Raw genomic sequence first — 67,402 nt, forward strand, 5'->3', positions numbered from 1 at the left:
CCCACTCCCTCCATCCCTCACTCCCTCCATCCACACTCCATCCATCCCTCACTCCCTCCATCCCTCACTCCTTCCATCCCTCACTCCCTCCATCCCTCACTCCCTCCATCCCCACTCCCTCCATCCCTCACTCCCTCCATCCCCACTCCATCCATCCCCACTCCTTCCATCCATCCCTCACTCCCTCACTCCCTCCATCCCTCACTCCATCCATCCCTCCATCCCCACTCCCTCCATCCCTCACTCTGTCCATCCCTCACTCCCTTGTTGAATGAACTCTCCTCTACACCCAGAGCATGTCAGATAAAAAACTATAAAAACATAACATCCTCATGTTCTTGTCTTTCCTTGATATGTCCCTCTGTTGATCTTTCTTTGATGGTGTCCCTCCTCTGATCTGCTCTTTCATGTTCTCTTCTTTCTCTCTCCTCTCAGGGTTAATAAACGGGGGGTGTGTATCTGGGGGAAGTGGTGGGTAGGCGACCCTTTCATGTCCTCTAAACCCAGGATTAGGGTGAGCATCTCAGGGAGAGAGTAATAAAGTATCCTCCTGGCTCTGGAGGATCTTGGAGGCGAGGCCAGTCACAGCTCGCTCCACAGGCCCCAGGAAAGCTCACATTTCCTCCACATGACTCCTGCCTATCCACTCCACACGCCTTCTGCCTGTCCACTCCACACGCCTCCTGCCTGTCCACTCCACATGCCTTCTGCCTGTCCACTCCACACCCTCCAGGTACTAGATGGACTACAGGACAGAAGGATGCAGATGGACTAGAGGACATGAGGATGCAGATGGACTAGAGGACAGGAAGATGCAGATGGACTAGAGGACATGAGGATGCAGATGGACTAGAGGACATGAGGATGCAGATGGACTGGAGGACATGAGGATGCAGATGGACTAGAGGACATGATTTTGGCCTTTCTAGGGAGTTTTTCCTAGCCACCGTGCTTCTACACCTGCATTGCTTGCTGTTTGGGGTTTTAGGCTGGGTTTCTGTAGAGCACTTTGAGATATCAGCTGATGTACAAAGGGCTATATAAATACATTTGATTTGATTTGATGATGCAGATGGACAACAGGACATGAGGATGCAGATGGACTACAGGACATGAGGATGCAGATGGACTATAGGACATGAGGATGCAGCTGGACTACAGGACATGAGGATGCAGCTGGACTAGAGGACATGAGGATGCATATGGACTATAGGACATGAGGATGCAGATGGACTAGAGGACACGAGGATGCAGGTGGACTAGAGGACATGAGGATGCAGATGGACTAGAGGACATGAGGATTCAGATGAACTAGAGGACATGAGGATGCAGATGGACTGGAGGACATGAGGATGCAGATGGATTAGAGGACATGAGGATTCAGATGAACTAGAGGACATGAGGATGCAGATAGACTGGAGGACATGAGGATGCAGATGAACTAGAGGACATGAGAATGCAGATGGACTACAGGACATGAGTATTCAGATGGGTCGCCTCATCAACAGCTCTTTCTCCGTTGTCTAACCTTCCATCCTCTCCTCCTGTCTTTCATTGCACTGATCTGTCCTCGTCTCCTCTTCATCTGCACTGACTTGGAAGGTGAAGACAATATGGTGGAAACTCATCATCATCATGGGGCTCCCGAGTGGCGCACCGGTCTGCATCTCAGTGCTTGATGCATCGCTACAGACACCCTGGTTCGAATCCAGGCTGTATCACAACCGGCCGTGATTGAGAGTCCCATAGGCGCACAATTGCCCCAGTGTCATTCGGGTTTGGCCGGAGTAGGACGTCATTGTAAATAATAATTTGTTCTCAACTGAGTTGCCTAGTTAAATAAAGGTTAAATGAAAAAATATATATATATAATTCCCCACTGAGCACATACTGGTTGACATACTGCTTGAATATTGTGTTCATGTCATTTCAATGAAGTTACATTGAACCAATGTGAAATAGATGTTAAATTGAAGTCTGTGCCCAGTGAGTAGGCTTTTCACCTGGACAGTTCCTTCAGCAAGGGAAGGACTGATTTATACAGCAACTGAGAAAGAGACGTGGCACATATCAGACTGTACCAACTCGCACCAAAAACAGGACCCAACATTCTGTGTACAGTTTGATAAGCAGAATGTATTTATTATTGAAAACATAAATATATAAATTATAATCATTGCTGTTTTTATCCAATAGAGGCCCAAATAAAAAATGGTATAAGCTTGTGTTGTTGTAGTTTCTTTAGTTACTGTAAGCAATGGTCCCTGGTCTATCGACAATGAATGAATAAATGAATGCATTGCAAAATGGTGGGGAAACTTCTTCTGATTTCCTTTATACATACAGCACCAATGGAATCACCTTGGGAGTCTGTATAGTGCAGCTGAACATGTTGTTACCACAACACGAAGCAGCTGCAGATACAGTGTTGTTGCTTCTTCAGTCATCTATTTTCTCTCAACATGCCTCTCACCCAGGACTTCATAAAGTGCTGATCTTGGATCAGTTTAGCTGTTTAGATCATAATGTATAAGATGAACAGCACTCCTACTCTGAGACATTTTGGAAAAGTGCCCAGGTCTTTCTATTGATTCAGTGTATGCCAAACGACAACCTATTCCCTATGTAGCGCACTACTTTTGGTCCAGTGGCTCTGGTCTAAAGTAGTGCACTTCACCGTACGGGAAAAAGGGTGTTGTTAGAGACTTGGTGTCAGTCTCTCCATAAACAGTGGTATCTTCTTTTTTAATCTTTCACTCATCAACAGTGGAACAGTCTTCGTCGTTGTTAACGTGTCAATGGAAGACTGCTGCTTGATTAACTAGGGAACCATTCATGTTGATTTGTTCACAAACTCTCTCGTTCAAGATGGACTTTGTACTCGTTAAGAACAGCTTGTGTGCTGGTGGGGCGGACTGGGCACCAGCGTATCAAAGGAGTGTGATGTGGGTTAAAAGTGGTTACACACACACATGCTGAACGTTCTGTTGTGTATAATGACGCTCTGGTTACTGGGTGTAACTGTTGGCTAGATAACTGGGTTAAAGAGACAGTCCAACGATGCCCCAGACGGAGTCTATCCTCAGCCAGCTCTCCACTAACCTGATCTCAGATCGGTTTGTGCTGCCTTGCCAATGACTATATGTGTTTGCAGGACAACACAAACTGATCTGGGACCAGGTTAGCTCTATCCATCTCTCTAGATAATACAGTACAGCACTGCTGATGTAAGCCTACCCTACACCACCAAACAGGGTGCATTGCTGGGGCCTGATACACTTCACCACCCCCAGTCCTGCATCGTTTCCATGGTTTAAATAAAAGCATTCAACCACAACAAACAAAGAAATAACAAACATACTTCCTGCTTGAATATAAGTAAGCATAATATATATTTTTAACAAAAATAAAGCATCTTCCTGTACTTGTACAGACTCTGTCCTCCCATCTCCTCCTTCTCACGCTTCCTTACATTTCCAGCCCATACAACTAGACTTGAGACTGTTCAGATAATATACTGGCACATAATAAGGCAACATTGAACATGAGTAACAACTACAAACAACATGTGGACATGAAGATTCACTACCAGAAGATCAGACAGAACATGAATCTTACATGTCACAGAAAACATAATGTCTTGGAGGGAGAGAGAGAGAAAGGAAAACGTTCACACGTATAAATAGTTTATTAGTAGCAATGAATGAATCTTCCTTTCTGAATCGTTCTGTAGTGTATATGGTGACTGGCACAATCCCAATAGGAGCAGACAGGGGAACCCAAGAGAGAGAAGCAGAGAAGACATCTTGGTACAACAGGTCCTGATGACTCCAAACACTTCTCCCAACACTTTATCCAAAATAGACTAAATAGGCGACCATTCTATGAGTTCCAGAATGTTCACAAGTTCCACTACAGTGTACAGAAAGTTCTGGAACAACAAGCAACACGACCAGTACCTTCTACACCTCTCTACAACTTCTCTCAACATCTCTTTCCCTCTCTCCCTCTCTCTCTGTCAGTCATTGACTGTCCAGGCAAGTGTCACTTAGGCCAACGGCTAGGAACATGCAAGCCTCCACACGTCCCGAAGAGTCCACTGATTGTCCCTCTCTGTGTCCTTTTAGGACCCAGTCGACAGATCCCCCATCGAGGCTTAATCCAATAATCCATCCTGGATCTCTCTCTGTGATCGTCAAATTGTCCTGTTTCCTCAACAAACGACAACCCATCTTGTCCTCCTCCTCCTCTCTTTTCTGCCCAGCTCTTTATCGGCTTCACCATCCTCATCCGCGTCATTGTTCGATTGGTTGGTTCTGCTGCGCTTGGCAGAGACCTTCTGCATTCCTTTTTACGGTAATAGAAAAAAGCACCTTTGGCATTTTATTAACTTTTTGTCTTTTTTTCTCTTTACAGTAATCTTTGTTTTTAAAAGGCGGTAGGTGGCTTGGGGTGGGGTCAGGGAAGGGGGTAGGTCAGCAGTCCAAATATGGCAGCATCCTCTCTTTGGCCCCTTCCACACTGAAGTCCAATGCTGCTGGGGTCTCACCTTACGTCCACTGTGGAGAAAAGAGAGAGCTGACGTTAACATTTAGCATTTCATTAGCATTAGCCTGATAATTACTATTACCATTAGCTTTAGCATTAGCATTTCATTAATCCCCATATTATTTGAACATGTTAGAGGTAAAAGGTGATATTCGTTCCCCATTTTGTTCAATTTGAATGTGTGTCATAAACTCATCAGGTGGACACACCCATGTCCACACAGCCAATTGCATTGGCATAAGCCTTCTCCTGATTTCAATAACAGAGTAATCAAATATACCAGTCATCATCCCAGGTGCTGGCCATGCATTTCCACTCAGAGAGTGTGTGACTCAGTACAAAGTACAAGCAAGTGAGGTGGAAGAGATCTAAAAACACACAATAGACAACAAACAATCCCTCATAGGGAATGACAGACAGAAAGACAGACAGAGAGAGACAGAGAGAGAGAGAGAGAGAGAAAGAAAGAGACAGAGAGAGACAGAGAGAGACAGAGAGAGAGAGAGAGACAGAGAGAGAGAGAGGTAGAGAGAGAGCGAGAGAGAGAGAGAGACAGAGACAGACAGAAAGACAGAGAGAGTGAGACAGAGAGAGCGAGAGAGAGACAGAGAGAGAGAGAGACAGAGACAGACAGAAAGACAGAGAGAGTGAGACAGAGAGAGAGAGAGAGACAGAGAGAGAGAGAGAGAGAGAGACAGTCAGAACATTATACAGACAGACAGACAGACAGACAGACAGACAGACAGACAGACAGACAGACAGACAGACAGACAGACAGACAGACAGACAGACAACAAATGGACAGAGAGGATGAGAGAGAAAGAAAGAGGCAACATGAAATACATAGGAGAGCATGGGAAGTAGAGTCATCTAGAATGGTATTTGAAATCAGATACACACAGAGACACAGAGACAGCTGGAGTGAAGGACAAATACTGGTCGGTGAACAAGGTGAGGTTGAAATCCTCATTCATAAACTCATACAGGCATAAAACATAACACAAAGTGGACATGCAGTGTGCAGGCAGGCATAAAAATCACACTGAATCATGCAGTGGCATTCACAGAGTGTGGCCCATTTCAGCCCTCCCTCTCCTCACACTGATTTGGTTTGGCTTTGTTTGTGATCTGATTGGCAACCCTTTCTCTCCCCTGATTGGGCTTGTGACCAGCAGGTAGGTAATTGGTTGGATTGCCATGCTGGTGCTAAAGTCCTCCTACCTGTTGGAGCCGGGGGGTCCGGCGGTCGGACTTTGGAATAATGTGTTCAAGTTTATTATGTCGCCAATAAATCCTTGTTGAGCTTTAGTTTTTTAGGTTTCCTTTTCCTACCTTTAGCCCTAGTATGGTGGTCTGAAAACACAAGTTGGGGAGGGAGGATAGGAGGACAGGGACAGGGGTTAGCAAGAGGGGGAAACAGGGAGGTTTACGACACAACGAGCAGAAAGCAGATAAAAAGCCCCCCGACAGAGAGATAATTCAAGAGGATTTGAAATGACACTATAAATAGTTGAGATGCCTTATCAGTCCACATCGTTCCTCTTATCTCTTCCCAACGGAGGCTTTGGATCAAGGGGAAAGGACTGTTACCTGCCGTCCAAGCCAAGCAGCCTTTGGACACCCTCCCTTTACACACACACACACACACGCACGTACGCACGCACGCACGCACACACACACACACACACACACACACACACACACACACACACAGACAAACACCCTCACACAGACAAACACCCTCACACAGACAAACACCCTCACACACACTGACACTGTCTTTCTATCAGACACACACAAGGGGCCTTGCAGGTTTGGCAATAGAAGTCTAGCTTGCAGGCGTAGGCGTGTCTGTTTTCTCAACAGTCATATACAAGAGGTCATCCAGTGCAAGCAATGGGGGCCAGCAGGCAGACAGGCAGACAGGCAGGCAGACAGGCAGACAGGCAGACAGGCAGGCAGACAGGCAGGCAGGCAGGCAGGCAGGCAGACAGGCAGACAGGCAGACAGGCAGACAGGCAGGCAGGCAGGCAGGCAGGCAGGCAGGCAGACAGACAGACAGACTAGCAGTATAAAGAGACCAGGCGTAGGAAGGTATGACTGAATGGGGCGGGACTCAGATACTCAGACATCCAACCAAAACAGTCTCTGAAGGTCATCTATCAGACAATAAAGTTGTAATAAATTCGGTCGGCCTTAAATATTATTTACCTGTGTCTGCGTCTGAGTGCTCGGTCACGTGATGTTGTGACTGGCACACACACTCCAGGTGGTCTTCTAACCTGACCAAGACCTCCTTCAGCTTGGGTTTCCTCCGCACATACTCCACCTTGGCCACCTGAAAGAAGGGAGGGAGAGAGAGAGAGGTTAACAACAATAACAATAACAATAACACCATTTATGCTCGTTTAGGCTTTTCCTGTGTACCCTTCATTCACCTTTCACTCTTTCTCCATTGGCTAACATCAAGAGAGATGGATGAATGAAAAGAAAGAGAAAGCCCTGCTCCCTCCTCCTCCTCCTCTAACGCCAAGAGGCACAGCCACCGTCATCTCCCTCTGCTTGATGTATGACATCAGCATTCCATTGGGGCTGATGTATTGGTGCAGCGTTCTATGGCCTGGTGATCAGGTGTGTCAATATTGAGCAGAGGGAGGGAGGAGGGAGTGACACGCACCATGAGGCCCAGTGTAGGTTCTCCCTGGCTGGGGAGAAATTAAATTACATTTTTATTTATTTATTATTATTATTTTTATTTTTATTAAAATCCCAGCAACTCCCGTACGGACTCGGGAGAGGTGAAGGTCAAGAGCCGTGCGTCCTCCAAAACACCAACCTACTGCTTCGTCACACAATGCCCACTTAAACAATGTGGACACCTGGCACTCGTGCCAGCGAGCACTGCACCCAGCCAGTCACAGGAGTCGCAAACCCTCCCCTGACCCAGACGACGATGGGCCAATTGTGCGCTGCCCCATGGGTCTCCCGGCTGCGACAGAGCCTGGACTCGAACCAGGATCTCTAGTGGCACAGCTTGCACTGTGATGCAGTGCCTTAGACCACTGCGCCACTCGGGAGGCCCAGGGGGAGTAGTTTGAGAGGTCCCCCTGCCTCTGTGCCTGACCTGCACCCCTACCTCATCTCAACTAATTTACTGTAGCCAAGCCAAACCCTTGCACTTAACCCAACCCAACACTATCCCATACAGCCAGATCTTACACAGACCTCCACCTAAACACCCATTCAATAACTCCACCAACCCAACACTATGCCACACAGCCAGATCTTATACAGACCTCCACCAACCCAACACTATCCCACACAGCCAGATCTTACACAGACCTCCACCAACCCAACACTATGCCACACAGCCAGATCTTACACAGACCTCCACCAACCCAACACTATCCCACACAGCCAGATCTTACACAGACCTCCACCAACCCAACACTATGCCACACAGCCAGATCTTACACAGACCTCCACCAACCCAACACTATGCCACACAGCCAGATCTTAACTCCACCAACCCAACACTATGCCACACAGCCAGATCTTACACAGACCTCCACCAACCCAACACTATGCCACACAGCCAGATCTTAACTCCACCAACCCAACACTATGCCACACAGCCAGATCTTAACTCCACCAACCCAACACTATGCCACACAGTCAGATCTTACACAGACCTCCACCAACCCAACACTATGCCACACAGCCAGATCTTACACAGACCTCCACCAACCCAACACTATGCCACACAGCCAGATCTTAACTCCACCAACCCAACACTATGCCACACAGCCAGATCTTAACTCCACCAACCCAACACTATCCCACACAGCCAGATCTTACACATACCTCCACCAACCCAACACTATGCCACACAGTCAGATCTTACACAGACCTCCACCTAAACACCCATTCAATAACTCCACCAACCCAACACTGACTCCCCACCACCCAGCCACTTCAAGGGGCCTGTGACATGGGTGTAGTTGGGCTGTTGGGTGGATGTGTAAAATGGCGTTAGGTGATGCCTCTCTCCGATCTCTGATCTGAAGACCAGGGCAGGTACACAGACACACCCTGGGCCTGGGCCACATGGAAACAATATATCAGGCTTCTGTGCTCTTCCTGGTCATGGCACGGGACAGGATATTGACCAGCAATCTCCTCACGCTTTCCGGTGTTATGAACAATGCTGTTACACAGCCAGGACAGCTCACACACACACACACACACACACACACACACACACACACACACACACAGATGGGAGAGAAGGAAAGTTCTTTCTCAATCCCATTCTGGCCTCCAGCCAGGTCAAGCTCTACCCAGTGAATTAGTCACACAGCCCAAATAATACACCATTCTGATACTACATAACCTTGTAATGTTTGGGCCCTGCAATGATGTAACGTCTTGGAGACATAAGCCCAGGGTGAGACAGAGACGTAGGCTGAGCTGGACACAGAGCGGACAGAAAGAGGCTAGGGAGTACACAGCATCCACTATTCAGCATCCTTCCTTTGAAACAGTGTCTTTTAGAAAGGGAGGAAAAGGGGGAAGACGAGGGATAGAAAGAGAGAAAACAGGGATAGAGGGAGTGAAAAGGAGGTTAAGTAGCAGAGGTATGCCGTGGGTAAACAGTGGACAATGGTGTCTGGATGGTAATCATTATGGTGTGTGTTTGCTCTTATCTCCGGTCTGAAGCAGAGGGGGAGAGGGCCTGAGCAGACACTGAGTAGGGGTGGAGAGAGAGAGGGAGAGGGAGGGGGAGAGGGCCTGAGCAGACACTGGGTAGGGGTGGAGAGAGAGAGAAAGAGGGAGGGGGAGAGGGCCTGAGCAGACACTGAGTAGGGGTGGAGAGAGAGGGAGAGGGAGTGGGAGAGGGCCTGAGCAGACACTGAGTAGGGGTGGAGAGAGAGGGAGAGGGAGGGGGAGAGGGCCTGAGCAGACACTGAGTAGGGGTGGAGAGAGAGAGGGGGTGGAGGGGGAGAGAGGGGAGATGGGTAAAAGAGAGAAGTGGTGGGAAGAGAGGAGGGAATGGGTGAGAGAAAGAAGAGGGAGAGAGAGTAAGAGAGAGAGAAAGAGGGGGTGGAGGGGGAGAGTTGCACAACTGAATGATTTCAACCTGTGTGTCTTTCGCATAAGTTTGCAGAGGTGGGAGGTTTTAGATTTGTGTACATTCCACGGACCATGTCATTTTGGGGTGGGTTGTGTGTGTTTAGGGGGGAGTCTTTAAAGGAGGGGGACAGCACACTGAACGTGATCGTGGGTAGCATTAAGTCTCATTCATACGTAACCTATAAACTCGGTCTAGTTCTGTGTAATCCTCAAGGACACTGGTGACTAATATAGGCCTGATGAATCGATAGTGTTTCCTGAGCAAAACAAGCCAAAGGAAACCCACTGCTTGTCACTAGCCAGTGTGTGTGACAGTGGAATCAGAGCTGGATGCTCACAGGGGCTGCAGCTGTCTCTGTGCCCGGCTCCGCTGCCGTTGGTTACCAGAATGTCTAGGGGGTCAGGGGTCGGCCAATCAGAAACAGGGAGAGTCAGCGGTGCCTGACAGTTACTACTGTGGCGGAGCCTAATGACAAATGATACACGCACACACAATCGCACAAACAAACACACATGGACAAGAGGATAAAGTGGTGTGTGTGTGTGACAGAGAGGCCAGCAGTAGGTCTGTTACTCAACACAGCAGGGTTAAAGACACACAGAGCAGAGCAGCACCTAAACCCTTCCCTCCTCTGAGTGTGTGGCTGTTTTTTAACTTGTCTCTACCAATGAAGTTACGTACTCTCCCTCTGCTCTTCCCACTTTGTCAACAGCAAGCGTTCTCTTGTTTAGTCACCGTCTTCCTCTACACTTCCCATCTCCTCCTTGTCATTCTCTCCCTCCCTTCACTTGTCTCCTTGTACACAGCCAGGGCACATTCCCAGAGTCAGAGTATGACAATAGACTGATACTGGAATTAGGAGGTGGAGAGGAGGGGGAGGGGTGTTCAGTTCAGTACTGGGTAACACGCAAACAGCCCTGCTCCCACCTCCACATCCCCCTCTATGTCCCCCTGTCACCATGTCAGTCTGTCTGTGTCCTGTCACCATGTCAGCCTGTCTGTGTCCCTGTCACCATGTCTGTGTCCCTGTCACCATGGCAGCCTGTCTGTGTCCCTGTCACCATGGCAGCATGTGTGTACCCCTGTCACCATGTCAGCCTGTCTGTGTCCCTGTCACCATGTCTGTGTCCCTGTCACCATGTGAGCCTGTCTGTGTCCCTGTCTGTGTCCCTGTCACCATGCCTGTGTCCCTGTCACCATGTCTGTGTCCCTGTCACCATGTCAGCCTGTCTGTGTCCCTGTCACCACGTCTGTGTCCCTGTCACCATGTGAGCCTGTCTGTGTCCCTGTCTGTGTCCCTGTCACCATGTCAGCCTGTCTGTGTCCCTGCCACCATGTGAGCATGTCTGTGTCCCTGTCACCATGGCAGCATGTCTGTGTCCCTGTCACCATGTCAGCAAGTCTGTGTCCCTGTCACCATGTCAGCAAGTCTGTGTCCCTGTCACCATGTCAGCAAGTCTGTGTCCCTGTCACCATGTCAACAAGTATGTGTCCCTGTCACCATGTCAGCCTGTCTGTGTCCCTGTCACCATGTCAGCCTGTCTGTGTCCCTGTCAGCCTGTCTGTGTCCCTGTCACCATGTCAGCCTGTCTGTGTCCCTGTCACCATGTCAGCCTGTCTGTGTCCCTGTCACCACGGCTGTGTCCCTGTCACCATGTGAGCCTGTCTGTGTCCCTGTCACCATGTCAGACTGTCTGTGTCCCTGTCACCATGTCAGCCTGTCTGTGTCCCTGTCACCATGTCAGTCTGTCTGTGTCCCTGTCACCATGTCAGCCTGTCTGTGTCCCTGTCAGCCTGTATGTGTCCCTGTCACCATGTCAGTCTGTCTGTGTCCCTGTCACCATGTCAGCCTGTCTGTGTCCCTGTCAGCCTGTATGTGTCCCTGTAAGCCTGTCTGTGTCCATGTCTGTGTCCCAGTCACCATGTCAGCCTGTCTGTGTCCCTGTCAGCCTGTATGTGTCCCTGTAAGCCTGTCTGTGTCCCTGTCTGTGTCCCTGTCACCATGTCAGTCTGTCTGTGTCCCTGTCACCATGTCAGCCTGTCTGTGTCCCTGTCAGCCTGTATGTGTCCCTGTAAGCCTGTCTGTGTCCCTGTCAGCCTGTCTGTGTCCCTGTCACCATGTCAGCCGGTCTGTGTCCTGTCATGACACTTTCTGACTCCCCAGAAATATTGACATTCATAGTTAATTCAATCCTCCTTTCATTGAACCCACTCAAGTCCCGTCTCAGAGCCCACTTCCACAGCAGCTAGACACACCATAGAAGACCCCGTGGTGCAACCGAAGGGGCCCCACACACTCTATATATAAATCATCAACCTCTAAACTCTGTCAGAAAGCCGGGCCTGGGAAAGAATCCCGGTCAGGTTATGAAATTATATCCGATCCGGTCAGAGAGACAGAGCAACGGAGGGTTTAAAGGGTGTATCCCAGTCTCTCTCCCAGTCTCTCTCCCAGTCTCTCTCCCAGTCTCTATCCCATTCTCTATCCCAGTCTCTATCCCAGTCTCTATCCCAGTCTCTATCCCAGTCTCTATCCCGGTCTCTCTCTCCCAGTCTCTATCCCATTCTCTATCCCAGTCTCTCACCCAGTCTCTCTCCCAGTCTCTATCCCAGTCTCTCTCTCCCAGTCTCTATCCCATTCTCTATCCCAGTCTCTATCCCAGTCTCTATCCCAGTCTCTCTCTCCCAGTCTCTATCCCATTCTCTATCCCAGTCTCTCACCCAGTCTCTCTCCCAGTCTCTATCCCAGTCTCTCTCTCCCAGTCTCTCTCCCAGTCTCTCTCTCCCAGTCTCTCTCCCAGTCTCTCTCCCAGTCTCTCTCCCAGTCTCTATCCCATTCTCTATCCCAGTCTCTCACCCAGTCTCTCTCCCAGTCTCTATCCCATTCTCTCTCCCAGTCTCTCTCCCAGTCTCTATCCCATTCTCTCTCCCAGTCTCTCTCCCAGTCTCTCTCCCAGTCTCTATCCCAGCCTCTCTCCCAGTCTCTCTCCCAGTCTCTCTCCCAGTCTCTCTCTCCCAGTCTCTATCCCATTCTCTATCCCAGTCTCTCACCCAGTCTCTCTCCCAGTCTCTATCCCATTCTCTCTCCCAGTCTCTCTCCCAGTCTCTCTCCCAGTCTCTCTCCCAGTCTCTCTCCCAGTCTCTATCACAGTCTCTCTCCCAGCCTCTCTCCCAGTCTCTCTCCCAGTCTCTATCCCAGTCTCTCTCCCAGTCTCTCTCCCAGTCTCTCTCACAGTCTCTCTCCCAGTCTCTATCCCATTCTCTCTCACAGTCTCTCTCCCAGTCTCTCTCCCAGTCTCTATCCCATTCTCTCTCCCAGTCTCTCTCCCAGTCTCTCTCCCAGTCTCTCTCCCAATCTCTCTCCCAGTCTCTCTCCTAGTCTCTCTCCCAGTCTCTATCCCAGTCTCTATCCCAGCCTCTCTCCCAGTCTCTCTCCCAGTCTCTATCCCAGTCTCTCTCCCAGTCTCTATCCCAGTCTCTCTCCTAGTCTCTCTCCCAGTCTCTATCCCAGTCTCTCTCCCAGTCTCTCTCCCAGTCTCTATCCCAGTCTCTCTCCCAGTCTCTATCCCAGTCTCTCTCCAAGTCTCTCTCCCAGTCTCTATCCCATTCTCTATCACAGTCTCTCTCCCAGTCTCTCTCCCAGTCTCTCTCCCATTCTCTATCCCAGTCTCTCTCCCAGTCTCTCTCCCAGTCTCTATCACATTCTCTATCCCATTCTCTATCCCAGTCTCTATCCCAGTCTCTATCCCAGTCTCTCTCCCAGTCTCTCTCCCAGTCTCTATCCCATTCTCTATCCCATTCTCTATTCCAGTCTCTATCCCAGTCTCTCTCCCAGTCTCTATCCCATTCTCTATCGACATTCTCTCTCCCAGTCTCTCTCCCAGTCTCTCTCCCAGTCTCTATCCCATTCTCTCTGTCCAGTCTCTATCCCATTCTCTCTCTCCAGTCTCTCTCTCTCCAGTCTCTCTCCCAGTCTCTCTCCAGTCTGTATCCCAGTCTCTATCCCATTCTCTCTCTCCCAGTCTCTATCCCATTCTCTCTCTTCAGTCTCTATCCCATTCTCTCTCCAGTCTCTATACCAGTCTCTCTATACCAGTCTCTCTCTCTAGTCTCTATGCCATTCTCTCCAGTCTCTATCCCATTCTCTCTCTCCAGTCTCTATCCCATTCTCTCTCTCCAGTCTCTCTCCAGTCTCTCTCTCCAGTCTCTATCCCATTCTCTCTTTCCAGTCTCTATCCCATTCTCTCTCTCCAGTCTCTATCCCAGTCTCTCTCCAGTCTCTCTCTCAAGTCTCTATCCCATTCTCTCTCTCCAGTCTCTATCCCATTCTCTCTCTCCAGTCTCTATCCAATTCCCTCTCTCCAGTCTCTATTCAGTCTCTATCCCATTCTCTCTCTCAAGTCTCTATCCCATTCTCTCTCTCCAGTCTCTATCCCATTCCCTCTCTCCAGTCTCTATCCCATTCTCTCTCTCCAGTCTCTATTCAGTATCTTCCCGGTCTCTCTTTCCAGTCTCTATCCCAGTCTCTCTCTCCAGTCTCTATCCCAGTCTCTCTCTCTCCAGTCTCTATCCCATTCTCTCTCTCCAGTCTCTATCCCAGTCTCTCTATCCCAGTTTCTATCCCAGTCTCTCTCTCCAGTCTCTCTCTCCAGTCTCTCTCTCCAGTCTCTCTCTCCAGTCTTTATCCCAGTTTCTATCCCAGTCTCTCTCTCCAGTCTCTATCCCAGTCTCTATCCCAGTCTCTCTCTCCAGTCCCTCTCTCCAGTCTCTCTCTCCATTCTCTATCCCAGTTACTATCCCAGTTTCTATTCCAGTCTCTCTCTCCAGTCTCTCTCTCCAGTCTCTATCCCAGTCTCTATCCCAGTCTCTCTCTCCATTCTCTATCCCAGTTTCTATCCCAGTCTCTCTCTCCAGTCTCTCTCTCCAGTCTCTCTCTCTAGTCTCTATCCCAGCCTCTCCCAGTTCTGAAGCCGATTGTCCTGGCTGGGTTAATTGGGATTTCCCCCGATGGGAGTGCCAGAGTGTGGAAAGGAAAGTTTGGGCTCGGCGATCCAAGGAAAACAAGGCTTAGATGTGGATGTGCACCACGGGTAGTTAGGAATGGGAACAACACCGCAATAAAGGAAAATAAATAAGATTGGGGAGGAGGGGGGAGAGTAAGAAGGGAGGGGTGAAGGAGGAGGGGAGAGTGGGGGATACGCAATTCATCTGTCACAGGATAAATTAAGTGGCCGAGTCCCAACACCAGACACCAGACATCAGACATACTGAGGAAAACCCTTCTAACCCTGCTCATTGTGAGCTACAAGGGGGGTATAAGGGGCAGAGAAGGCAGGAGGGAGATAGAGGGGGATGTCTCTCTATCTGTCTGTCTGACAGTCTGGTTTTAATGGAAAAAGGAATAGATTCCCTCCTCCTCCGTAAAGGGTGATCCTCATGAGGAACTCAATGACCAGGGCTTTGAAAGTGATGGACAGACAGGCAGGCAGCAAATCCCCCAACGCTTTCGACTCTGAGAAGAGGGGATTTATGGGTAGATGGGGTGTTTTAAGGGGTGCTGAGGGGGGATTAGGGGCGGATGGGGGGTTATAAGGGGTGCTGAGGGGGGATTAAGGGCGGATGGAGGGTTATAAGGGGTGCTGAGGGGGATTAGGGGCGGATGGAGGGTTATAAGGGGTGCTGAGGGGGGATTAAGGGCGGATGAGGGGTTATAAGTAGTGCTGAGGGGGGATTAGGGGCGGATGGGGGGTTATAAGGGGTGCTGAGGGGGGATTAGGGGCGGATGGGGGGTTATAAGGGGTGCTGAGGGGGTATTAGGGGCGGATGGGGGGTTATAAGGGGTGCTGAGGGGGGATTAGGGTGTGGGGTGAAGAAAGGAAACAAGAAGAGCATTTATCATAGGCACGCAGGCAGGAATGCCAATGGAAACCAATGGGAGAGCTGAGAAAAAGCATTTGATTTCTTCACACCAGTCTCTCTCTCTCTCTCTCTCTCTCTCAGCTCCCAGTGTGTCACCAAATGTGTATGTGGAGATCGTCTCGACCGCAGACTGTCTGCCTCTCCTTCCTACTGTCACCAAGCATGACCATCATCAAATATCCAACATCAAAGCGTCCAATAAGAGATGTCATTTCTCCTGCATTCCTTTCCTGCTCCTTCCCATGTCCTCACACCAGAACTCACACACCATACCACCTTGCACAAGATGCTTTTCATTACTTAGGCTGTGACTCAATCTAAAGAGTACTCCTACTGATAGTAGTGGAAATTGGAAACCACTCTTTGCCAGAAACCAGAAATGAAGAGTAAAACACTCTCCCAGAAAGGGAGGTGAAAATGATAAAAAATGATAGACTAGAAAATGTAAACAAGGTGGTAGAGGGAAGGATATAGAAGTAGAGAGAGAGAGAGAGAGAGATTGTTTATTTCACTTTTGTTTCTAGTCTATTTCACTTGCTTTGGCAATGTAAACATATGTTTCCCATGCCAATAAAGCCCTTTGAATTGAGCGAGAGAGCGACAGAGAGAGCGACAGAGAGAAAGAGACAGAAAGGCAGACAGAAAGAGAGGAAGGAAGGGAAGGAGATGGAGACAGACAGAGAAAGAACAACATAGAGAGAGGTAACGAGATAGAGGTGAAGAGGGAATGTTCTCCTTTATCATAAATGGTAATTAGAGCTAGGTAAGAGTGGTGTTTATATGAAGTGTTTGGCCTGACAGTGGTCTGACAGGTAATCACTACCCTGTCGAGGTCCTGTGGGCACAAGTATGGGATGACAGTGAAAACACCCCATATTACCTTGTCTTTATCTTTTCATGTTTTCTACCATTCTGATGAATGTCCTGTGGACTGAAATGTTGATGGGGTTTTTAAGCAAACTGGAATAAAAATGCTACAGATTTTAGTTTAGTCTATCCAATAGAGAGAGTAGGTACAAATGTTGGATCTTAATTTGACCAGTTTCTCAAAGCAGGAAAATTATCCTGCAGCAACAGGAAATGTGAATTTTTGTTGAGGCTGATAGATTTTCAGTTAAGGCAAATCAAGTCTGACATTTTAAAGTAGAAATTATAAACTTTAGAAGCCTTTTTAAACCTCTAATACACTATAAATGTGCATTTCCTGCTGTGCAGAATAAATCCTGCAACAACAGGGTGATCAAATGAAGATCCAACATGTAGTGGCGAGGAGTGTAGTGGTGTAGTGGTGTAGGGTAGTGGTGTAGTGTAGTGGTGTATTGTAGTGGTGTAGTCTATTGGTGTAGTGTAGTGGTGTAAGGTAGTGGTGTAGTGTAGTGGTGTAGTGGAGTGGTGTGGTGGTGTAGTGTAGTGGTGTAGTGTAGGGGTGTAGTCTAGTGTTGTGGTGTAGTGTAGTGTAGTGGTGTAGTGTAGTGGTGTAGTCTAGTGGTGTGGTGTAGTGGCGTAGTGGTGTAGTGTAGTGGTGTAGTGTAGTGATGTAGCGTAGTGGTGTAGTGGTGTAGTGTAGTGGTGTAGTGTAGTGGCGTAGTGGTGTAGTGTAGTGGTGTAGTGTAGTGATGTAGCGTAGTGGTGTAGTGGTGTAGTGTAGTGGTGTAGTGTAGTGGTGTAGTCTAGTGGTGTAGTGTAGTGGTGTAGTGTAGTGTAGTGGTGTAGTGTAGTGTAGTGTGGTGTAGTGTAGTGGTGTAGTGTGGTGTAGTTTAGTGGTGTAGTGTGGTGTAGTTTAGTGGTGTAGTGGTGTAGTGTGGTGTAGTTTAGTGGTGTAGTGGTGTAGTGTAGTGGTGTAGTGGTGTAGTGTAGTGGTGTAGTGTAGTGGTGTAGTGGTGTAGTGTAGTGGCGAGGAGCGTAGAGGTGTAGTGGTGTAGTTTAGTGGAGTAGTGGTGTAGTGTGGTGTAGTTTAGTGGCGTAGTGGTGTAGTGTAGTGGTGTAGTGTAGTGGCGAGGAGCGTAGAGGTGTAGTGGTGTAGTTTAGTGGTGTAGTGGTGTAGTGTAGTGGCGTAGTGGTGTAGTGTAGTGGTGTAGTGGTGTAGTGTAGTGGTGTAGTGGTGTAGTGGTGTAGTGTAGTGGTGTAGTTTAGTGGTGTAGTGGTGTAGTTTAGTGGTGTAGTGGTGTAGTGTAGTGGCGTAGTGGTGTAGTGTAGTGGTGTAGTGGTGTAGTGTAGTGGTGTAGTGTAGTGGTGTAGTGTAGTGGTGTAGTGTAGGGGTGTAGTGTAGTGGTGTAGTGTAGTGTAGTGGTGTAGTGTAGTGGTGTAGTGTAGTGGTGTAGTGTAGTGGTGTAGTGTAGGGGTGTAGTGTAGTGGTGTAGTGTAGTGTAGTGGTGTAGTGTAGTGGTGTAGTGTAGTGGTGTAGTGTACTGTAGTGGTGTAGTGTAGTGGTGTAGTGTAGTGGTGTAGTGTGGTGTAGTTTAGTGGTGTAGTGTAGTGGTGTAGTGTAGTGGTGTAGTGTAGGGGTGTAGTGTAGTGGTGTAGTGTAGTGTAGTGGTGTAGTGTAGTGGTGTAGTGTAGTGGTGTAGTGTGGTGTAGTTTAGTGGTGTAGTGGTGTAGTGTAGTGGTGTAGTGTAGTGGTGTAGTGTAGTGGTGTAGTGTGGTGTAGTTTAGTGGTGTAGTGTAGGGGTGTAGTCTAGTGGTGTGTTCCCCAGCAGGGCTGGGCTCTGGGACACTGATAAGCACAGCAAACAGAATGGGCCTTGACACCCTTTAAAGCAGGAAGAGTCACAGAACACATGCAACATGCAGGTAACTAACATCAAACAGACCACAACTGGGTTCAAATACTATTAGAAATCATTTTATATACTTTAGCTGTACTTTATTGAACTTGTAATGGAACCAATAAAAATGTCCCAAAAGTGCAAACCTGGCACTCAAGGCAGGCTAAAGCAAACACTCAATGTATTTGAAAGATTTCAAATGTATAATATTTGAACTCAGGTTTGATAGAGAGAAACAGCTTTAAACTCTGAGGGCGAGAGCAAGAGAGAGGATGAAGTCAAAGCAGAAGTTCAAAAGGGAGGACAGGAGACGAGGAGTGGAAAGGAGGGATGGAAATGAAGAAAGAATAAAAATACATTTAAAAAAATGTTGAATTACATTTCTTATTTCAGCAGATGATTTCCAGACGGTCCAGATCTGGCCCAAGTTCTAGAATCTGTCCAGCTTCATGGTCTCTGGCACACAGTGGGTGACCCCCAGATACACACACACACACACACACACACACACACACACACACACACACACACACACACACACACACACACTAACCCTCACCATTTAGCAGAAAATCTGGGACCAAATCAAAATGAAAATACTTCACAGCTGCACCAACTTCAAACAGGGACCCCCTTCACTTCCCCTCTCCCCCCTCAATCCCCCTCATCCCTCTCTCACGTAATCCACAGGACGCCTCACACACACATTAATCACACTGACTGTATGGCCGTCAACTCGTCCCTTTATTTATGAAACACCCCGCAACCAGGTCCCACACGAGGACAGGCCCCGGCTAGTAGCTACTGCCTCTGTCCTGACTGACTGACTGACTGTCTGATGAATGAGGGAAATGAAGTGTGTGTGCGTGTGTGTGTGTGTGTGTGTGTGTGTGTGTGTGTGTGTGTGTGTGTGTGTGTGTGTGTGTGTGTGGAGGTCAAAAGGTCAGAGGAGGCTCCTTAAAGTCAGGGTCAGTAGAGACGTGTGGATCCTGCACCTATATCCTCCTGACCCTCTAGCCTCCAGCTTTGATCCAACAGGCATCAACACTTCATTACTCTGTGGCCTCTCTTCCCCTCAGTAGCACTCTCATCTCTCTACTGCTGCTGCCTCAACACTAATGGTCTTGTCCCAGGCAGCGCGTTAGGGGAGAACACGCGGCACAGAGGAGCAACACCCGCACACACAGGCAGACAGGCGCAAGCATGTGCACACAGGCGCACGCACGCACACACACACAGTAAACGGGAATACTTGTTACACACACTCCCACAGAGACTGAGCCAGCCAGGCAGATGAGGTAACCATCTCCTACTCCTAGTATTTCTGATTGCTGGTCCATTACTCCCCAATGTCCTACTAGACTAGTGTTCTCTGTGGTCTCTTTTGTTGGAAGGGTTATCTGTCTGAAGAGGACCCTCCCCAGAATGACCCCCCCCCCCCCTTTTGAATTGTCAGAGAGAAGCCGACATCCTCCCCAGTCCTAGTGTCGTTGCCTAGCTGACGTTGCTCCAATGTCTGGGATATCCAAGACTAGTTAGTGGTCAAACTACAACTAAAAGAGGGAAGTGACAGCTCTATTCTCTGTCAGTCTGACTGACTGTTTGCTTTAGCCTGTGGGAGAACACACACGCACACAGTCCTCACTAGACCCTCTTGTCCTCAGAGCAGGGCCTGCTTCCCAGAACCCCCTGTTGTTTTACAGATGACTGTATCTAACCAGCAGGCCCGGGCAAGCAGCACTGACGAACCTATCAGAACCTTGTAATGCAATGCAGTGCACCACAGCTCATCACCACAGCTGGGACCTTGAATACACACACTCACACAGGAGGAGATGGAAAGAGATGGGAAAGATGGAGCAGAGAAAGGAGAGGGGTTGAGGTGGGGAATAAAAAGATAGAGAGAAAGAGAGAGGGAGGGGGACGGAGAGGGGAGTGAGAGAGAGAGAGTGGGTGCAGGGGAGAGAAACGGAGAGAAGGCGAGGGGAAAGGAAGGAGAGGGAGAGGCAGAGAGGGAGGGAAGGAGAGGGGGAGGGAGAGGGGAGTGAGGGAGAGAGAGAGAGAGGGGGACGGAGAGGGGAGTGAGAGAGAGAGAGAGAGAGAGGGACGGAGAAGGAGTGAGGGAGAGAGAGAGAGAGAGGGCTGGAGAGGGGAGTGAGAGAGAGAGAGAGAGAGAGAGAGGGACGGAGAGGGGAGTGAGAGGGAGAGAGAGAGAGGGAGGGACGGAGAGGGGAGTGAGGGTAAGAGAGAGAGAGATGGAGAGACAGAGAGAGAGAGGGACGGAGAGGGGAGTGAGAGAGAGAGAGAGAGAGAGAGAGGGAGAGAGGGAGGGACGGAGAGGGGAGTGAGAGAGAGAGGGAGGGACGGAGAGGGGAGTGAGGGAGAGAGAGAGAGAGAGAGAGAGAGGGAGGGACAGAGAGGGGAGTGAGGGAGAGAGAGAGAGAGAGAGAGAGAGAGAAAGAGAGAGAGAGAGAAAGAGAGAGAGGGAGGGACAGAGAGGGGAGAGAGGGAGGGACAGAGAGGGGAGTGAGGGAGAGAGAGAGAGAGAGAGAGAGAGAGAGAGAGAGAGAGAGAGGGAGGGGCGGAGAGGGGAGTGAGGGAGAAGGATAAATAAGGGGAGAGTTAAGGTAATGCTACGATGATGGAGCTGACTACTTAAACAGTCTCTGTATTTTTATTTATCTCATTCTATCTTTCTCTATTATTCCTCATCACCTCTTCTCTCTCTCTTTTTCTCATTCATTATCCCCTCTCTGTTTCTCTTCTTCTCTCATTCCCCACTCCCCCACTTTCTCTCTCTCTCTAATTCCTTTAATCCTTTGTTGACATGTCTGACCATTGAATTGCATCTACAGCAGTTCTACAATCACTGCCAGAGCCAGATCCTAATATAGCCCACAGTACCATGGAGGGCTATTAGGCCGACTCCCCCTCTCATTGTCACACACACACACTGTCTGGCTTATCAGTAATGGACCAAAGCACTGGAAAGAAAGAGAGAGAGAGACTAGATCTGCCACGATCCCCCCAGGCCAAGTCTATTTAAAGTTAGACTTTTTGATGACTTGGCCAGTGAATAAACCAGGCTTGTACAGCAGCAGGCCGACACAGACTCTTTACTGAGAGAAACGTACAGCAGCAGGGCGACACAGACTCTTTACTGAGAGAAACGTACAGCAGCAGGCCGACACAGACACTTTACTGAGAGAAACGTACAGCAGCAGGGCGACACAGACTCTTTACTGAGAGAAACGTACAGCAGCAGGCCGACACAGACTCTTTACTGAGAGAAACGTACAGCAGCAGGGCGACACAGACTCTTTACTGAGAGAAACGTACAGCAGCAGGCCGACACAGACTCTTTACTGAGAGAAACGTACAGCAGCAGGGCGACACAGACTCTTTACTGAGAGAAACGTACAGCAGCAGGCCGACACAGACTCTTTACTGAGAGAAACGTACAGCAGCAGGGCGACACAGACTCTTTACTGAGAGAAACGTACAGCAGCAGGTCGACACAGACTCTTTACTGAGAGAAACGTACAGCAGCAGGGCGACACAGACTCTTTACTGAGAGAAACGTACAGCAGCAGGCCGACACAGACTCTTTACTGAGAGAAACGTACAGCAGCAGGGCGACACAGACTCTTTACTGAGAGAAACCTACAGCAGCAGGGCGACACAGACTCTTTACTGAGAGAAACGTACAGCAGCAGGTCGACACAGACTCTTTACTGAGAGAAACGTACAGCAGCAGGGCGACACAGACTCTTTACTGAGAGAAACGTACAGCAGCAGGGCGACACAGACTCTTTACTGAGAGAAACGTACAGCAGCAGGGCGACACAGACTCTTTACTGAGAGAAACATACAGCAGCAGGGCGACACAGACTCTTTACTGAGAGAAACGTACAGCAGCAGGCCGACACAGACACTTTACTGAGAGAAACGTACAGCAGCAGGGCGACACAGACTCTTTACTGAGAGAAACGTACAGCAGCAGGCCGACACAGACTCTTTACTGAGAGAAACGTACAGCAGCAGGGCGACAGACTCTTTACTGAGAGAAACGTACAGCAGCAGGGCGACACAGACTCTTTACTGAGAGAAACGTACAGCAGCAGGGCGACACAGACTCTTTACTGAGAGAAACGTACAGCAGCAGGCCGACAGACTCTTTACTGAGAGAAACGTACAGCAGCAGGGCGACAGACTCTTTACTGAGAGAAACGTACAGCAGCAGGGCGACAGACTCTTTACTGAGAGAAACGTACAGCAGCAGGGCGACAGACTCTTTACTGAGAGAAACGTACAGCAGCAGGGCGACACAGACTCTTTACTGAGAGAAACGTACAGCAGCAGGGCGACACAGTACAGCAGCAGGGCGACACAGACTCTTTACTGAGAGAAACGTACAGCAACAGTGCGACACAGACTCTTTACTGAGAGAAACGTACAGCAGCAGGCCGACACAGACTCTTTACTGAGAGAAACGTACAGCAGCAGGGCGACACAGACTCTTTACTGAGAGAAACCTACAGCAGCAGGGCGACACAGACTCTTTACTGAGAGAAACGTACAGCAGCAGGTCGACACAGACTCTTTACTGAGAGAAACGTACAGCAGCAGGGCGACACAGACTCTTTACTGAGAGAAACGTACAGCAGCAGGCCGACACAGTACAGCAGCAGGCCGACACAGACTCTTTACTGAGAGAAACGTACAGCAGCAGGGCGACACAGACTCTTTACTGAGAGAAACCTACAGCAGCAGGCCGACACAGACTCTTTACTGAGAGAAACGTACAGCAGCAGGGCGACAGACTCTTTACTGAGAGAAACGTACAGCAGCAGGGCGACAGACTCTTTACTGAGAGAAACGTACAGCAGCAGGGCGACACAGTACAGCAGCAGGCCGACACAGACTCTTTACTGAGAGAAACGTACAGCAGCAGGGCGACACAGACTCTTTACTGAGAGAAACCTACAGCAGCAGGCCGACACAGACTCTTTACTGAGAGAAACCTACAGCAGCAGGCCGACACAGACTCTTTACTGAGAGAAACGTACAGCAGCAGGGCGACACAGTACAGCAGCAGGCCGACACAGACTCTTTACTGAGAGAAACGTACAGCAGCAGGGCGACACAGACTCTTTACTGAGAGAAACCTACAGCAGCAGGCCGACACAGACTCTTTACTGAGAGAAACGTACAGCAGCAGGCCGACACAGACTCTTTACTGAGAGAAACGTACAGCAGCAGGCCGACACAGACTCTTTACTGAGAGAAACCTACAGCAGCAGGCCGACACAGACTCTTTACTGAGAGAAACCTACAGCAGCAGGCCGACACAGACTCTTTACTGAGAGAAACGTACAGCAGCAGGGCGACAGACTCTTTACTGAGAGAAACCTACAGCAGCAGGCCGACACAGACTCTTTACTGAGAGAAACGTACAGCAGCAGGGCGACAGACTCTTTACTGAGAGAAACATACAGCAGCAGGCCGACACAGACTCTTTACTGAGAGAAATGGAAGGAGAAAGAAAAGGGAAAAATAAATAAAGTGCATTTAGCTCCAATACTGAAATCCATCACGGCACAAGGTGGAAAGAACCCACAATGCGTTCTTTTCCCATCCCTCCAACCCTCCATCCCTCACATCTAGCACAAGGAAAACATCTGGGGCTGGCGAGACCTAGAGTTAGAGAGAGAGGACCCCATTCAGCTCTATTCCTAAAGACGGGAAAGAAAACATTTGGCAGGAGGAGACATGATGTTCTTCACACCAAATATCCTGAATGTCTGCTGACTGGAGTCACCCCCGTCGGTTGACCTTTACCGGGATAGAGCCTCTCTCTCTCAGCTCCCTCCCTGGTCCAACACGGAAAACCTCCCCACAAAACCGCCGCCCACGGCTGGCTCCAGGGTTCCCCCCTGCTCCCTGTCCCTGTGTTGTATGAAGAAAGGGATCCAAGGGGGTCAGGAGGAGGACACGGAGGGCGACCACAAGAGAGGGCATTCTGAGACACTGTCCCAGACCCAACCCTCTGTCCATCTTCTGCTCTTTCTCCACACCAGTCCTCATAACCCTCTCACTGAAAGCATAGCTTAACATTGTAGTGTTTTCCCCCTGGGCTTCTTTTAAGGAGTGGACAGACAGACAGAAGGACAGTGAGCTGTCAAGGAGACAGACAGACAAGCAAGCAGACAGGCCAGGTGAGGGCGAGACTACAGTGGAGGCCACTCAGACATCATGACTAAGCACTGCCGTACCCACTGAGAGCCACAGTGGACCACTTGTTCCTCCCAGTCACTCAGTCCTCTATGGAGAACGCTAGACCACTTCTGCAACTGCACCCCAGATAGCCAATGTCCTGACACAAAATGGCCGCCTATCCCTTTGAAAGCTGACTGGCCAGTACTGCTGAGCCAGGAAACTGGTGATGGTATTTTTGTTATTACTCTGGCTAGCGGATATCGCGGCGCTATCTCCAAAGCTGAAGCCCTGGCATGGTGCAGCAGTGGAGGTTTGCATGACAGCTGATAACCATGTCTCACCAGCATGTGACCAGGCAAGATCAGCACGATGGATAGAGTACAGCGATACTGTCTCATACAAACACACAAGATCAGCAAAGACACACATTCAAGAGATATTTAAGAACAGGATGTGCTCCTATGCTCCCCCTATTCGTTCCCAGCCATCCTACACCGCACAGTACTTTGCTTGCTTCCATGATAGATAAACACACAGGGACCAGAAGCAGTAACAAGCTGAAGTGTAAATAGACCAGGAACACATCCCAACTGAAGTCAGCGGTGTCTCCTCTGAGGAGAAACAGAGGCAGGGGGTTTTTCAGACTAACAAGGGGTGTTAGTTACCGTAAAATACTGCTAGAACACTCCCCCCACCCAACACTCCTTCTCTCTCCCTCCCTCTCTCTCTCTCTCTGCCTGCTTACAGGAACACAGGCAGAGAGTTGTGACAGGGGCTTGCCGGAATGGGACACGCAGGACAGTCAAGACACACAGATGGCAACTGGGCTTTACAACCTGTTTACCATACCATACACTGCTGTATTTCTGTCTCTCTCTGTCTGCTTCTATCTCTGTCGCCATATTTATCTCTCTGGCCTCTCTCTCTCTCTCTCTTCCTCCCTCTCTCTCTGCCCTCATCTCTCTCTCTTTCTCCCCTCTCTCTCTTTCCCTCCCTCTCTCTCTCCTTCCCTTCCTCTCTCTCTCCTCTATCCCATCTCTCTCTCTCTTTCCTTCCCTCTCTCTCTCTCTCTCTCTCTCTCTCCCCCATCTCTCTCTTTCCCTCCCCCTCTCTCTCTCCTCTGTCTCATTCACCTCTCCCTCTTTCTCTCTCTGCTGGTGCTCCTTGATCTACCCTCCAGCTGCTGCCCTAGCTGTAGCCCTCTACCCTTACTACCTCCCTCCCACCCAAGTACCGTCTCTCCCTGCCTGGCACAGACACCCTGGACCCTCACCAACCAAGAGATGGAGGGAGAGAGGGAGGGAGGGAGGGAGAGGTGGCGTCGAGGGGGCTAAAACGGAGTGTGGGAGTATACAATACATTTTGGGAGAAGGCCAAATGCCTGGTGAAGGGGGATGGAGACAGAGACAGAGGGAGGGAGGGAGGGAACATGTCCTAAGCACTTCTTTTGTACTGAATCAACCTGCATGATTTACTGTACACTTACCCATGTGAATGGGAGGAAAGTGTGTGTGTGTGTGTGTGTGTGTGTGTGTGTGTGTGTGTGTGTGTGTGCGCGTGCGTGTGTGTGCGTGTGTGAAAACTGCATTCCTCTCTCACCTTAACGGTGCGGTGGTGCCTGCGTGAGGGGTGGCAGCGCATGTTGCTGGTGTTGCAGCATCCCGTGCACCTCTTGACTTCCACACACGGCGGCCATATCAGGAAGTTGGCAGCCGTGGGGTCCACCTGGCTGCGCGGGATCTCATAGATCACCGTCCGCGTCTTACACACCGCAGGCACCGCCTCCTCTGGAGAGAGAGAGAGGGGGGAGGAGAAAGAGAGGTACTTAGATATACACTCAGATGATTTTTAATTAAACAATGTAGTACAGTTAAGCAATAAGGCACGAGGGGATGCGGTATATGGCCAATACACCACGGCTAAGGACTGTTCTATATTGGAGATATACCACAAACCCCCGAGGTGCCATATTGCTGTTATAAACTGGTTACAAACGTATTTAGAACAGTAAAAATAAATGTTTTGTCATACCCCTGGTATACTGTCTCATGTTTTGTGAGGACCCCAGGAAGAGTAGCTGCTGCTTTTGTAGCAGCTAATGGGGATCCTAATAAAATACGTAAAATACCACGGCTTTCGGACAATCAGCATTCAGCGCTCGTTCTACCCAGTTTATAATGGTTGTTAGATGCTGTATCATGGAACTGGCTAGAAGCAGTACATTGGTTTTCTGACCATCGGACGATACACTACTTTCAGAACGTATGCTATTCTTATCTTTCACCCCTACACACACTCAGATCTCTGAGCACCCTTAAGTATGTCATCTACATCACTGATCACTGATTCAGGATCAGCTCCTAACCACATTCAAACCCTAACCAGCACTAAAGGCTGATCCAGGAAGATTCACAAAGGAAAAGATGACAAATCCACATAAAGAGACGTGACCTATGACCTGAGGAGTTTGGGTAGTAACTGAGTGAGTGGAGACTCTAGAGAAAGACTGCTCCTTTGTTCTGCTCTAATGCACCTAGATTAGGCCAAACAGCCTTATGTCTGCATGTAGGGCTTATGATAAAGGACATGAATAATGCGCCTGTTTCTAAGGGTGCTGGCACCAGTGGAGGCTGCTGAGGGGAGGACGGCTCATAATAATGGCTGGAACGGAGCAAATGGACTGGCACCATGGAAACCATGTGTTTGATAACATTCCAGCCTTTACCACGATCCCGTCCTCCCCAAGTAAGGTGCCACCAACCTCCTGTGACTGGCACGTATATTCAAACAGCAGGCAAGGCATGACCAGCCCTTCATTTGAGACGTGATGCCCTGAGAAGCCTGTGGTGTGCTCCAGAAAGAATAGAGTACCGAGTACAATATGCCACCATTATACAACAAGGCTGGTGCGCGTGCACACAGTACAGTGAGTGAGTGCTTGTTTGGATGCCAACAACATCTGCAGTACTACTCATCCTCTTGGTATGGTACATAATCTAACCAGGAAGAACCCATAGTTACAGGCTGTAACTAAGGCCCGGAGACTTCTTGTGTGAGGAGTACCTGAAGAGTGGCTTAGTGGGCTAATACAGTCATATGGAAGACCCGGGTTCGAACCCCGTCCGTCACACATCCCTACAAGCGACACACTAGGCTCCTCTCCAGACCTCTATCAGAGGATGCCTATACCCGCGTGGCACTCTCCCAGGTAATACAAGTCAAGGCCCGGCGAGTTGAGACATGAACACTGAATGCCTGGAATTTCCTCGCTTAAGGATACTTCTTTCTCCTCCCGACATGTGTGTCTTAGATCTACACGCCACAGCCAATCATAGGCTCCCCTAGACCGGTAACCCCTCCCTTTCCTCACCAGCGATAATCTCCCATGAATCCTAGGGTAAACATTTGGTAGATAGATGTCTTGTCTTCATTATAAGTGCCTCAGTAAACACAACCTAACATCATATCCATTCATTGTCATGCCTTGGTTCAAACGTAGCCTGTGTGTGTGAACCCTGTATTGTGTTGTAATGTGTTGTAATGTGATGATTGTGTGGCGTTGCAGACCTACCAACGCTCCTCTTGCGTCGGCTGTGTATCTGTGAGCTCTTCAGGTCTGAGTAGCCATGCTGTTGGGAGTAGTTCTTATGATGCTTCTGCATCGGCTTGGTCTCTTCGATGACCTCATTTTCCGCACCTCGTCAAAACAGAAGGCAGCCGTGTTAATGCAATGTCTCGACACACACATACGCACACACATACACAGTCGCAGACACTCACGCCCACACACACAAACACACGGACACACACAGTCGCAGAGACTCACTCATCCACACGTACACACGTACACACACACGTACACACACACACACACACACACACACACACACACACACACACACACACACACACACACACACACAAACACACACAGAGAAAGGAAGCTTACTCAACCAAGCACGTTCACCCCAGTTTCACCACTCAAGCCTACATTAGTGACACTTTACAAGCCCACTAGAGCTTAATTAATTGGAGGTGAATTACATTGTGGTACAAGTGGCTAGTGTGGTCCTCACCTAAAGACTACGTCATTTCCTCCATTGATGTTTTATGGAGCCTGCTTCTACACAACAAACATTCCTAGTCACCGGCTTAATGAGTTAAATGAACCGCCTTTATTGGCTTGGCAGACGGTTGATGATGTCATACCTCGACAATAATCACCATCATCATAGTTGTTCAGCTGCAAAACAGTCGACCACAAGCCTCCTCCAGTAGGGGTTACAGCAAACATGATCTAGATAGTGTGTTTCAAACCATGCCATAGACCTTAATGTACACACTAAACATGATCTAGATAGTATGTTTCAAACCATGCCATAGACCTTAATGTACACACTAAACATGATCTAGATAGTATGTTTCAAACCATGCCATAGACCTTAATGTACACACTAAACATGATCTAGATAGTATGTTTCAAACCATGCCATAGACCTTAGACACACTAAAACGAAATGCTTCTAAATAGTGATAAATAGGGTTCTTTTGCTTAAAAACCTGTATGGTTCTTCAAACGGTACTACAAAGAACATTTAAGATTGATGCAGGATCCCTTGTTGGTGCTATATAGAACCCTTTCCTAAGGTTCTATACAGAACCATTAATCAAAGGTTCTATATAGCACCAAAAAAGGATTCCGCTATGGTTACAACCCATTTTGGAGCTATACAGAGCCCTTTTTAAGGTTCTTTATAGAAACTTTATGGACAATGGTTCTATAAAGAACCTTCATCAATCTTAAATGTTCTATGTAGTACTGTTTGAAGAACCATAAATGTTGTAATTTTAGTTAGCCATATTATATTGTTTGAATCCCATAGGTGTTATTATTGTGGTAATTGACAAGTTGGATCAGGTGTGCTAGGCCTGGAACTGCTGGGACTCGCTGAGGGGAAAAGTGAGAACTGAGGTAGACAACAGTTCTCAGTTGACATAAGGCCATATGTGAGTCTGTCACAAGGCACAGTCACTGGACATAGTCAGATTTGCAATGATACGTCATAACAACACAGGTGATATCAACTGGAATGACACTCTCACTCACGGTTGTACAAAATGAGCTTTGAGCAAACCATGCCCCGAAATATTCTAATGAGCCACCACCCCTACATTTTAATTATCACTAACAGAGAAACCCTTTTCTGAACTGCAAAGAACCATCGAAGGGCTCAATGGGTTCATTGAATCCTTATGGTTCCGCATAGAACCATCACCCTTCCAAAATAACCTTTAGGGAAGCCTCTTTTCTTAGTGTGTAATTACATGCTCAGTCTTATTCACCCATTACTAAACACAGTGGGAGGAGGGGGAGACTTTCACAGAAGGAATGCAGCGGCTACAGTTGAGTCACACACGTGGCCATCTTGTAATGTAAACCAAGGTGGTCGTTTCACAGGTGGTCATCAACCCCCATCAGCCAAGTAGTCTAATTAGTGGTTTTACATCACTATTTATAGGAAATGTTTGCTTAAATGTTGACTTTTGGCAGAAAGTGTACAATTACGTTGAGTGCAATTATGTTTAGTCATGGTGCCACAGTACAGTGCAGGGCTGTTAGCTAACTGAACGCTAACAGTTTACTGTAGCTAGCTCACCTTATTACAGTCATGGTGCCACAGTACAGTGCAGGGCTGTTAGCTAACTGAATGCTAACAGTTTACTGTAGCTTGCTCACCTTATTACCGTCATGGTGCCACAGTACAGTGCAGGGCTGTTAGCTAACTGAATGCTAACAGTTTACTGTAGCTTGCTCACCTTATTACAGTCATGGTGCCACAGTACAGTGCAGGGCTGTTAGCTAACTGAATGCTAACAGTTTACTGTAGCTAGCTCACCTTATTACAGTCATGGTGCCACAGTACAGTGCAGGGCTGTTAGCTAACTGAACGCTAACAGTTTACTGTAGCTTGCTCACCTTATTACAGTCATGGTGCCACAGTACAGTGCAGGGCTGTTAGCTAACTGAACGCTAACAGTTTACTGTAGCTTGCTCACCTTATTACAGTCATGGTCATCTGATAATCCCAGCTTGTTTTGGTCCCCACCCAGAGTATGCATTTTATTATAGGATCTGGTGCCAAAGTAACACACACTCATGGTACAGACCGCAAACACACACACACACACTCATGACTGGCGTGCACACACACACACACACACACACACACACACACACACACACACTCATGACTGGCGTGCACGCACACACACACACACACACACACACACTCATGACTGGCGTGCACGCACACACACACACACAGCAGTAAAACGATAAAGGGCTGTTCAGTGGATCAGGGAACAGAGGCTGGACTGTCCAGAAGCTTTCTGAGACACTGTTTACAGATCAGGTGGGTCCTCTCTCTGGTAGCCCACCTGTTCAAGGGACACAACCTCATACCTGTTCACATATACTGAACACACACACACACACACAACGGAAACCTAAACACACACACATCAGAACTCAACTCACTATGCTCATAACAACGTAAAGCCCAGAGTCAACCATTAGACAAAGCCTTCAGGTAAACACAAGGACTTCACTTACAGCTCCTTTGTGCTATAGATGAGACGTTTAAAAGGCTTTTCTTCTCCTGTACAAGGTCTATATAAACCTCTGTTTGCTTATTTATTTACATCTGTATGCTGCATTTCGAGGCCTTGTCAAGCCTAAACATTTCCCAGGCAGTGGGAAGAGAGAGAGAGCGGGCCTTTGCTTCTGCCAGCTAGTCAGTCATTTACATTCGAGTCATTTAGCAGACCCTCTTATCCAGAGCAACCACAGGAGCAAATAGGGTTAAATGTCTTGCTCAAGGGCACATTGACAGATTTTTTTCACCTAGTCGGCTCTGGGATTTGAACCAGCTATCTTTTGCTTATAACAGCTAGGGTACCTACCGTCCCAGTCAGACAGCTGTGACCCAGAAAAGATTTCCCTCCCTAGAGGAAGTGATTAATGTTTACCTGCTCTGCTTGGGTAGCCCAGTCTCCCTGCCGTTTAGCCCAACACAAAACCTATAGGTATCACTGTGTCAAGTAGGCTCATGTACACTAAGGCACACAAACACACACGCTAAAACACGCATGCACGCATACACGGACACACACACATATGCACTCAGTCAGACACACAAACATGCACGCATGGACACGCAGGACGTGCAAGCACACATTCAGACACGCACACTAACACACACACACTCTGTCCTGTCTGCCCTCCTGTCAGTGAAACAGGTTGTGACAGCTGCCTGATGTCTCCACCTAACAACCTTTTAACGCTTTGGGTCACTGACAGAACTCCCAGCCTGCTTCTCTTTCTGTCTCTCTCTCACTCGCCCCTTAACCTTTCTCCGTTTACCCTTCTCTCTTCCTCCATCCCTCCTTCTCTTGCTCTCCCTCTCTTTATCTTTCTCTACCTTTCCCCGTCTCTCTCTCTCCCTTTTTATCTCTCTACCCCCTACCTCTCTACCTCTCAATCCCCCTTAATTTCTCTCTATCTAGTCTCCCCCTTTCTCTCTCTAGGTGGGAAGGGAGTGAAGGAGAGGGGGAGGCAGGCAGGTTGGGAGGGAGGAAAGGAAGGATAGGGGGAGGGAGGGAGTGAAGGAAGGATGGGGGACGCAGGCAAGGAGGGAGGAAAGGAGAGGGGGGGCAGGCAGGCAGGGAGGGAAGGAGAGGGGGAGGCAGGCAGGGAGGGAGGGAGTGAAGGAGAGGGGGAGGCAGGCAGGCAGGGAGGGAAGGAGAGGGGGAGGCAGGCAGGGAGGAAGGGAGTGAAGGAGAGGGGGAGGCAGGCAGGTTGGGAGGGAGGAAAGGAAGGATAGGGGGAGGCAGGCAAGGAGGGAGGGAAGGAGAGGGGGAGGCAGGCAGGCAGGCAGGGAGGGAAGGAGAGGGGGAGGCAGGCAGGGAGGGAGGGAAGGAGAGGGGGAGGCAGGCAGTGGGAGGGAGGGAGGGAGGGAGGGAGGGAGGGAGGGAGGGAGGGAGGGAGGGAGGGAGGGGCAGGCAGAGAAGAAGGAAGACAAGCAGGGAGGGCGTCACGGCAATGGACACTGGGAGGAGACAGGCCATGTCAGAGTGGCTGGAGAGAGAAAAGGAGACGCCATATAAAGGAGTCCTTTATGGACTGACTACTGCTTTTTCAGCATCACAAAAGACCTTTCTGTTGTTTTCCTTTCTACATGAAGAAAGCAGGCTGGGAGAGAAAGAGAGAGGGAGGGGGAAGGGAGGGAGATGGATGGACATAGTGATTAGAGCGAGAGAGAGAGAAGGATAGACAGAGACAGGGGAGAAGAGAGAAACGGATATGGATAGACCGAGAGAGAGGCAAGCATGAAGACACAGAAGCAGACTGAATGAGCAAGAGAGAGAAAGAAAAAAGAAAGGAGAGAGAGGAAGAGACAGACAGTAAACAAGAAAAAACAGAGAAAGATATAATGCTACCTCTGTAAGGAACCCCCCTCCTCCTCTCTCCTGTCTACTCCAGGTAAGGTTTAGGTAAAGGCTTGTTGGTAATGACACGCCTGCTGCCTGCAGCAGCCTTCTCAGTCTCCAGCCATGAATCACACTGCCTCTGATGACTCCTAAATTACTCCCTCTATTAGGTAGGAGACTGTCTCTCTCTCTCTCTCTGTCTCTCTCTCTCTCTGTGTGTCTCTCTCTCTCTCTGTCTCTCTCTCTCTCTATGTTTGACTCCCCCTTTCACTGTCAGCATGCTACCTGCTGACACAACACTTCTGGACCTGTTTTCATAAAGTATCTCAGAGTAGGAGTGCTGATCTAGGATCAGTGTTGCCTTTCCTACTCTGAGACATCTTATGAATACAGGCCCTGTGTCACGACTTCCACCGAAGTCAGTCCCTCTCCTTGTTCGTGCGGCATTCGGCGGTCGGCATCGCCGGCATTCTAGCCATCGCCGATCCACCTTTCATTTTCCATTTGTTTTGTCTTGTCTTCCCACACACCTGGTTCCAATTCCATAATTACATGTTGTGTATTTAACCCTCTGTTCCCCACATGTCCTTGTCTGGAATTGTTTATTGTAAGTGTATGTGCACGTTATGTCTGGCGCACCAAGGGGTTCTGTCCCATTGTATCTATTGTTTTTGTTCACTGTGATTTTTATTATGAAACTGCACCGTTGTAACACCGTCTGCTCTCCTGCGCCTGACTTCTCTGCCTCCAGTAGGCATTCCTCACACCCTGGTCATGGAGAAATGGAAATGGTTCTTCCTGTGAGATAGTGTATCAGCCCACTGAGCACAGGCGTCAGTTCAATGTCTAGTTTTAATTTACATTGGGTTGAGTTGTCATTACTTTTTTGTAATCCAACCAGATTTCCACATTGATTCAACATCATTCCATTAATTTTTTGGGTTGAAATGAAGTGGAAACAATGTTGATTCAACCAGTTTTTCCCCAGTGGGAGTATTTTGTCTTAATCGGAGTAGGAATGCTGATCTAGAATCAGGTCCCCCATGTCCATATAATCTTATTAAAAGGCAAAGACTGATCCTAGATCAGAACTCTGAGAAGCTTTGAGAATACAGGCCCTGAACTTTTGCCAACTGTAGGTAAACAGGCAGAGCAGAGCTGTAGGTTCAGGTTGTTGTTGCACAACCTTTCCCTGTAGAGTGAAGTGCAGCCAGGAATACAGGCTACAGATACTCCACCTCTCCACCTCAGGCCTCATGTCAGGAGTCAGGTTCCCCTTTCTGTCAGTCCTTCAGTATAGACAGATAAGAACAGGCCAGACCAAGAGGCTGGGGAAGATGAGAGGAGAGGGGGAGAGGAGACTGGCTCCAGGGGGGACAGGGGGGCGAGACTTCAGCAGGTCATCTCAGCTGTCACCCTGTCTGAAGAGACCATCACCTTGCTGACTGCTCTTCACTGACTCCCTGACATACACACACAAGCGCATACACGCCAAAACACATACACGTGCATGTTCACACACACACACACACACACACACACACACACACACACACACAATCACCCTCCCGTCCACCATGGACCTCCTACATGCCCCTGAGGCTGCTCTCGACACTGCAGGCTCTCGACACTGCAGGCTCTCGACACTGCAGACTCTCAATACTGCAGACTCTCATCACTGCAGACTCTCATCACTGCAGACTCTCATCACTGCACAGACCCATATAAAACACACGCCAAGACCAGATAAGCCCTGAAGGTCTCCTTCTAAATGACACTGACACATCCCTCCCTTCTCCCAAAGTTGAAGAGGGTGAGAACTCCTATCTGTCAACAAGGTATAAGAGTTCAAGAAGTGGCTAGGGGTTAAGGGTTTAGGATGCAATGGTTGCAACATATGCCATGGGACAAACAGATATAGATAACTGACAGTTTTCTCTCTCTCTCTCTCCATCTCTCTCTCTCGCTCTCTCTCCATATCTCTCTCTCTCTCCGTCTCTCTCCATATCTCTCTCTCTCTCCCTCTCTCTCCATCTCTCTCTCTCACCCCCCCCTCTACTTTCTGACAGGCAGGACCCAGTCCCTTGTACAGTCCCTCTCTCCTGTAACTAGCTTTACTGTCCTGCCGTTCACAACAAAAGCTCTGAAAATACACCTCTGGCTGGCGTCTAAGGTCTTTCAATGGCCTGCCTGGCAGCCTACTGGCCCATCAGGCAGTCTGTTGGCCTCCAGACAGATGTATGTACTGGTAGTAATAATCAGGCAGTCTGTTGGCCTCCAGACAGATGTATGTACTGGTAATAATAATCAGGCAGTCTGTTGGCCTCCAGGCAGATGTATGTACTGGTAGTAATAATCAGGCAGTCTGTTGGCCTCCAGGCAGATGTATGTACTGGTAATAATAATCAGGCAGTCTGTTGGCCTCCAGACAGATGTATGTACTGGTAGTAATAATCAGGCAGTCTGTTGGCCTCCAGACAAATGTATGTACTGGTAGTAATAATCAGGCAGTCTGTTGGCCTCCAGGCAGATGTATGTACTGGTAATAATAATCAGGCAGTCTGTTGGCCTCCAGGCAGATGTATGTACTGGTAGTAATAATCAGGCAGTCTGTTGGCCTCCAGGCAGATGTATGTACTGGTAGTAATAATCAGGCAGTCTGTTGGCCTCCAGGCAGATGTATGTACTGGTAATAATAATCAGGCAGTCTGTTGGCCTCCAGACAGATGTATGTACTGGTAGTAATAATCAGGCAGTCTGTTGGTCTCCAGACAGATGTATGTACTGGTAGTAATAATCAGGCAGTCTGTTGGCCTCCAGGCAGATGTATGTACTGGTAATAATAATCAGGCAGTCTGTTGGCCTCCAGGCAGATGTATGTACTGGTAATAATAATCAGGCAGTCTGTTGGCCTCCAGACAGATGTATGTACTGGTAGTAATAATCAGGCAGTCTGTTGGCCTCCAGACAGATGTATGTACTGGTAATAATAATCAGGCAGTCTGTTGGCCTCCAGGCAGATGTATGTACTGGTAGTAATAATCAGGCAGTCTGTTGGCCTCCAGGCAGATGTATGTACTGGTAATAATAATCAGGCAGTCTGTTGGCCTCCAGACAGATGTATGTACTGGTAGTAATAATCAGGCAGTCTGTTGGCCTCCAGACAAATGTATGTACTGGTAGTAATAATCAGGCAGTCTGTTGGCCTCCAGGCAGATGTATGTACTGGTAATAATAATCAGGCAGTCTGTTGGCCTCCAGACAGATGTATGTACTGGTAGTAATAATCAGGCAGTCTGTTGGTCTCCAGACAGATGTATGTACTGGTAGTAATAATCAGGCAGTCTGTTGGCCTCCAGGCAGATGTATGTACTGGTAATAATAATCAGGCAGTCTGTTGGCCTCCAGGCAGATGTATGTACTGGTAATAATAATCAGGCAGTCTGTTGGCCTCCAGACAGATGTATGTACTGGTAGTAATAATCAGGCAGTCTTGTTGGCCTCCAGGCAGATGTATGTACTGGTAATAATAATCAGGCAGTCTGTTGGCCTCCAGACAGATGTATGTACTGGTAATAATAATCAGGCAGTCTGTTGGCCTCCAGGCAGATGTATGTACTGGTAATAATAATCAGGCAGTCTGTTGGCCTCCAGACAGATGCATGTACTGGTAGTAATAATCAGGCAGTCTGTTGGTCTCCAGACAGATGTATGTACTGGTAATAATAATCAGGCAGTCTGTTGGTCTCCAGGCAGATGTATGTACTGGTAATAATAATCAGGCAGTCTGTTGGTCTCCAGGCAGATGTATGTACTGGTAATAATAATCAGGCAGTCTGTTGGCCTCCAGACAGATTGTATGTACTGGTAGTAATAATCAGGCAGTCTGTTGGCCTCCAGGCAGATGTATGTACTGGTAATAATAATCAGGCAGTCTGTTGGCCTCCAGACAGATGTATGTACTGGTAATAATAATCAGGCAGTCTGTTGGCCTCCAGACAGATGTATGTACTGGTAGTAATAATCAGGCAGTCTGTTGGTCTCCAGACAGATGTATGTACTGGTAATAATAATCAGGCAGTCTGTTGGTCTCCAGGCAGATGTATGTACTGGTAATAATAATCAGGCAGTCTGTTGGTCTCCAGGCAGATGTATGTACTGGTAATAATAATCAGGCAGTCTGTTGGCCTCCAGACAGATTGTATGTACTGGTAGTAATAATCAGGCAGTCTGTTAGCCTCCAGACAGATGTATGTACTGGTAGTAATAATCAGGCAGTCTGTTGGCCTCCAGACAGATTGTATGTACTGGTAGTAATAATCAGGCAGTCTGTTGGTCTCCAGACAGATGTATGTACTGGTAATAATAATCAGGCAGTCTGTTGGCCTCCAGACAGATGTATGTACTGGTAATAATAATCAGGCAGTCTGTTGGCCTCCAGACAGATGTATGTACTGGTAGTAATAATCAGGCAGGTAACAGAACACATTCCACTGTTTGAAGGGAGGCATTTCAATTAAATTATAAACACATCCTCTCATGCTAAGGCTAGCTGCTAGAACCAGCCCTACTGAGACCTATTTCAGACTCCACTCAGTCCAACCGATATGATGACGAGCTGAATTGTGGAGGAAAAGTCCTTTCATAATGTAGGCCTGCTATATTCCACATGTGCTGTGTTTGTGTGTTGTAATAATCCAAGGAAATGTTATTGCTATGTTGATCTGATAGGAGACACAAGACAAGTTTAACCATTGGTGATTCAATAAAGTTAACTGAATTTGCCAATAGGAAATGTGGATAAAATGACCAATGACATAGGCCTGTATCTGTACCCCAACATAGGTGTGAGTGATGTAATGAACCCTGTATATAAGTCAAACCAAAGAAAAGCCCATTGGCTATTTAATTAGTGAATAGGAGCAAATGTTTCTTGGAGCAACAGCACCAACATGAATCATATGGTTAATAGAAATCATAGTTGGTATATGAGCTAGACCTTCCATTACCAACACAGGTGTTTAAAAAGCCAATTATATAATTATCCATTTCCATCCACAAGACAGACTTGGGGAAAGCCCAGATTTGATATATGGCGGGTGGCCTGTGTAAATAGTGGCTCATGTGAACTCAAACAGTTTGTGCCAGCGCACCCTTGTAACCGAATCTCCCCTTCAAAAGAGCCAGAGACAGACAGCTAGATTGCTCTCGACAAGAGACAACCACCTCCAATGCCAATGAACATGACTGCGGCAGAAAAGCTGTGCTCGCTGCACCCTGTGCGCCGCATGCGCCTATCCGTTTACAGCCACCGTTCAACGCGCCGCATGTCCCTATTCGTTTACAGCCACAGCACCCTGAGTACCATAAAGCCAGCATAGTGTGGGTGACAACTGCTAAATAGAGTCCGGGAAAATAAATACCGCGGTGAAAGTCCACCTTCTATGTCACATGTGTACACTACAGAGTCAGACGCGTCTTATCTCGCGCTGGTGTTTTCGTTATCAGTTCCCAAGTAGGATGCACCACTTTCTGTTCCAGAAAACCTGGCCTTCCCTCATCCCTGGCCTCGAGTACAAATCCGGGAGCATTTCCTCCACGAGACCCTGCCTTAACACGCTCCCGTGTCGTTGTTGTTTGTTTGTCTGTTTTCAATGAGCTAATTAAAAAGACCCAAATGAATACATATAATCCCCGCCAAATGTCTCCGGGCCGAGCAGCGGGGCACAAAGCCTTTTACGCGCTCGGTGCCGAGAGCAGCTTGACCAGTCAGTCCATTCATTTCATAGCAACAGTTGTTGAAGAAGCATGCTGACTGGCTGCTGAGATCCCAAGGTAAGAATGATACGGAGAGCACCACAGGCTCCGGCAACTCCCACTCAGTGAATCAAGAGAATAACTAAAACATGCATTTGCTGCCGCTGAATCAGTAACTCTATCCAATCGGGTATGCCCAAATAATGTCTGCTGCGTCTGTACGACCTTCATACATTCGGTATCATCGTTCTTTCCCCTAGTCAATTTTATGACACCGTTCTAAGTGACTTATAAATACAAGTAAACACCTTTCTGGTATCGCCCAGTGCGACAGATTGGGGTTCGAGCAAAGTTCAGTGGAATGGAATCACAGTTCGTGTGCGTGAAAGTATCAAGAGACAGAATTTACCTACGGGGGCGTCTATCTCGGAGTCCAATAGCCGCTGGAGGTCGCTGATGCTGTGGATTTCGCTGTGGGACAGTCTCTCTATCAACTCCTGCGGGACTTCCTACACACACACAAAATCAAGACAAAACGATTACAATGAAGATTAAAGACACACATGGACTGTAAAAGAACGCATACATTGCGTCATTATCTATTATTGACTTATTAATGCAGGTTAATGGAGAGGAAAAATGACGCAAAGGTGTGCCCATTACAGCATGCATGTTCGGCTCTCTTGAGTCTTGTTCACAGGCCGTCCGCTACACTTGCACTTGTGACTTGTTGCGGATACTAGGTTTCTCTCTAAAGCTGGAAGGAGTGTTTGGCCTCACAGCGACAGAGCCTAGGCTATTTATATATCCCAAGTGCGGTTCCCATGAAAGCGTTTGGCTGGCTCAACCATAACGTTGTCACAGTTGGCTCACGCATAAACAGATTTGGATCGACCGCCAAAAATAAGTCAAATATGTTTCTTGGTGCAGTTACAATGCTTGTTTCTGAAAGCGTTCTATGCAATGCATTCATATGGCAAGTGGGGTGGTGCTGATATTGCAAAACATTTGTGTCGCCTCAGGGCTACAAGTTTGCTTCTTGTTTGTTCGTTTTTTAGCAGATTAAATAGCACTAAAAAAAATCTAATAGTCTTTTATGACTTAATATGCACAAAGTCAGCACAAAATGGTTGAGAAAGAACATTTTATATATAAATACAAGTAGACCTAATATGTTTGCAAAATCAAAATAACGTGTATCCAAAATATGCTAAATCTATGCACTTTGTGACAAGTACCGTATTACTCAATTGTTAAGTCTATAAATAGTTGTGTCCCACAACTTGTAAAACAACATGCAACAATGTCGACTACTGGCAAGCAAAGCCCCTTCTCCAGAACAAATGCGCGCTAAGGACAGCACCAGGACCCCGAAGTCCCTAGACTACCCTCTACCCATTCGCCCCCACACTCAACCCCGCAAAACGACCCCCCGCGCCAGCAAGAGTGTGACAGCGAGAGAGAGAGGCATGCACTGTGCCTGACTGTAGCCTGCCACCATGGATAGTCTTATTCAAACCCGTAGAAAGTGGTTGCGAAAAGCCCTTATGTCTATCATACCTCAGCAACAGCATTCAGCAGGTACGATGTACAGAGCAGGAAGTAGCAAAGTACAGGTCTCATTTCCCTTTAATTCCGATTTCCCCCAAAACAAGAAAACGTCTCCTGCTGTAGGAGCCGCAAAGTCGCTCCTGCCCGCGGATGATCAAGAACCATCCCTTGGAGAGAGGAACATGTGAGTAGTCCCGTTCAGTCGCCCGCGGTACAACTCCTAAACACTTGTTTGGGGAACTGTGCGGATATCTGAAGTGCTTTGAAGTAGGGTAGTTGACTGCAATGTAATTCACATTCGTGCGCGTCCGCCACTCCGAGCCCTCTCTCCGTGACAGAAGTAGAGCAGACAAAAGGACATGGCTGGCTCCTTAGACGAGTTGAGCAGTAAGGCAATCCCAACAGAAGACCTTGGCAATCATGGCACTTGTTATCGAACCCCCAAGGACGAGTAACTTGTTAAGTCTTCTTCAGAGGTTGGAAAACATGTGTAACAGTTTCCCTTGTTCTCAAATATTTCGAGTACTATACCCCAAAATTATGATTTATACAATGAACATGAAAAACCATGACATTTAAATATTTCAACAACAAAAAGTGCGTCTTTTTTAAATGGTACAATCCCAGGTTTAAGTCCCGTAATGAAAACCAAAAATAGAGAGGCGGAAATAGCTCTGTAAAAAGTTGTCCGTGTGTTCTATCCAGTGAATGCTTAGCTTGCAGTGGGGAATAGAGAGCTCGACAGGTCCGTCTCTGTGTTGGACTCTGGAGTGAATAAAGTTTCGAGCGCACCGGAGCCGCTGAATATAGTGAGCTCGAGCTGTGGGAGTTGGGTGAGCCGCGTGCCCGATGCGCCTCCCCTCGCGCTCCGGTGGTACTCTCCCATCAATTCACTAGGCCAGGGAGCTGGTTGGTTGGCGGATGATTTAAGAATATATCCTCCTGTACCTCCTACCCCCACCATGACGTCACCTACAAACAAACACACGTATATACTATTGATTTTGCTACATATTAACAAACTACATCTAAAATAAAGAATTGAACATAATAAAATATATATATTTAATGATGATGAAGATGATAAAGCCCATGCCTTTGACCATCACTCATCTTCCTTATGATACACAGAGAGTAACCAACTGTTACAACACAGTATCATGCATGTGAGTGATCCATTTAACAAACTTTTATCCAAGCCTATGTCACTCAAATCATCACATCAAATGTTATTTGTCACATGCTTAGTAAACAAAAGGTGTAGGCTTAATAAGAATAGCAAAAATCACTGAAGCTGGAGACTCATATCTCCGTCTCTAACTTTAAGCACCAGCTGTCAGAGCAGCTCACAGATCACTGGACCTGTACATAGCCCATCTGTACATAGCCCATCCAAAGACCTCATCCCCATCCTTTTATTTTTTGGGGCTCATTTGCACCCCAGTATCTCTACTTGCACATTCATCTTCTGCACAGCTATTATTCCAGTGTTTAATTGCTAAATTGTAATTACTTTGCCACTATGGCCTATTTATTGCCTTACCTCCCTTATCTTACCTCATTTGTACACACTGTATGTAGACCTTTTTTCTATTGTGTTATTGACTGTGTGTTTGTTTATTCCATGTGTAACTCTGTGTTGTTGTTGGTGTCAAACTGCTTTGCTTTATCTTGGCCAGGTCGCAGTTGTAAATGAGAACTTGTTCTCAACTGGCCTACCTGGTTAAATAAAGGTGTTCTCAACTGGCCTACCTGGTTAAATAAAGGTGAAATTTAAAATTAAAATAATAATAATAATGTCTGAGAGTAAGACCATCAGTTTAAAGCCCCAGTGCAGTCACAAACATCATTTCCTGTGTTATACAGTGGGGCAAAAAAGTATTTAGTCAGCCACCAATTGTGCAAGTTCTCCCACTTAAAAATATGAGAGAGGCCTGTAATTTTCATCATAGGTACACTTCAACTATGACAGACAAAATGAGGAGAAAAAATCCAGAAAATCACATTGTAGGATTTTAAATGAATTTATTTGCAAATTATGGTGGAAAATACGTATTTAGTCACCTACAAACAAGCAAGATTTCTGGCTCTCACAGACCTGTAACTTCTTCTTTAAGAGGCTCCTCTGTCCTCCACTCGTTACCTGTATTAATGGCACCTGTTTGAACTTGTTATCAGTATAAAAGACACCTGTCCACAACCTCAAACAGTCACACTCCAAACTCCACTATGGCCAAGACCAAAGAACTGTCAAAGGACACCAGAAACAAAATTGTAGACCTGCACCAGGCTGGGAAGACTGAATCTGCAATAGGTAAGCAGCTTGTTTTGAGGAAATCAACTGTGGGGGCAATTATTAGGAAATGGAAGACATACAAGACCACTGATAATCTCCCTCGATCTGGGGCTCCATGCAAGATTTCACCGTTTTGGTGGGATGGAGTTTTGGCCTGTCTTGTGACATCACCATGTGATCTAATGAGTTATTAGACCAATAAGAAAGAGAGTTCCATTTTCAGTTTCCCCCTCCCCATTCAGACCACTCCCAGACAGTCCTAGCTAAATTCTTGCTTGAGAAAATGGAGGGGGGGCATTTTTATTGAAAACAATCACAATAAGGTACTTCATTGTTACCCAGAAATAATTTTATATTGAGATAAAGATGGCTGCATTGGACTTTTAAACAAGAGGAGGAACCCACAACCCACTGTCTGGTTAACAAGAGGAGGAACCCACATCTCACTGTCTGGTTAACAAGAGGAGGAACCCACAACCCACTGTCTGGTTAACAAGAGGAGGAATCCACAACCCACTGTCTGGTTAACAAGAGGAGGAACCCACAACCCACTGTCTGGTTAACAAGAGGAGGAACCCACAACCCACTGTCTGGTTAACAAGAGACTGACTGGTCTAAACTTGCTCAGAGGAAGTCACCATTCACTCTAGAGTAGAGGGGTTTATTTGGGAGGTCCTGGTTGGAAAAGCCCTTGGGGGCATGGTTAAAGTCCAGGACATCCAGGACTGGACACACCACCACTGGCCACAGGTGTGACCTCGGCCTCAATGCTTATATCAGAGAACAACTTCCCTATAGCCTGAAATACAAAGTGAATATCACTCAGTTTCCCCATGGTTTCACTTCACAAGTTAAATAAACAGGGTGGCCCTTATGATCACAACTTCTTCCCGGCCTGAAATCCAAACCAAATATCTCTCTTGTTTCACATCACTGACTCAGGTGAAATAGTGGCCCCCAATTTCACGATAGATTGCATCGCAGCAAAAGGTATCACAGCAACTTTCCGAGCCTGGAATATAAACCTAATATTGCAACCTAATATTTCACCTGAATAAGGGAAGTGAAAACAGAGAGATATGGAGAAAAAGTTAAACAGAGGGAAAAAAATAGAAATTGAGAAAAAGGGTAAATATTCAGTTTGGATTCCAGAGTACAACCTTCCTGCATACATACTATTGACCTGTAGTCATTAAACTCTAGGCTACTACAGTAACATAGTTATTTCTCTGCCATGTGCAGCACCTTCCCCCATAATACTTGTCATGGCAGTGGTTGCTCATGCCCCCATAGCTTTCTATTGCATTAGTCAGGCCCAGAGAGATGAGAGATGATGGGTCCTGGTATATGACTAATGACTGATGAGCAGGTTCCTTATATAGCCCCCATGAGGTCGCCAACGTCATACACAGTCATCTCTATTACATCACAGGTCAGAGGTGGGGAGTAGAGATGGGGAGAGGAGGTGGGGAGTAGAGGTGGGGAGTAGAGGTGGGGAGTAGAGGTGGGGAGTAGAGGTGTTGAGTAGAGGTGGGGAGTAGAGGTGGGGAGAGGAGGTGGGGAGTAGAGGTGGGGAGTAGAGGTGGGGAGTAGAGGTGGGGAGTAGAGGTGGGGAGTAGAGGTGGAGTAGAGGTGTGGAGTGGAGGTGGGGAGTAGAGGTGGGGAGAGGAGGTGGGGAGTAGAGGTGGGGAGTGGAGGTGGGGAGTGGAGGTGGGGAGAGGAGGTGGGGAGTAGAGGTGGGGAGTAGAGGTGGGGAGTGGAGGTGGGGAGAGGAGGTGGGGAGTAGAGGTGGGGAGTAGAGGTGGGGAGTAGAGGTGGGGAGTGGAGGTGGAGATTGGAGGGAAACTGAGAGGTTGTAAGAGAAGATAGAGGAGGAAGAGAGGGGGATCATCACAGAATAGATGAGAGGAGTAGAACAATAATAAGGTGGAATGGTGAGATGAGGATAGGAACGGAAAGGAGATGAGAAGAGTAGAACAATAATAAGGTGGAATGGTGAGATGAGGACAGGAACGGAAAGGAGATAAGAGGAGTAGAACAATAATAAGGTGGAATGGTGAGATGAGGATAGGAACGGAAAGGAGATGAGATGAGTAGTAAGAAGTCTGGGGGGGGGGGGGGGGCTGGCAGTTCTCTCCATCTAGCCCCCTCTCTCATTCTCTCCATCTAGCCCCCTCTCTCATTCTCTCCTTCAGTCTCCCCCTCCACTGGCTATTTAACAACATGTTTACTGGCAACTGAGGTCTGTGTACCTAACAACATCAACCCCAATAAATAGTTTTATGGAAGCTGGCTGCACAGTAAACCTGTGGCCATAAAGACGTGGCGGAGGAGAAGACATGTTCTCTGAGTAAGGAGATGACTCCTGTTTCTCCCCGGGCCACACATAGCACAGCTCCCAACTGGGAGGAGGGAAGAGGGAGTGGGAAAAGGAAAGAATTCCTGCTCCGGAAAGTAGTGGATGTGGTGGATATGAGTCTGTCTGACCTGGGAGTGTGGAGAAGAGCAGAGAATTATAAATACTACAGAAAATCCACCACTTGACTTGAATGGGAATGTCCGTTCTGTCAGTCCGTCCGACCTGTGGATGCGGAGGAGAGCAGACAAATAGAATGACAAGTCAGTGTTGCTGAGTCAGTGATGGATGGACCTCTTGGCCGTGGTCTATTTATCATTAGGCGTTGTAACAAACACACTATCTTGACCAGAAGACTATCTTCCTCTCAGCTCAGTTCATCTAATACTCTCAACCACCTGGAACTGAACCCACGATTCTCATACTATAGACGTGTCAGAGAAGACACAACCGATAGAGGACAGGAATGCTATATGTACATACCCAGCGTAATCCCCACAGTCATCATCACACTCTAGTTGACTAAATACCACTAAGTTCAACCATCCATGTCTGTGTAGAAGATCATGTTCTGTTATCCACAGTTCTTTACCGTAGAAATGTCAGGCATTTTACAGTGTAGCAACACAGACATTGTGCTGATTAAACAAAAGGAGAATGCTGGCATTCCTTGTCAAATCAAATCAAACTTTCTTTGTCACATGCGCCGAATACAACAGGTGTAGACTTTACCATGAAATGCTGACTTTACAAGCCCTTAACCAACAATGCAGTTCAAGAAGAGTTAAGAAAATATTGACCAAGTACTGTAGACTAAAGTAAAAAGTAATAATAAAAAGTAACACAATAAGAATAAGAATAACGAGGCTATATACAGGGGGCACCGGTACCGAGTCAGTGTGCAGGGGTACAGGATAGTTGAGGTAATTTGTACATGTAGGTGGGGGTGAAGTGACTATGCAAGTGACTATGCAATAAACAGAGAGTAGCAGCAGTGTACAAAAGGGAGGGGGGGGGGTCAATGTAAATTGTCCGGTGGTGATTTTATTAATTGTTCAGCAGTCTTATGGCTTGGGGGTAGAAGTTGTTGAGGAGCCTTTTGGTCCTAGACTTAGCACTCTGGTACCGCTTGCGGTGCAGTAGCAGAGAAAACAGTCTATAACTTGGGTGACTGGAGTCTCTGACAATTTTATGGGCTTTCCTCTGACACCACCTATTATATAGGTCCTGGATGGCAGGAAGCTTGGCCCCAGTGATGTACTGGGCCGTTCGCACAACCCTCTGTAACGCCTAACTCAGATGCCGAGCAGTTGCCATACCAGGCAGTGATGCAACCGGTCAGGATGCTCTCAATGGTGCAGCTGTAGAACCTTTTGAGGATCTGGGGACCCATGCCAAATCTGTTCAGTCTCCTGAGGGGGAAAAGGTTTTGTTGTGCCCTCTTCACAACTGTCTTGGTATGTTTGGACCATGATAGTTTGTTGGTGATGTGGACACCAAGGAATTTGAAACTCTCGACCCGCTCCACTACAGCCCCATTGATGTTAATGGGGGCCTGTTCGGCCTGTCTTTTCCTGTAGTCCACGATCAGCTCCTTTGTCTTGCTCACATTGAGGGAGAGGTTGTTGTCCTGGCACTACACTGCCAGTTCTCTGACCTCCTCCCTATAGGCTGTCTCGTCGTTGATCAGGCCTACCACTGTTGTGTCATCAGCTAAATTAATGATGGTGTTGGAGTCGTGTTTGGCCACGCAGTCGTGGGTGAACAGGGAATACAGGAGGGGCCTAAGTACACACCACTGAGGGGTCCCAGTGTTAAGGATCAGCGTGGCAGACGTGTTGTTGCCTACTCTTACCACCTAGGTGTGGCCCGTCAGAAATTCCAGGATCCAGCTGCAGAGGGAGGTGTTTAGTCCCAGAGTCCTTAGCTTAGTGATGAGCTTTGTGGGCACTATAGTGTTGGACGCTGAGCTGTAATCAATGAACAGCATTCTCACATAGGTGTTCCTTTTGTCCAGGTGAGAAAGGGCAGTGTGGAGTGCGATTGAGAGGATGTGAGGATGACGTCGTCGATGCACTTTTTAATGAAGCCGATGACTGAGGTGGTGAACTCCTCAATGCCATTGGATGAATCCCAGAACATATTCCAGTCTGTGCTAGCCAAAACAGTCTTATAGTGTAGCATCCACATCATCTGACCACTTCCATATTGAGCGAATCACTGGTACTTCCTGCTTTAGTTTTTGTTTGTAAGCAGGAATCAGGAGGATAGGATTATGGTCAGATTTGCCAAATGGAGGGCGGGGGAGAGCTTTGTATGCATCTCTGTGTGTGGAGTAAAGGTGGTCTGGGATATTTTTTATCTGGTTGCACATGTGACATGCTGGTAAAAATTTGGTAAAACTGATTTAAGTTTGCCTGCATTAAAGTCCCCGGCCACTAGGAGCGCCGCTTCTGGGTGAGCATTTTCTTCTTTGCTTATGGCCTTATAGAGTTGTTTGAGAGCGGTTTTAGTGCCAGCTTCACTCTGTGGTGGTAAATAGATGGCTACGAATAATATAGATGAGAACTCTCTTGGTAGATAGTGTGGTCTACAGCTTCTCATAAGGTACTCTACCTCAGGCGAGCAATACCTCGAGACTTCTTTAATATTAGACATTGCGCACCAGCTGTTATTGACAAATAGACACACACCCCCACCCCTCATCTTACCAGAGGTTGCATCATACGGAGCTGGGGCATGTTCATTAGGCACCAAACGGAACATAACGTACTGAAACAGGTATAGGGACTACCTCGAGTTGTCCCAATAAGAAATGTTTGTTTTTGTTTTCCATTGTAAAATGTTGGTGTCTCCCTGCCTACCATTATGTCATGAGCTAGACCAGAGGATCACAGTGGTGGGATATACAGTACTCTATCTCCTCCTTCCATCTCTCTGGGCTAAACCACCCAGGACCAAAGCTCCAACCACCACATCAGTCTGTGTCTATGATGATAAAGCAGATACCATTAGTGGTTATTGTTTTGACACATGAAGACGGCTTTGTGTATCATTCACTGTTAAACACACCAGTGTATAATGCTCTAGTCCTATTGGACACCATAGGACCACACCTTTGGGATTACTCACTGCTAAGGAGATGATTCAGCAGAGTTTCCCTGAGCAAAGGCACATTCCAGACAGAGGTGTTATACTGTATAAGGAATGGACTTAGAGACTAGGTGAATATACCTGGCTTATTATCATTATGCATTATGCACTTAGCACTTCTTAATCTCTCAGCACACACACACACCATCCCCCTCCCTTCCTCACTTTGTCCCTCCACCCCTCCCTTCCATCCCTCTTCTTGCATTAATTAGTTCACTCACCTGTCTGGTCTGTACTGAATAGGAGCGATGGAACATTAGAGAGGGACAGGAGGTTGGAGTGGTTTACTGTGCCACACACGCACGCACGCACACACACACACACACACACAAGCACACACACGCACACACACATCCTCTCCCCACAAACACCTGTTATTTTGTTGAGCAGAACCCCCAGTCCCCCCTTGCCAGAGTTAGGGTGAGGTTGGTGGTTTGTGGTCAAGGTACGGGTACGGGTACAGGTTCACCGATATGCCACACTGCTGCCTTTCTACAGCTGCTAAATATTTCATTATTAAGTCCAGCTAAGTGATGATGGTGTCTTGGATGTGTGAAGCTCCAGCCCTGTCAGCCTACGGTCATCTCTTGTCATACCTCTCCCACAACCTTTCCACAGGCTGCCCTCTGATGCAAGAGATCGGCAAGGGCTAGAAATAAGGACGTCTGTGTGTACAAAATGAAATAACAGTGAAAGAATGGAGAGAAATGTGGAAGGAATGAAGGAATGTGTGTATGCTTGGCCTTTGTCCTTTGTGTCCGGTTCCTGTGTGTGTGTGTGTGTGTGTGTGTGTGTGTGTGTGTGTGTGTGTGTGTGTGTGTGTGTGTGTGTGTGTGTGCGCGCTTGGCCTCAGTCCGTTGTGTCCAGTTCCAGTGTGGGTTTCAGTCATGTGTTCCAGTGCTCTTGGTTGACCCCTGCTGCTGGGGCAGAGGAGGGAGCGCTGACCACAGTGGCTGACCACTACACTGGGTGGGAACTGGGAAGCAGCAGACACCAACCTCAGCTGACCAGAACTGAGCAGTGGGAATCACACACACACGTGCACTCGCAGGCATGCGCAACCCAACACGCACACACACACACACACACACACACACACACACACACACACACACACACACACACACACACACACACACACACACACACACACACACACACACACACACACACACATGCAGCCATTCAGCCTAGGACAAGCCTTAACATGCAGTTAAGTCAGTTCCCCCTGTTCCCCCCTTGGTGGGTCTCACACCCTAAAACACTACCTCTTTATTCACTGGCTGGCTAAAAAAACACACAGTCACACGAAACAGGGGGACTTCCAGCATAGAAGCAAGAGAGAAACAGAGGGGCTTGAGATATAGCAGTGTAATGGCTGGTGCTCTGTTGTCTATCAAGCCCTGACCTTTTCAACATGTGTGTGGCTGTGTAGAGACTGCTGGGAACCGGTTCAGAGGAAGACAGGGGTCTCGGGTCTCCCCTCTACACCATGGTGGTCTGACCCCCCTAACCATGGGAACTCCCCCACTGGGAGAGTCCACATGCTGAGTGGCGGGGGTGTGGGGATTGGGGGAATATGGAGATGTCTGCAAACCCACAAATCACACAGAGGAGGCTGGTGAGGGGAGGATGGCTCATAATAATGAATGGAACAGAGTGAATGGAATGTTCCAGCCATTACTATAAACCCGTCCTCCCCATTTAAAGTACCACCAGCCAACACTGGAATCACACTATGGTTGGGAGGGATTAGGGAGGGAGCAGGTTGGAGAGAAACTTTAGTTTTCATTGACCGTTGCAAAACGTTGTGCCCTTATGAACAAGAGAAGACTGGATTTTTTTATTTAAAAAATGTAACCTTTATTTAACTAGGCTGGTCAGTTAGGAACAAAATCTTATTTACAATGACGGCCTACAACGGCCAAACCGGACGACGCTGAGCCAATTGTGCGCCGCCTTATGGGACTACCCATCACGGCCGGTTGTGATACAGCCTGGAATCGAACCAGGTTGTCTGTAGTGACGCCTCAAGCACTGAGGCGCAGTGCCTTAGACCGCTGCGCTACCCGGGAGCGCAATGATTCTTGAGCGTTCTGTGTCGCTGGTCCCAGTGGATCCAACCCAACTTAAGATCCATTTGTAACAAACTGTTTGGAATGAGATGTGGAGTTATGTGGTTAGGGAGGAGGGTGGGAGGCAACAATGATGTGGACTGGGGTTAATCAGTGGCAGATTTCGGGGTTGAGGGTGAGAGGGACCCAGCTAATAATTCCTGGATACCTCTACAGGAGGGGAACAGCTGTCCTCAGAAATGTATTAGAAATGTATTAGGTCCCTATAAGCCTATAATGACTCCTCCAATTGGCATGCCAGGTGGGGCTTTCACTTCATTCTCTTCTTGTTCTCCTCCTTCCAATCCTTCTGGTCCCTAGTTCCAGGCTACAGTCCTAATGGTGTTGGTGTGCTGGGGAGGATTAAGGCAGGATTTCCCCATGCCTCACTGGAGATCTGCTAGGCAGGCAGGGACTGACAGGACTGCACCACAGAGAGTGGAGAACAGGAGATGGGAGGAGAGGAGAAGAGGGGATTAGAGGAAAAGACGGGAAGGAGAGGTGGGGGGAGGGAGGAGGGGTGAGGAGACGAGAGGAGGGAGACGGAGAGGAGGGGGAAGGAAAGGAGAGGAGGGGGAGCAGAGGATGTGGAGGATAAGGTTAAAGGGGAGAGAGGAGAGGAGGGGGAGGAGAGGACGAGGAGAGGAGGAGAAGAGGAGGAGGAGGAAATGGTGAGGAGGAGGAGGAGAATAGGAGGAGGGGGATGGTGAGGAGGAGGAGAGGAGGAGAAGAGGAGCAGATGGTGAGGAGGAGTAGAGGAGGAGAAGAGGAGGAGGAGGAGATGGTGAGGAGGAGGAGGAGGAGGAGAAGAGGAGGAGAAGAGGAGGGGGTGGTGAGGAGGAGAAGAGGAGGAGGGGATGGTGAGGAGGAGTAGAGGAGGAGGAGGGGATGGTGAGGAGGAGGAGGAGAGGATGGTGAGGAGGAGGGGAGGAGGAGGGGATGGTGAGGACGAGGTGAGGAGGAGAAGAGAAGGAGGAGGGGATGGTGAGGAGGAGGGGAGGAGGAGAAGAGGAGGAGGAGGGGATGGTGAGGAGGAGGGGAGGAGGAGGGGAGGAAGAGAAGAGGAGGAGGAGAAGAGGAGAAGGAGAGGATGGGTTATAAAACTGTATGTAATCAGTTACTCCCCAACCCTGCTATACCACACCTGATGAAACCATGGAAGCACTTTACCTCCGAGTGAGAACCACCCTACACAGTTTACGGGCCATAACATGACAGTGTGTTTTCGCACGCATCATGGTAGCGATTAACTGTGTTTAATGTGATTCCCCCCTGCGGCCATTAGCCTTCGCTGCTCTGGAAGTTGTAAGGCTACGGCTGCTTTTAAAAACTAATTAGACTAGCTTTGGATTATTTTATTGTTGTTTATTATTGGAGCCGTAAAGAGGTGGGGAACGGGGAAGTTGAGATGGGGGGTATGCATGCCTGAGAGAGGTGAGGTAGACCCCCTCTACCTTTTTATGCACCCCTCCACTGGCAAGCTTCTCATCTGGAATTTAGTGCAAATGGTGCTGGCAGGAGGTGGGAGTCCCATATAGGTAATGATGATGAGGTAGGGGGACTGGGGGAAGAGTGGACTCTGTGTGTGTACTATGTTATATGGAAAACACCACCTATCCCCCACACAGAAACACACCAGTAGGAATAATGTCATGGTCCTTCTCTTCTCTCCCCTTCCCCTCTCCCAAATCTCCCCTCCCTCTCTCCTTCTCTCCTCTCCCTCGTACTTCCTCTCTCCCAAAGATCTCAAAGTGTCAAAACCTCAAGAAATCAAAACAAACTGATTAACAACAGGAAGTGAAGAGAGTTGCTCCATTATGGGCTTAGAAAGAAGAATGCTGCTCTCTGGTTACAGCTCTCACTCAAATCCACACATTCCACCAGGGTTTAAAGGGGGAGCCGGGACTAGCTGCCGAAGGGGCATTGATCAGGATATCAGGTGGGATCCTGGGGCTCCCAGGGGGAAAGAAGGGGGTAGGGGGATGTCTGGGGTGGGCTGACAATCAGGGAAACAACTGACAGTCCACTGTCATGTGACGTAGGACACCTGCACTTATCTAGGACTATCCCATAGAGAGTTCATGGCTGTCAGTTCAATAGGCAAGGGATTTATAGACCCAATGAGTGACCATGTAGATATAGTATTTGACATTTAGCCAACACTTTAACAAAAGCGACTTATGCGTGCATACATTTTTGCGTACGGGTGGTTCTGGGAATCTAACCTACTATCCTGCCCCTGTAATCTCTATGCCCTACCAACTGAGATACGTATATCCTAGTTGGTATAGTATAGCCTAGTTGGTATAGTATAGCCTAGTTGGTATAGTATAGCCTAGTTGGTAAAGTATAGCCTAGTTGGTATAGTATAGCCTAGTTGGTATAGTATAGTCTAGTTGGTATAGTATAGCCTAGTTGGTATAGTATAGTATAGCCTAGTTGGTATAGTATAGTATAGCCTAGTTGGTATAGTATAGTATAGCCTAGTTGGTATAGTATAGTATAGCCTAGTTGGTATAGTATAGCCTAGAGCTAGTAGAACATCTAGGGACTATATCCACTTAAGTGTTCCTGACCAGATGGCTTTTCAGGACTGCTTAAACATGGCTAGACAGACTGGTTTGGATCATCATGACCCGGATATCTGAAAATAAATATCTGAATAAGTAGGGCTGTCAGTTCTAAAAAAAAAATGTTTTTAAAGCCGATTTAGAGAGCTGCACTGAAAGAATGTTGTTGACTCTATCTTTAACTACTCTCTATGGATCGGTAGCTCACTACAGACCTGTGTGTCCACTACTGTAACAATGACACGGAGTCGAGAAGGAGGTACAGGTGGAACGTTTAATGAAATGAAAAACATGAAACAAGACAGTGTAACAGAAGCGAGATGGCATGAACACAGGATCAATACCAACTGAGGAATGAACAAAAGGAAGGGACCTATAAGGGGAAGTAATGAGGTCCAGGTGTGAATCATGACGAGTCCCAGAACCAGTGGTTAGTATTCCGGTAATGTCGCACCCCGGAGGGGAGGAGCAGATGTGAACGTGACCCCCCCTCTGACGCACGGACCCTGGGAAATCACGGATGATGTTGGGATCCAGAATGCCCCAACACCGCTCCTAAGGGCCGTACCCCTTCCAGTCTACCAGATACTGGAGCCGACCCCCCACGACGCCGGGTGTCCAGCAGAGATCTGACAGCATACGCCGGACTGCCCTCGAGGGGGGGTGGTGGGGTGTCGTGGGGGACTGCATCAGCTAGGGGACCAGGAATCACCGGCCTGAGAAGGGAGACATGAAAACAAGGGTGAGATATGGTAGTGACTGGGCAGTTGTAACCTTTTCATCACCTCGTTGACCTGCCAGAGAACCTTGAACGGACCCACAAATCGGGGGCTCTGTTTCTTGCAGGACAGGCAGAGTGGGAAGTTCCTGGTAGAGAGCCAGACGCAATCCCCAGGATAGAACACAGGGGTCTCACTGTGATGGCGGTCTGCCTGTTCTTTTCGACGATGGAGTCTCACGTGAGCGTCGCTCCACACTTGTTCTGCGCGCCGGAACCACTCAACCGCAGGAGCCTCAGTCTGGCCCGGAGTCCACGGAGCCAGGGCCATCTGAAAACCCAGAACACACTGGGAACATCCTGGTTCATCCTCTCCACCTGCCCATTGGACTGAGGCTGGTACCTGGAAGTGAGGCTGACCGTGACCCCGAGCTTCTCCATGAAGGCCGTCAAACTGATTTGAATTGGAGGCCATGGTCAGAGACAATGTCCTCCGGAAGGCCATAATGCTGGAAGACCTGCTGGACGAGTGCCTCAGCGATCTAGAGAGCAGTGGGGAGACCAGGAAGAGGAACTAAATGACATGACTTAGAAAATCTATCCACTACCTCAAATGGTGGTGAAACCTGTCAGAGGAGGGGAGATTGGTTACAAAGTCAATGGATAGATGAGACCAAGGTCGCTGAGGCATGGGAAATGGTAGGAGCTTCCCTGCTGGAGCATTCCGGGAAGACTTTTTTTAGGCACATACGGAACAGGAGTTGACATATCGACTGACATCCTGCACCATGGTGGGTCACCAGTACTTCTCAGCGATGGAGTGAGAAATACCTGGATGTCCTGAGACAGCTGTGTGTGCCCAGGTCAACAGCCGATCCCTTAACCCTGTGGGAACGTAGATGCGTACGGGAGGACAGTTCAGGGGTGCGGGCTCCCTCTCCAGAGCCTGGCGGATCTCCACATCTCCCTCCCAGACCACAGGAGCTACGACTCGGGAGGATGGGATTTTTGGCTCACTCAGGACAGGGCCCTCTCCCGAATCGTAGAGGCGGGACCAGGCATCGACCTTTGTGTTCTTTGAACGATAGGTTAGCGTGAAGTTAAACCTTGTGAAGAAAAGCGGCCCCCTTGCTTGGCGCGGATTCAGCCTCCTCGCTTTTCCTAATGTACTCCAGATTCCTGTGGTCGGTGAGAATGATGAATGGTTCCTTGGCGCCTTCCAGCCAGTGTCTATACTCCTCTAATGCCAACTTCACCACCAGGAGGTCCCGATCACCGACGTCATAGCTCCGCTCTGCAGGGGACAGTTTCTTAGAATAAAACGCACATGGGTACAACTTCTGTGGGTTCCCCTGTCGTTGAGACAAAACTTCCCCCGCGCCTACCTCGGAAGCGTCCACCTCACCCACAAAGGATATTGTGGGATCTGGATGTTTCAGCACTGGGGCAGAGGTGAAACGACCCTTGAGAAGACGGAACGCCTCGTTGGCTGATGGACCCCACACCAGCCTCCCTTAAGGAGAGATGTGGGAGGAGCGGCAACAGAGCTGAAATTCCTGATGAAACGACGGTAGAAGTTGGCAAACCCCAAAAACCATTGTTGGGACTGGCCATGACCTGACTGCATCTACCTTCTTGTCATCCATCTTCACTCCCTGCGGGCGGATTTGGTAACCCAAGAAGGAGACCACCCTCTGATGGAATAGACAATTTGACACTTTGTCGAACAGGTGATGGGCCAGGAAGCGTTCCAGGACTGCTCCAATGTGTGTGATGTGATCCTCCAGATAAAGTGAGTAGATCAAGATGTCAATATATACGATCACCTGGCGTCCGAGCATGTCCCTGAACACCTTATTAACGAATTTCTGGAACACTGACGGAGCATTGGCTAAGCCAAAGGGCATGACCAAGTACTCGTAGTGAGCAGACATTGTGCTGAACGCCGTCTTCCACTCATCCCCCTCCAGGATGAGATTATAGGCACTCCGTAGGTCCAGTTTGGTGAAGAACCGGGCCCCACGGAGCTGCTCGATGGCACCAACGGTAAGCGGTACCAATACTTCATTGGTAATTTCATGGAGTCCTCTGTAATCAATGCAAGGGCGTAATCCTCCATCCTTCTTGGCCACGAAGATGAAACCAGCTGAACGCAGGAGAAGTGGACGTGCGGATGAACCCCTGTTGGAGCTCAGGCACAGACAGAGGGTAGATGCATCTGTGCGGAGGTGTTGCATCAGCAAGCAGGTCAATGGCACAGTCCCAGGGATGATGAGGAGGGAGACAGGTGTCCGGGTCTTGGAGAATACCTCTCTCAGATCCTGTTATACCTACGGGATGTTGGGCTGAAGGGCAAACAAAGGACTCACAACCGACATGGAACCACAGGGAACAGCGAAGCGGGTCCTCCGGCATTCAGGTGACCAGTCTGTGATTCTCATCCTCGACCATGAAATAAATGGTGGGTTTATGGCATTGAAGCTAAGGGAGGCCGAGGATGTTCTTGTGAACTGGTGCACTGGTGATGAAGGGGATATTCTCCCGATGATTGGACTGATCGAAAATACATTTAAACAGTGCCATGAACCCCTCATAGGAATTTAGCTCCTCCTCTCTCCCAGACGGCCTTAGCCCATTGCAATGCCCACCCTGTCAGCAGAGAAATAACCGTGGCAACCTTACACCTCTCGGTGGTGGGGGCTCCCATCTGGTGTGTAAAATAAAGGGAGCACTGAAGTAGGAAGCCACAGCATTTGGATAGGGTACCATCATATTTCTCTGGGAGGGATAACGGGCAACGCTTGAGACACTGAAAACTGTAAATAACCTCTTCCATGGCCGCCCCCAGTTGTGCCAGATAGTCATGTGCTGATGCAGAAGTTAACCCTGTTCGTCGACCATCTGAGAGATATCTGATTTACACTTTCAGGACTTTTCTATTGGTTTTATTGTCACAGGCTATCAAGCACAGAAATAGTATTTTAAATGACTTCAAATAGTATTTGAACCCAGGTCTGCTTCATTTCTCTACCATCTCCTAAAGAGGTGACTTTTGACCACTGTCTGAGCACTGTTATGATCTATGGTTAAACTGTCAATCCTCTCTCTGTCCCTGAGAGAGTTGGAACTCCAGGGTCACAATGAAAGACTGATTGAGACAATCCCTTGGCTGTCTCCCCTGGGGACTGGAGTGGATTGGGGGGGGGGGGGGGGTATGTGTGTGTCCCTGCATACATGCACATTGCACTGTATGTGGGCAGGAATGTGCAGAGTCATGTGAATCCAGCATGGTGCATTGGGAACATCTCACAATTCAGAATGATGACCTCATTTTTCTGCCTCAAAGAAGAGGTCTTGTCTCTCCCCCTCTCTCACTCTCTCTCCCCATCTCTCCCTCCATGGTTTCTAGATGACTTGTGGGACAGTTTATAAAGACATTTCTCTGACAGAAGTCAACCAAGGCACAGAGGGGGGTAGTTGGGTTCAATTTGGTTCTGCATGCACGCACAAAACTTGCACCCACCCACGCACGCACCCACACACACACAGAGGGGGGTGGTTGGGTTCAATTTGGTCCTGCACGCACCCACACACACACAGGCACACACACTAACACACACACACACTAACACACACATCCCAGTGTTGAACATGCAGAACATGTGAATTATTTACTTGTCGTCCAGCAGGAAATGAGGAACGATAACAAGCTTGGGAAAGAAAGAGAGAAAAACAAACAGATGCTATCTTCCTCCTTTCTTTCTTCCTCTTCTTTTTCATCTCACTCATTCCGATGCTTGAGACGTTAGTCATCGTCGGGGGACTCAAGTTTTCAAGTGAAGTTTCCAGGACCATGTTCAAAAAACGTTCAACTCTCAACATGATAGCCTCTCTACTGTCTCTCATCTCTACAGACACTACAGTCTGATCTCAGACCAGGTCATGAAGTCCTCAGCTGTACAGAGTCCAACTCTACAGACACTACAATCTGATCTCAGACCGGGTCATGAGTCCATTTGCATCATAGTGTCATCCACCACAATTTTAAACATGCATTAGAACTACCAACTCAATCCCACATTCACTCTGGGACGACTGTCATCTCAAACCAACCGCTGAGCTGGGGGTGGACCGCTGAACTGGGGGTGGACCGCTGAGCTGGGGGTGGACCGCTGAGCTGGGGGTGGACCGCTGAGCTGGGGGTGGACCGCTGAGCTGGGGGTGGACCGCTGAGCTGGGGGTGGACCGCTGAGCTGGGGGTGGACTGCTGAGCTGGGGGTGGACCGCTGAGCTGGGGGTGGACCGCTGAACTGAAACTTGTGGTTGATCTCCTGACCTGGTCTCCTGATCTGGTCTGGTCTTTGGTTTTCCATCCCCACAGACCGCCCTGTCTGGACCCCCCCATCCCTAAACTCCTCCCAATTGCATCAGCCAATCCAATGCTCAATCACCTGTGACCCCTGCCTGGGTGTTGAACTCTGACGTCGTCAGGTCAGGATTAAAAAAAAAAACTGAATAAGAGTATGGGAACCAGGCGGAGATGTCTGAGGTCCAGCCAGGCTAAGCTCATCTCTGACCTGAGAGTGGGATTGGCCTGGCAGGTCACTAACATGGTAACCCACCTCAGCCTTTAGAGCCAGACCAGCTGGATGACCATATCAAAGGACTGGTCATTAGGAGAGACGGTTGGGGGTTAACTTCTTTCAAGGGGTTGTGGGTCTCTCTAGCCCCTGGTTCCCCTCCCTTCTCTGGTCTCTCTAGCCCCATGTCCCACTTCCTTCTCTGGGGTCTATAGCCCCAGGTCCCCCTCCCTTCTCTGGGTCATGGCGGTGAATCTGGTGGCAAGCATTTTAATTAGCCTGGGTCTTCCAGACAAGGGACAGAGGGGTGCAGAGGATGACTGCTATGGGGAAAAAGTACAGGAGGAGAGGAGGGCTAGAAACAAAAGATAGTGAGAGAGAAAGACAGAGGGGGCTTGGATCGCAGGCCCGGAGGCTGTGTTCACTAGTCTCTTGCCAGAGCTAAAACTGAGCAACCAAATAAAACATCTTCTCACGAGACCGAGGATGCTGTGTCTGGTTTAAGAGATGCAACAACTAGACATCTGCACACACACACACACACACACACACACACACAACACACACAGACACACAGACACACACACACACACACACACACACACACACACACACACACACACACACACACACACACACACACACACACACACACACACACACACACACACACACACACACACACACACACACACACACACACACACACACACACACACACACACACACACAGTCTCATATCTTGGTTATATAAAGTTATTTTTCTTGTTTTTTATCATATGTTTGTAGTGTAGTAAATATTTAAACTTTTGTTGTTTTTTATTCGTTCTTTCCTGTGAAGGACATTGCATTGTCTGAAATGTGCAGTATAAATAAAGCTTGATTGAATGTGGGATAATGTTAGTTTCTACCGGGCTGCTCTGGTCAGGGACTGGTTCACCAACCACAACTTCACAGTTGTACAGGACGGACCAGAGCAGCCCAGGTTTGTTGTCATGTGGGATAATGTTAGTTTCTACCGGGCTGCTCTGGTCAGGGACTGGTTCACCAACCACAACTTCACAGTTGTACAGGACGGACCAGAGCAGCCCAGGTTTGTTGTCATGTGGGATAATGTTAGTTTCTACCGGGCTGCTCTGGTCAGGGACTGGTTCACCAACCACAACTTCACAGTTGTACAGGACGGACCAGAGCAGCCCAGGTTTGTTGTCATGTGGGATAATGTTAGTTTCTACCGGGCTGCTCTGGTCAGGGACTGGTTCACCAGCCACAACTTCACAGTTGTACAGGACGGACCAGAGCAGCCCAGGTTTGTTGTCATGTGGGATAATGTTAGTTTCTACCGGGCTGCTCTGGTCAGGGACTGGTTCACCAACCACAACTTCACAGTTGTACACTTGCCCCCTTACTCCCCATTTCTCAAACCGGTTGAGGTATTATTTTCGTCTTGGCCAACCACAGGCCCGCAGGCCTCTTCTGTAAGCAAGGGGAGAGGCATGCAGAGACATTGAGGTGGGGTCTGTCCCGTGTTGGATATGGCACGCAAGGAGATATTTTCCCTGTTGCCTAGCCAGGGATGACATTGCTTGTGATGTGGATGAGGTGATGTGGCCAGACCCTAACAGAAGGTGGGATCCATAAACCATCCACCCCATCCCTTACAATCCCTTACATTACTATTTTTTGTTTACCATTACACTGTCATTTTACTGTAATAATTTTTGTTTCTGTGAGTTTACAGTAACATATTGTATTGATTACTGTACTGTAATTCTACTTTTCTTTGTGTTTTGTTGTTGTAAAAACCTGCAATGGCAAAAATAAGCTGTATATATATTGTTTTCTGAAGCCTTTCTATTGTTGTGTTGATTGAAATGTGACTAGATGTACTGTACTGGAACAATCTTTCACAGCAGCCTGTATGAGAACAGTCAAAAGGTTTACAAAGTACGAAAGACAGCAGTGTTTTGTATGAAGTACATCAATGTGTTGCTGCTTTGAAAGAGTTATTCAAATGGTGCACGTGTGTATCATTTTATTGCAAAAAATGCTATTTTGAAAAAGGATTGTTTGGTTTTGATTGCAGAGTTGTATTTTGACATAGTTGTGAGATGTTTATCTCCAAGTGTTGTGTCTTATTTGGCTTGTGTGTATGAGCCAAATTCTGCAACAAGTGTGTCAGCAATCGCAAAAAACTGTAATCATGTCAGATCTGATCTAGGAGCTGCTTTAGTCTTACCCTCTTCAGAACCAAGCAATGCTGCACCAATACCAGCCTTACATAATGTTGTAGCTGTTGGAGGTTCTCCCACAGAGAAAATGCTCAGACAGAACCTGACACAAAGTCTTGACCTATATGTGCTGATATACTGTACTGCAGGAACACTTTCACCATTTAGATCCTCATGAATAAGAGCACATGGACAGGGAGGACCTGGTCCTAGATCAGCACTCCTACTCTGAGATGTATTTAAATCATAATGAATAAGAGCACATGGACAGGGAGGACCTGGTCCTAGATCAGCACTCCTACTCTGAGATGTATTTAAATCATAATGAATAAGAGCACATGGACAGGGAGGACCTGGTCCTAGATCAGCACTCCTACTCTGAGATGTATTTAAATCATCAAGAATAAGAGCACATGGACAGGGAGGACCTGGTCCTAGATCAGCACTCCTACTCTGAGGTGCTCTATGAATACGGGCCAAGAGCAATAGTTTGATATTTCCATTCATATTGTCCTCCTCTCCTCATACTCTGTCCTCCTTCAGCCCACTTGTTTTTGTGACCGACAAGTGCCATTGGAGTCGTGTCCCTCCCCATTCACAGGCACAAAGATGCCCCAGTGTGGGAATGCCACCGTGAGCTCTGGGTCCATAGTGGTCCATGGGAGGGGAACAGGGAGAGAGATGGAAGGAAGGAGGAGGAAGAGAGGGTGGGGGAGAGGGGGAGAAAGAGAGAGGGGGGGGTAGAGAAGAGATTGGGAGGGGAAAAGGGAGAGAGGGAGGGGGGAGAAATAGAGAAGAGATTGGGAGGGGGAAAGGGAGAGAGAGAGGGGGGGGAAATAGAGAAGAGATTGGGAGGGGAAAAGGGAGAGAGAGAGGGGGGGGGGAAATAGAGAAGAGATTGGGAGGGGGAAAAGGGAGAGAGAGAGAGGGGGGGAAATAGAGAAGAGATTGGGAGGGGGAAAAGGAGAGAGAGAGGGGGGGAATAGAGAATAGATTGGGAGGGGAAAGGGAGAGAGAGGAGGGGAGAGAGAAGATATTGGGAGGGTAAAAGGGAGAGAGAGAGGGGGGAGAAATAGAGAAGAGATTGGGAGGGTAAAAGGGAGAAAGAGGGGGGAAATAGAGAAGAGATTGGGAGGGGAAAAGGGAGAGAGAGAGAGGGGTGGAATAGAGAAGAGATTGGGAGGGGAAAAGGGAGAGAGAGAGAGGGGGGGAATAGAGAAGAGATTGGGAGGGGAAAAGGGAGAGAGAGAGAGGGGGGGAATAGAGAAGAGATTGGGAGGGGAAAAGGGAGAGAGAGGGGGGGAATAGAGAAGAGATTGGGAGGGGGAAAAGGAGAGAGAGGGGGGAATAGAGAATAGATTGGGAGGGGAAAAGGGAGAGAGAGGAGGGGAGAGAGAAGATATTGGGAGGGGGAAAGGGAGAGAGAGAGGGGGGGAAATAGAGAAGAGATTGGGAGGGTAAAAGGGAGAGAGAGAGGGGGGGAGAAATAGAGAAGAGATTGGGAGGGGAAAAGGGAGAGAGAGAGGGGGGGGAGAAATAGAGAAGAGATTGGGAGGGGAAAAGGGAGAGATAAGGAAGGAGGAACAGGGTCGTAGGGGCAGAGAAAAGTGAGAGAGAGAGACAGAGACAAAGAGACAGAGACAGAGAGAGTTGTTCTGCCAGAGAGGGAGGGTGGTCATCGGTTGGGGGTGGCAATCTGGCAGGAATGTTTAATGATTCAAATCCCCATTTCTCTCTTCCCTCGTCCCGGGAGAGTTCTTTCTCATGCTAAACGGGAGCGATTGAGGAGGGGAGGGGAGGAGCACGGACAGCACAGCCCACCTCAACGGGCTCCGGCTGTGTTCCCTAGATGTACAACATAACACACACTTGTCTTGGCTGTTAAGCAACATGGAAAACAAAACACACTTTCACAAGAGGGCCTGGGTTCTCCTTACAACGCTCTCATTCCCACAAGAATCAGGGGAAACTGGTTCATGTCTTTCACTCATTCCTCCATGTCAAATGTAACGTTCCCAGAACTGTCTAATGATACCTGTGTTAAAGCTATATGTATGTCTATATAATCAAAGCCATAATCCATTTCCTGTACACAATGCACTTACCATTCATTCAATGAGACAATTGTCCTGGATGGATGTGTTGTAGGGGGCTGTGGTTCTCATCATCCCAGGGATGGGGAGCTTTGGCTGGGCATGAACTGCTGCTGTCCTGGCCTGGGTATGTGTAGATGGATGACTGCTATATGGAGGAATGCACTATATGTCTCAGGCAATGAACTTGGTCACCCTGTACAGTATATCCAGGTGGTGTGTGTGATACTAAAAGAGAGAGAGAGAGAGAGAGAGAGAGAGAGAGAGAGAGAGTATGTATAGTGTGTGTGTGTTCGTGTGTGTGTGTGCATGCATGTGTCCTGGGCCCGTATTCACACAAGTCTCGGAATATGATCTAGGATTAGTTTTACAGTTTAGATAATATAATGATACGATTATTTGGGCAGGGGGGACCTGATACCAGATCAGCACTCCTACCTTGAGACACTTTATGAATACAGCTCTGATTACACCCTGGCCCACAGCCAGAGGGGTCCAAGCAGGTTATGCTTCGTCATAGCACCCTGATAGCAGTGCCAACTTCAGCCTTTATGAAGGTCAGGCCCACTCACAGAGTTCCAGGGTGGAAGCCAGATCAGGTGCTGTGGACTCTACATAGACCAAGACACAGGTCAGACACAGCTCATCACCTCTGGTTAGATAACCACTCTGGGTTGGAGTGTTGAGCTGTGTCCACCGGTCTGTGGAAGATGTTGAAGGTGACGGTGAAACGTTAGACTTCCTGTTTGAAGAGATGTTGAAGGTGAAACGTTAGACTACCTGTTTGAAGAGATGTTGAAGGTGAAACGTTAGACTACCTGTTTGAAGAGATGTTGAAGGTCAAACGTTAGACTAGTTGTTTGAAGAGATGTTGAAGGTGAATCGTTAGACTAGCTGTTTGAAGAGATGTTGAAGGTGAAACGTTAGACTACCTGTTTGAAGAGATGTTGAAGGTCAAACGTTAGACTACCTGTTTGAAGAGATGTTGAAGGTCAAACGTTAGACTACCTGTTTGAAGAGATGTTGAAGGTCAAACGTTAGACTACCTGTTTGAAGAGATGTTGAAGGTCAAACGTTAGACTTCCTGTTTGAAGAGATGTTGAAGGTGAAACGTTAGACTACCTGTTTGAAGAGATGTTGAAGGTGAATTGTTAGACTACCTGTTTGAAGAGATGTTGAAGGTGAATCGTTAGACTACCTGTTTGAAGAGATGTTGAAGGTGAAACGTTAGACTACCTGTTTGAAGAGATGTTGAAGGTGACGGTGAAACGTTAGACTACCTGTTTGAAGAGATGTTGAAGGTAAACGTTAGACTACTTGTTTGAAGAGATGTTGAAGGTGAAACGTTAGACTACCTGTTTGAAGAGATGTTGAAGGTCAAACGTTAGACTACCTGTTTGAAGAGATGTTGAAGGTGAAACGTTAGACTTCCTGTTTGAAGAGATGTTGAAGGTGAAACGTTAGACTTCCTGTTTGAAGAGATGTTGAAGGTGAAACGTTAGACTACCTGTTTGAAGAGATGTTGAAGGTCAAACGTTAGACTACCTGTTTGAAGAGATGTTGAAGGTCAAACGTTAGACTACCTGTTTGAAGAGATGTTGAAGGTAAAACGTTAGACTACCTGTTTGAAGAGATGTTGAAGGTCAAACGTTAGACTTCCTGTTTGAAGAGATGTTGAAGGTGAAACGTTAGACTTCCTGTTTGAAGAGATGTTGAAGGTGAAACGTTAGACTACCTGTTTGAAGAGATGTTGAAGGTGAAACGTTAGACTACCTGTTTGAAGAGATGTTGAAGGTCAAACGTTAGACTACCTGTTTGAAGAGATGTTGAAGGTGAAACGTTAGACTACCTGTTTGAAGAGATGTTGAAGGTCAAACGTTAGACTACCTGTTTGAAGAGATGTTGAAGGTCAAACGTTAGACTACCTGTTTGAAGAGATGTTGAAGGTCAATCGTTAGACTACCTGTTTGAAGAGATGTTGAAGGTGAAACGTTAGACTACCTGTTTGAAGAGATGTTGAAGGTCAAACGTTAGACTACCTGTTTGAAGAGATGTTGAAGGTGACGGTGAAACGTTAGACTACCTGTTTGAAGAGATGTTGAAGGTCAAACGTTAGACTACCTGTTTGAAGAGATGTTGAAGGTCAAACGTTAGACTACCTGTTTGAAGAGATGTTGAAGGTCAAATGTTAGACTACCTGTTTGAAGAGATGTTGAAGGTCAAACGTTAGACTACCTGTTTGAAGAGATGTTGAAGGTGAAACAGACTACCTGTTTGAAGAGATGTTGAAGGTCAAACGTTAGACTACCTGTTTGAAGAGATGTTGAAGGTGAAACGTTAGACTACCTGTTTGAAGAGATGTTGAAGGTCAAACGTTAGACTACCTGTTTGAAGAGATGTTGAAGGTAAAACGTTAGACTACCTGTTTGAAGAGATGTTGAAGGTGAAACGTTAGACTACCTGTTTGAAGAGATGTTGAAGGTCAAACGTTAGACTACCTGTTTGAAGAGATGTTGAAGGTCAAACGTTAGACTACCTGTTTGAAGAGATGTTGAAGGTCAAACGTTAGACTACCTGTTTGAAGAGATGTTGAAGGTGAAACAGACTACCTGTTTGAAGAGATGTTGAAGGTCAAACGTTAGACTACCTGTTTGAAGAGATGTTGAAGGTGAAACGTTAGACTACCTGTTTGAAGAGATGTTGAAGGTGAAACGTTAGACTACCTGTTTGAAGAGATGTTGAAGGTGACGGTGAAACGTTAGACTACCTGTTTGAAGAGATGTTGAAGGTCAAACGTTAGACTACCTGTTTGAAGAGATGTTGAAGGTAAAACGTTAGACTACCTGTTTGAAGAGATGTTGAAGGTGAAACGTTAGACTACCTGTTTGAAGAGATGTTGAAGGTGAAACGTTAGACTACCTGTTTGAAGAGATGTTGAAGGTAAAACGTTAGACTACCTGTTTGAAGAGATGTTGAAGGTGAAACGTTAGACTACCTGTTTGAAGAGATGTTGAAGGTGAAACGTTAGACTACCTGTTTGAAGAGATGTTGAAGGTCAAACGTCAGACTACCTGTTTGAAGAGATGTTGAAGGTCAAACGTTAGACTACCTGTTTGAAGAGATGTTGAAGGTGAAACAGACTACCTGTTTGAAGAGATGTTGAAGGTCAAACGTTAGACTACCTGTTTGAAGAGATGTTGAAGGTGAAACGTTAGACTACCTGTTTGAAGAGATGTTGAAGGTGAAACGTTAGACTACCTGTTTGAAGAGATGTTGAAGGTGACGGTGAAACGTTAGACTACCTGTTTGAAGAGATGTTGAAGGTCAAACGTTAGACTACCTGTTTGAAGAGATGTTGAAGGTAAAACGTTAGACTACCTGTTTGAAGAGATGTTGAAGGTGAAACGTTAGACTACCTGTTTGAAGAGATGTTGAAGGTGAAACGTTAGACTACCTGTTTGAAGAGATGTTGAAGGTAAAACGTTAGACTACCTGTTTGAAGAGATGTTGAAGGTGAAACGTTAGACTACCTGTTTGAAGAGATGTTGAAGGTGAAACGTTAGACTACCTGTTTGAAGAGATGTTGAAGGTGAAACGTTAGACTACCTGTTTGAAGAGATGTTGAAGGTCAAACGTTAGACTACCTGTTTGAAGAGATGTTGAAGGTGAACGTTAGACTACCTGTTTGAAGAGATGTTGAAGGTGAAACGTTAGACTACCTGTTTGAAGAGATGTTGAAGGTGAACGTTAGACTACCTGTTTGAAGAGATGTTGAAGGTGACGGTGAAACGTTAGACTACCTGTTTGAAGGAGGAACGTATATAATGAGGAATTCATCAGGGCCTGAATGATTCTGTTCTTCAACACCATACATACAGTACATGCATTGAAACACTGTATTATTTGCTTGATTTGTGTTTGTGAGTTGTGTCTCTATAAAAAAATGAGAAAACCCTCAATTATTACATGACCCTCTACTGACCTCGTCATCCGTCTCTGCTACTGTGAGAGGTGACGAGGCAGGGGAACGAGGGAGAAAGAATTACGTGGACGACTAGAAATAAAGTGTGAATCAGAAAACTGGAAACAAAAAGGGAAGGAAGAGGAGAAAGGAGAGGAGAAATAATGTGAACTGTAGAGATGTACTGTGTGTTGCTCTGGGGCCTGGAGGAGAGTGTGGTGATGTTGGGACATAAACACAACCTAGCTGTTCTGACAAGAGCCTCTGATAATCACTGGGATTGCTGTGGTGTGCCTGTGTGTATGCAGGACAGTGTGTGTGTGTTTCTGTGTCTTTGTATGCAGCTAAGACAGGGCGGGTGTGTGTGTGTGTGTGTGTGCGTGTGTGTATTTAAATGAATGTGGGTGTGTTTATGGTGTGAATGTGTGTGTCTGCAAGCATGCGTTTGTGTGTATGAATGTGTGTGTCTATCAACGTGTCTGTGTGCACACTCACATACATGCAGGTGGTTGTGTGTGAGGGGGGCTAAACGGTGTTGGTTCAGTGCAGGCCACATTCCTCAGTTGATTTAGCAGGCTTTAAGATGGGGAGGAATGTGTCAAGGCTTCAGCTTTATTCCACACAGCAGAGTGGAAACTAGCTGTGAGGAATCCTGACGTCCCGCTATACACTGACGGATGACCGACACATGGCTTAGAGAGTGGAGGAGAGAGAGGAAGGGTAGGCGGGTAGGAGAATGAGGGGAAGAGGTGGAGGAGAGAGAGGAAGGGTAGATGGGTAGGAGAATGAGGGGAATAGGTAGAGGAGAGAGAGGAAGGGTAGGTGGGTCGGAGAATGAGGGGAAGAGGTGGAGGAGAGAGAGGAAGAGTAGGTGGGTAGGAGAATGAGGGGAAGAGGTGGAGGAGAGAGAGGAAGAGTAGGTGGGTAGGAGAATGAGGGGAAGAGGT

At 47.9% G+C, this 67,402-nt stretch overlaps 1 protein-coding gene across 2 annotated transcripts; it reads right to left on the reverse strand.

Moving 5' to 3' along the window:
• Window positions 1–2,116: 2,116 nt before the first annotated feature.
• On the reverse strand, window positions 2,117–41,191 carry LOC110518436 (platelet-derived growth factor subunit A). Of its 2 annotated transcripts, none has more exons than XM_036939075.2 (6): window positions 40,393–41,191; window positions 39,242–39,341; window positions 28,157–28,282; window positions 26,185–26,372; window positions 6,760–6,886; window positions 2,117–4,559 (listed from the first exon to the last, which is right to left on the reverse strand). In XM_036939075.2, exons 1-6 carry the CDS (start codon window positions 40,453–40,455, stop codon window positions 4,546–4,548), a joined length of 618 nt encoding a protein of 205 aa, XP_036794970.2. In that variant the 5' UTR covers window positions 40,456–41,191; the 3' UTR covers window positions 2,117–4,545. The 2 variants fall into 2 exon arrangements, with proteins under 2 accessions (XP_036794970.2, XP_090050364.1); XM_090194238.1 differs by having other exon boundaries at window positions 2,117–5,901; window positions 40,393–41,159.
• Between the last annotated feature and the right edge of the window lie 26,211 nt (window positions 41,192–67,402).

This window comes from Oncorhynchus mykiss, chromosome 12 (assembly GCF_057628025.1).
Source record: "Oncorhynchus mykiss isolate SJ-2025 chromosome 12, ASM5762802v1, whole genome shotgun sequence".
Classification (NCBI taxonomy): domain Eukaryota; kingdom Metazoa; phylum Chordata; class Actinopteri; order Salmoniformes; family Salmonidae; genus Oncorhynchus; species Oncorhynchus mykiss.

Bases quoted from the DNA above. Each gene is read 5' to 3' on its own strand.
- LOC110518436 (XM_090194238.1), bottom strand. From the start codon at position 40,455: ATGAGACCTGTACTTTGCTACTTCCTGCTCTGTACATCGTACCTGCTG. The intron at 28,283-39,241 runs GTAAATTCTGTC...TGTTTTGACGAG, and splicing joins CGAGATAGACGCCCCCGTAG to GTGCGGAAAATGAGGTCATC. The intron at 5,902-6,759 runs GTAAATAATATT...TTGTGTTTTCAG, and splicing joins GCACTCAGACGCAGACACAG to ACCACCATACTAGGGCTAAA.